Source organism: Schistocerca americana, chromosome 1, assembly GCF_021461395.2.
Source record: "Schistocerca americana isolate TAMUIC-IGC-003095 chromosome 1, iqSchAmer2.1, whole genome shotgun sequence".
NCBI classification, from domain to species: Eukaryota; Metazoa; Arthropoda; class Insecta; order Orthoptera; family Acrididae; genus Schistocerca; species Schistocerca americana.
The window spans coordinates 559997260-560069348 of NC_060119.1; the positions used below are offsets into that span (position 1 = coordinate 559997260).

At 41.7% G+C, this 72089-nt stretch overlaps 1 protein-coding gene across 1 annotated transcript; it reads right to left on the reverse strand.

Moving 5' to 3' along the window:
* Positions 1-24569: 24569 nt before the first annotated feature.
* Positions 24570-31387, reverse strand: LOC124624882 (27 kDa hemolymph protein-like). The gene is made up of 6 exons (XM_047149136.1): positions 31194-31387; positions 30291-30505; positions 27108-27229; positions 25803-25957; positions 25566-25716; positions 24570-25368 (listed from the first exon to the last, which is right to left on the reverse strand). The coding sequence occupies exons 1-6, from the start codon at positions 31228-31230 to the stop codon at positions 25146-25148; spliced, it is 903 nt and encodes a 300-aa protein (XP_047005092.1). The 5' UTR covers positions 31231-31387; the 3' UTR covers positions 24570-25145.
* Between the last annotated feature and the right edge of the window lie 40702 nt (positions 31388-72089).

The following is a 72089-nucleotide window of genomic DNA, read 5'->3' on the forward strand; positions in this document are numbered from 1 at the left end:
TAGTCTGCTTCTGACTGAATACACCGACTCCAACAGTGTTTCCACTTTTGGAAACATTCCTGGAAATTTTTTTCCTGAAGTGTGTTAAGGATGCTCTCTGTATTTGCCTGGATGTCTTCAATCGAGTCAAGTCACTTCCCTTTCAGTGAAAATTTCAGTTTAGGAAACAGGTGGAAGTCCGCAGGGCCCAAATCAGAGGAATATGGCGGTTGTGGAAGTGCAGGAATTTTGAATTTTGTCAAATGAGCCAGAGCTTTGTCATGGTGTAGCACCCAACTCCTGTCTTTTCACAATGCAGGCCTTTTCTTCCACACCTTTTCACGCAAACGCTGAAGGACATATTTGTAGTATTCTTGGTTTATTTTCTGTCCTCCAGGTGTAAATTCATGATGCACAATACTGGCAGAATCGAAAAAAATCACCAACATTGTCTTCACCTTCGGCCAACTTCGCCGTGCTTTTTCCGGTCGTGGTGAACCTGGAGTCTTCCACTATGAAGACTGCACTTCGGTTTCAGGATCATATCCATTTAACAAATCTGGGTCATTTTTAGTCCAATTAATCAGTTCTTGGCACACTTCCAATTCGGCATTGTCTCTGGTCACTTGACAAAACATTTATGGAATGCATTTTGCGGACACTCGACGCATGTTCAGATCTTCAGTTAAAATTTCCTGAACTGCATAGAAACTTAAATTAAGTTCATCAGCCATATCCCTAATTGTAAGTCTACAATCAGAGCGCACTAAGTAGCACACTTTCTTAATATTTTAATTCTTTTTTGAGGTGGAAGGATGGCCGGATCATGTTTCATCTTCAAATAATTCCCGGCCATTTTTAAATCTGTTGAAGCAGATTTGATTGGCTCATACAGTTATCTCCAAAAGCTGTTTTTAATAGTTCATAAGTCTCAGAAGCTGATTTTCGGTTTTAAAACAAAATTTCACACAAACCCGTTGCTCCTTTTCACACAAATTTTCAAACAGATAGAATCCGGCAACATACCCTAACAGACCTGCACTCAACCAGCTGCCACAACGAACTTAATAAAGGAAGCGCTATTTCCTGTCAGAGGGCGTTCAAGTACAAGGCAATGACTTACTCTTCACCCTCTGCCAAACCAGTAAGCAGTAGCGGATCCATTCTTTAGACTTTCCAATCACACCCTGTATTTTACTGTGTTTGGCAGGGCTGATCTTGGATAAGTCTGAAGAAGGGGGATGGCAGATGTGGCTGGATGGGGTGGAATTAGTGGGTGCGACCTGGGATAGAACAGAGAAAGAGTAGAGGGTGGGGAGGGGTTGGTATGACGAGATACAAGATTGTGTGGCATTGGAAAGGTGCAGGAAATAACACTCGAAAATACAGGAGAGTGACGCAGGGAGGGTGATCAATTAGAAGATATGGATTAATGATATTGCTGGAGTGATGCTGCACCAATAATCAGCACGGTCACGTAGGTGTCTGTTGTGCACGGCCGAGATGGTTGATATAGTGTGGCTCGTAAGTAAAGTGTGCAGTGAGGTTTGTAAGGTGACAAGAGAATCACAGGAAAGAAGAGAAAGCAGGACGGATGTTGAGTATAGTGATGTATTAGAAAATAGTAACAAAGTAAAACAGCACTGGGTTAGGATCGAAGAAAAGCTGTCAGGCAAAAATCAGACAATGGAAAATCCAGGATGGAATGTAGCAAAATTGTGAAAAAAGGAAAGCTGCCATCCACCATGCAGCGGAGATGCTGAGTCGCATACAGGCACAACCGAAAGACTGACACAAATTTAGCTTTCAGCCAGTAAGGCCTTCATCAAAATTAGATGACAAACACACATACACACACTCAGCAAATACAACTCGCACACACATAACTGCAGTCTCAGGCAACTGAGGCCATACTGCGAGCAGCTGCACCAGTGAATGTGGGAATGGCGACTGGGTCCGGTCAGAACTGCCATCCCCCTTCTTTATACCTATACACGCTCAGACCTGCTACCCACAATAAAATATACTTATGTATTATTTATATCTTTTCGTTGATCTCTTTGTTACTTCTCGCCAATTTTAGTGAGTTTTCACATTTCGCTATCGTCGACTCCCACAGATTTCATCTTGTTTCCCACTTTTGCCTCCATTTCATCCTTCTTGGGATTTTTATCCTTCTTTGGATTTTTCTCACGTATTTGCATGTTTTTGCGAGTTTTTTCGGACGTAATTCTACCTTATTTACGTTATTTTTCGCATTTTTTTCCACCACCATGGATCCTTGCTCCTTCCATCGGCGTCAAGACAGAAAAGCTTCCTTGTCCCTAGCCAGAACCCAGTCCCACATGCTGTTCCTGCGTTGTTGCTTGGCTCATGGAATCCTCTCAAGTGGCCTTATCATTAAATTACCTATAGCTGGCTACCATCCCTCCTTCCACAATGACCTTCATTTGGTCAGATTCTGCCAATCCTTACCCCTCATCAACAAATTTCTGCAAAACCACATCAACCAAGCCCAAACCTTCTGCTTTGCAGTATCTTCTCTCCATCCGCAAAATTCTCATGCTATGCAATCCAAAATTCCTGGAACCCATAACACACATTGAAACACTTGCCCTCCAGGAACTAAAGTAACGTGCACAATGGCACCTCAAAAAGTTCTCCATCCTGCTCACTTCCTTCTCCTGCCTTGGAGTACCACTGTCCACTACTTCTACAGCAACCTCCAAACCTCCTCCATGTTGCCTCATAGCTGACTAACCATGTCTCCCAGATCTACCACGTTTACCCCACCTTCCATAACTCCCGCCCACCACCACACAGAATCCTTCTCCAGGTCCCTACAGCAGAAACACTTTTGTGCCATCATCCCTACCAATCAGACTCAACCAAAGACCAACATTGAACCCCGCCTAACTCAGTTCACTCTTCCATACAACTGTGATCCACCCCCATTGCCCCCAAATCACCTCCTGTTAATTTTCCAGAGTTTCTTAACCTTGAAACTTCCCTCACCATCATTCCCCAAATCCCTCAACATGCAAACTAACCTTACATCCACAGAAAGAACCGCAGTACACCATCCAAAAACTGATCTCGACCTTATAATCCCACATGTGGATAAAGGCTCCACCACTGTTATTTTGGACTGCAAGAATAATCTGGCCGAAGGACTCCACCAGCTGTCAGATATGTCCATCCACAAACCTTGCCACAGTGACATCATTCCAGAAATCCAGCAGAATCTCCAGTCACTCCTCAAATCTGTAGGCCAATCCCAGAACTTCTCGCCGGAGTAGATCTCTCTGCTCACCCCTACCACTTACTGCTCTCCCACCTTCTACATATGCAGAACGCCCATTGTGGCAGGTTACTGTGCCCCCACAGAGAGAATCTCTGCTCTCATAGCCAAACACCTTCAACCTTTTACCCGGAACATAACCTCCGATATAAAAGATACCAAGCATTTTCTCCACCGACTATCGATAGTCCTTGTCCCTTTACCTCACAGTGCCCTGCCCATCACTATTGATGCCACCTCCCTTTACACTAACATCCCTAATGCCCATGGCCTTACTGCTATTGAACACTACCTTCCCCAACACCCAACAGATTCCAGACCAACAACCTCCTTCCTAGTCGCCACAACTTACTGTATCCTCACCCACAATTACTTCTCCTTTGAAGGCATTACCTACAAACAAATCCAGTGTATGGCTATGTGCACCAACATGGTACCATCCTACGCCAACCTATTCATGGGCCATCTAGAAGAATCCTTCCTGAACACCCAGAATCCTAAACCTCTCACCTGGCTCATATTCATTGATGACATCTTTGCGATTTGAATGGGGGGTGAGGACACCCTATCCACATTCCTCCAAAGCCTCAACAACTTCTGCCCCATTTGCTTCACCTGGTCCTACTCAACCCAACAAGCCTCCTACCTAGATGTTGATCTCCATCCCAAAGATGGCAACATCAGTACTGTTGACCATATAAAGCCTACTAACAACCAGCAATACCTCCGATTTGACAACTGCCACCCGTTCCATACTGAGAAGTCCCTTCCATACTGTCTATCCCCCAAGGTCGTCGCATCTGCAGTGACGAACGGTCCCTCTTGAAATATACCGAGGGTCTCACTTAAGCCTTCACGAACTGTAATTATCCTCCCAACCTTACACGAATATCCTGTGCCTTATTTTTCCAGTCTCCCACCACCTCACGAAGTCCCACTGCGTAGCCAGAGAGTAGCATTCCCCTCGTAACTCAGTACCACCCACGACTGGAGCAACTGAATTACATTGTCCGCCAGGGTTCTGACTACCTCTCATTGTGTCCTGAAATGAGAAATGTCCTGCCTACTATCCTTCCCACCCCTCTCACTGTGGTATTCCGCCATACACTGAACCTACACAATATTCTCTTCCTTCCCTACATAGCCTCTGCTCCCAACCCTTACCTCATGGTTCTTACCCCTGTAATAGACCTAGATGCAAGGCTTGCCCTATACATCCTCTCACCACTGTCTGCTCCAGTCAGGTAACAAACATCACCTATCCCGTCAATGGCAGGGCTACCTGTGAAACCAGCTAAGCTGGTCCACTGTGTTGCATTCTATGTGGGCATGACAAGAAACAAGCTGTTTATCCACATGAATGGCCACCGGCAAACTGTGGCCAAGAAACAAGTGGACCACCCTGCTGCTGAGCATGCTGCCAAACATGTCACCCTTCATTTCAATGACTGCTTCACAGCCTGTGCCATATGTATCCTTCCCACTAACATCACCTTTTCTGAATTGTGCAGGTGGGAATATTCCGTGCAATATATCCAACATTCCCATAACCCTCGTGACTTCAGCCTACATTAGTCATTGTCCTCTCCCATCCAGCTCCTTCTCTGTTCCCAGTCCAGCACTACACACCCCTCATTCCTCCATCCCACCTGGTCTTTTAACTTCTCTCCTTGTCCGCTATGATGCCCCCCTCCCCATCTCCCTGCTGCCCTCCTTCTAACCTCCCAACTACACATAGCTGCCCTACCCTCTTTCCACCTCATCCCTGCACGCTCCTCAACAGCACATCACTGCCCACCACCCCTACCCTACTACGCCTCCCCCTCCCAGCTCCAGCCTCCTCCATACCTCCACCGCCACCACTCCCAACATGCACTGGTGCTGCGGCTCTTAGAGTGGCCTCAATTACCTGAGACTGCAGCCATGTGTGTGTGAGTTGCATTTGCATGAGCTTGTATGTGTGTGTTTGTCTTCTAATTTTGATGTAGGCCTTACTGGCCAAAAGCTGTATTTGTGACAGTCTTTTTATTGTGCCTATCTGTGATTCACCATCTCCACTGCATGGTGAGTGACAACTCTCCTTTTCACAATATTGTTAATTTTATGTAAGCTATTATTCTTGAAGCAAATACAAAAATTACTGAAAAGTAATTATTTTTGCCAGAAATACATAGAAATCAGTGATTCTGCAACTGCATCCATAAACTATGTTACTTTATTTTTAAACTGACTTATTATTCAGAACTGTGTTGCAGTTATGTAATAAGTTATGAACTGTCAAAGTTTATGAATTTTTATCTGTCTCTAATGCTCTGTAACTCATGAACAAGTAAAGCTGTCCCTCAGTAATTAGTCTTAATTCTTTTATGTCTTCAAGACTTTTCTGTCAGTATACCATAACATGACTAGCTATTAGGTGGTTACACAGGGAGAAGAGAAAATGCCACACTTGGAGGTTGAAATGCGATTCCTCATCCAGATTACTGACAAAAGTTTTTTTAGCAAAATCTGATTGGGTCCATTTTGAAAATACATATAGAAAACAGAGAGGTGGCAAGACTGTCACATTGTGCAGAGTATCAGAACGTGCAGAGGAATGTGTATTGCTCTGCACTAGTGTACCAGCTATCATAGCTCAGTGAGTAGACTGCTGGGACATCAAACCCATATCCACCATGGAGCCATCATTTAAAACCTCATCAGGTTCTTTTTTCATTTTTTAGAAGTCCATTGCCTAGTTCTTGTCATTTATAAGCAGGAAATTGTTTTGTCACATGACAGTGACTTGTCAAATGACAGTGGGATCCATTAAACTGCATATATGAGTCTACTAATAATGCAGTGCACAGCTGTATCTAGTCCTGTCAAGTTCAGGTATGCTTTTGGTGCTGGGTGCATCCAATAACCAAGCTGCTGCTGCTGCTGCATCTCATGCATACAGTATTGTCAGGAGCACCAACCCGATAAGAATGTTTTTTGTCACCTGGAGCAACACCTTCAGGAAACTGATATTCTTCATCCACAAGTAATGGATGGGTGCTTTTGGGCCCTTACCTATTGCCACACAAGTTGAATTTGCCCTGTATTGTACATTTATTTGTGATACTTTGCCTGACACATTAGACAACATTCCACATGCATTTGACGACAGATATGATTTCAGCATGATGGTGCACTGCTACATCTTTGAATGATCGTGTGTAACTATTCAAATGAAGTATATCCAGAGAAATGTATTGGCCATGGAAGTACAAAGTTGTGCCCTCCATGTTCCCTGGACCTTAATGCACTAGACTTTTATTTGTCGGGGCACTTAAAGGAACACATTTATAGTAATCCACCCATGGGTGTACACTACCTAATGGCTCATGTGCATGCCACTTCGACAATGGTGGATGTAGGTGTATTGCATAAGATCCAGCAAAATATGATCCATGGAATGGCAAAGTGTTTGCAAAAGTAAAGTGATCATTTTGAACATCTTCTCTAAAGTGAACATTGCTCTTATGTGTACCGTGATGACCTCACCTCATAGGAAAAATAAGTACCAGAATCTGAACTGTGAAGTCACCCAAAATTCGAGTTGGAAAACCAAACTATTTGTTATACTTCTCAGTTTTTCACAATCCCACTTTATTTATGAACTAAAAACCTGAATGTTTATGAGAAACTGCTCTGAAAATAACCAGAGTCAACAAAATTGTGTATATACCCTTTGTAACTTCAAAAACATCAAAGACAATATCTGACAGAATTTAGAAAATGTGACAAAATTATGTGAACCACATCCAACACTGTTAATAATTACATGAACGCTGGGGGGATTCACCATACATAAACCCACTTTTGAGTATAACTAGCATCTCTCAATACTACAACTCGTAGCAACAATATCAAAGCTTTTAATACTGTGTAAACATTCCCCATGTGTTTTGACAACTGACATATGATCCGCACTCATGGCAGGAAATGTACCAATGGTGAAACAGCAGCTTTTATGTCACTGGTCAGATCTCGGGCAATAATGGTGGTCATCATAATTTATGCATGCAGCCGTTCATAGAATTATTCTTTTATCTGATTCATACCGTAAACAATGTCCACTCTTGTTTTGCAGTTCAAACCTGTAATGTCATTGAAAGTCAGATATACTGTGCAATTCATTAAAGGCTCCACTTTCACCGCTTGATACAAAGTGAAAGACAACAGTTCCACCTCCTGAATATCAATCCCAGCAAAGTTCATTTGTACAAAAGCACTGTTTGTGTTGGTCACAACAAAGTCTTATTAGCGGCACTTTCACAGTCCAGTTTATTTGCTCCTAAAGATTGATGGATTTATGTTGTGCAGTGGTAAAGCAAATTGACATTCTCATAGTTTGGTATCACTGACCATACATTTTGGGGTGCTTTTCATAAAACATAGTATCATTTTCCATGCACACTTCACAGATGCACCGCCCTCCATTCCTTCTACCACACATCCTCTGTTTGACTATCAATATTGCTATCACTGTCCCCTGTCTACAGATGTTATATCATTATCATAAAGTATGTAAATCTTTATAAATGTTCTTGACTGCATTTTTCCCAATTAATAATATACCAAAAAAGAAATTTACAAACTTTTCCACCATTACAAAGCAAGAAACATATTTATCCATTGGGAAACAAAATAATCACAATTACATCTTCAGATTTAAAACTCACAGTAGCATGTTACATCATGATAGTGACATATGCTGGTAGGAACAAAAGAAAAAATATAAAACATAAGAAAATCATGGTAAAATAATTTTATTTGCATATTTGCCCTTCCTCATTTTATCATGAGATGTTCCCAGGAACCTCTCAAGATAAAATGTCATTGACTTATGTGAGACAACAAAAATCATAAAGCTAGGTAATGTCTTTGGTATATACATTGACCTAAAGTATTCAAACTTCTGTTCACAGTATTTGACATGAATAATTACATACATCACAGAACATTACAAATCCACTTCACAATAATGAAAAAGTATTTTACACAATTCTTACAGAGTACTGACATCAATCAAGCAAATCAATTTAACAAATGAATATTTCATATAATAAAGACTAACACCAAAGCATGTGTGAATTACAGCACAAAAACAAAATAAAATTCTAAGATAAACAAATAATTACAATAAACTTATACAATACTGCTGCAGACTAATCTTGCCAAATCCTTAACTATTGTATACATTACTTATCATCACACACCCTGCAGTGTCTTAGGAATAATTTCTGGCTCTACATCACTGAGCTCCAGTTCTAACAGCCTCATGTACTTATATGTACCCAATTAATAAATTTCTTTATTATTTGTCACTATATTAAGTTTTTGCCTTTTTGTTTTATATCTTTAAGAAGTTAAGCCACAGTCTACTATAACAACTCAGATCTGATTGCTTAAAGCTGATAACTACTTTACTCATACATCATCAAACACACAAAATTTCAAGCTTTTGCAATCCACGTTTGCTTCATCAGGAAAGAGGGAAGGAGAGGGAAAGACGAAAGGATGTGGGTTTTAAGGGAGAGGGTAAGGAGTCATTCCAATCCCGGGAGCGGAAAGACCCACCTTAGGGGGAAAAAAGGACAGGTATACACTCGCACACACAGACACACCCATCGGCACACACACACAGACACAAGCACACACACAAAATTCAACATATGCTTGCTTGTGTCCATATATGCGCGGATGGATGCGTGTGCGTGCGCGCGCGAGTTCACACCTGTCCCTCCCTCCCCCAAGGCAAGTCTTCCCGCTCCCAGGACTGGAACGACTCCCCACCCTCTCCCCCCAAAAAAAACCGCCCCCCCCCCCCCCCGTCTCCCGGCGAAGCAACCGTGGGCCGCGAAAGCTCGAACCTTGTGTGTGTGTTTGTGTTTGTTAGCGTCTCCATCAACATACCAAAGCTTTTGTTTGGCAAGTTACATCATCCTTGTTTATATATATATAAAATAGAGGGAAACATTCCATGCGGGGAAAAATATATTTAAAAACAAAGATGATGTGACTTACCATACGAAAGCGCTGGCAGGTCGATAGAAACACAAACAGACACATACATACACACAAAATTCAAGCTTTCGCAACAAACTGTTGCCTCATCAGGATAGAGGGAAGGAGAGGGAAAGACGAAAGGAAGTGTGTTTTAAGGGAGAGGGTAAGGAGTCATTCCAATCCCGGGAGCGGAAAGACTTACCTTAGGGGGAAAAAAGGACGGGTATACACTCGCACACACACACATATCCATCCACACATATACAGACACAAGCAGACATATTTAAAGACAAAGAGTTTGGGCAGAGATGTCAGTCGAGGCGGAAGTGCAGAGGCAAAGATGATGTTGAATGACAGGTGAGGTATGAGTGGCGGCAACTTGAAATTAGTGGAGATTGAGGCCTGGTGGGTAACGGGAAGAGAGGATATATTGAAGAGCAAGTTCCCATCTCCGGAGTTTGGATAGGTTGGTGTTGGTGGGAAGTATCCAGATAACCCGGACTGTGTAACACTGTGCCAAGATGTGCTGGTCGTGCACCAAGGCATGTTTAGCCACAGGGTGATCCTCATTACCAACAAACACTGTCTGCCTGTGTCCATTCATGCGAATGGACAGTTTGTTGCTGGTCATTCCCACATAGAATGCTTCACAGTGTAGGCAGGTCAGTTGGTAAATCACGTGGGTGCTTTCACATGTGGCTCTGCCTTTGATCGTGTACACCTTCTGGGTTACAGGACTGGAGTAGGTGGTGGTGGGAGGGTGCATGGGACAGGTTTTACACCGGGGGCGGTTACAAGGATAGGAGCCAGAGGGTAGGGAAGGTGGTTTGGGGATTTCATAGGGATGAACTAACAGGTTACGGAGGTTAGGTGGACGGCGGAAAGACACTCTTGGTGGAGGGGGGAGGATTTCATGAAGGATGGATCTCATTTCAGGGCAGGATTTGAGGAAGTCGTATCCCTGCTGGAGAGCCACATTCATAGTCTGGTCCAGTCCCGGAAAGTATCCTGTCACAAGTGGGGCACTTTTGTGGTTCTTCTGTGGGGGATTCTGGGTTTGAGGGGATGAGGAAGTGGCTCTGGTTATTTGTTTCTGTACCAGGTCGGGAGTATGGGAAAGGGGTCCAGTCAACATCATAAAATCCAAGTACCTGTCTAATAAAATCAGAAGCGAAACTGGAACACAATCCGCCGAAGTGGCGTTCAGTCCAACGGTTGGCACCAAGCAGAGACCTGAAGACATTCATTGCTTTTGTCATTGAGGAGTGGAATACAGAAAGGATTCCAAACGAATGGATAGTGGGAAATACGATCAATAATAAAAAGAAATGATATAATAATATTACCGGTAACTGTAAGGCAATGTCACTCATGTACCCCGTCAATAAAATTTGCACAACAGTTACGTAAACCAGACTGTAGCCCTTAACACATACTTCTCAAGCCTCGATAAAGTTTTCAAAAAGTAAATAATGTATCCTTACAGTTAAGTACATATTACAAAAACCACATTATATGTCATTTTTGGATTGTGAAGGAGGATACAACAGGATCATACGATCAAGACTATGGAACAAACCACAAAAATAAAAAATTAATATAATTAAATGTAGAGCGGTTCTAGGCGCCACAGTCAGGAACCGCGCGACCGCTACGGTCGCAGGTTCGAATCCTGCCTCGGGCATGGATGTGTGCGATGTCCTAAGGTTAGTTAGGTTTAAGTAGTTCTAAGTTCTAGGGGACTGATGACCTTATAAGTTAAGTCCCATAGTGCTCCCATAGTGAACCATTTTTGAATTAAATGTATCAGAAGCCTGAACGTTTAGAAAAATATTTACAGGTAAGGATTTCACAGTAATAACACAAAGTCAAAGACAGTGTTGTGAACAGGGTTGTGATATGTACGAGAATTCTCGTACGCATACGAGAATTTCATCGTTTGTGCGAGGTACGAGGTAAAGAAAACATCGAACGCAAACATACGAGAATTTTGTCTAAGCCCTAAATGTTTATCAAATATACATTATACACATTAACGAATGACTTTTATTTTACATTCAGTTCGGATTACTAAGTTTCAGAAGTAGAACGAACCAACTGAATCTCAAAGCGCTAAAATGTCGTTGCAAACAATATTCTCTTGTATGGAAAACAATTAACAGTAATTTACCCTACAGTACTCTGGAATCCCTAGTGGGATTGTTAAATACAAACAACCGTCGTAGTAATGTTAAATTTCAGGTAAACCTCATGAAAACCAAAATCAAAAACAGACTGACACCAGTACATTGAATGGAGCACTTCTTGCCTCAGAATGTATTAAAGAGGATCCAGAAAATAACGAGTATTCAGTATTAAACCAGAAAGAGAGAAGTATATTTCCAATTTGAATCGTAGCTAAAAAAAAAAAAAAAAAAAAAAAATGGATCTGAGCACTATGGGACTTAACTTCTGGGGTCATCAGTCCCCTAGAACTTAGAACTACTTAAACCTAACTAACCTAAGGACACCACACACATCCATGCCCGAGGTATATACTTAGTCTTTCTCTGGATAGTTCAATAGCTGAAGGATTGTTTTAACCCATATAAAGGATAGTAGAAGGGTAGGAAGCAGTACAGAAAACTAAAGAATGAAAGCAGCTTGGGGCCCTATGCATGCCACTTCACATGTTCACTAAAGAGTAGTGAATCCCCTCAGGTTCACTCTTCACACCCAATCATCTCTCTGTTGTTCCTCCTGCATCCCAAATCTCACAAACAAAATTCTTTCCTTTCATTACATCCACAGCTTTTATCAATGTTGTTCGTGCCTTATACAGTTTTAAATTGACCACATCCTTAAGAGCAAATTTCTGCCTTGACTTGGGATAAAACAGATAGAATGCATTCAGATGTGGAATACTAGCCAGTTTGAAATGTTCTTTGTACACATTGAAAAATTTTGATATCTCGCTATTTATCTCCTTGGATTTCTGATAGGTCTTAACCAACACCATGTCTCCTACTTTACTATCTATCCTCTTTATCCTCTCATTGTGTCTTTTCTTCCTCTCCTCTAACTTCTTTGCCACTAATCCCCTCATTACTTTCTTTTTCTCATACCAACTTAATTCTTTCCTATGAGGAAAAGACAGTCTCTCCTCTACGAAACTTAAACACCTTTCTCATAAGGAGTAAACCCTGATGACTCACACTTCTGTATTCATCACATCCTTGATATTTTCTATGTTGCTACAATATGTGTGACACAATCTTCTAATTTCCCTCATATAATGTTCTGCAGGATTTCCTGCTGGATGATAAGTTTATGCCTGTATTGTAGTTATTCCATGACTAGCAAGCCCCACCTTCCCCTTCTTATCGGTAAACTGTGACCTGTTATCAGAAATTATAGCTTTGGGTTTACCAAATTTCACAAAATAGTTCTTTTCCAACTTAGCAAAAATTGCATTGCCAGTTGCTTTGCACAAAGGATAGAGCTTTACAGATTTAGAAAACACTTCGAATACTATAAAAATATAAGCAAAACTTCTGTTTTCTTTGGCAAAGTGTCATAAAAATCCACTGCTAATAAATCCGTTAAGTCTTTCAGTTTAACATTTTGCTTTGGAAGCCTACACATTTGATTTGTAACTTTTGGTTTCTAACATTTGTCACAAATTTTAAAACAGTTATTCATCCTCTTTACTATATCATCAAAAATTACACATGCTCTCTATTTCTGTACACACTTATTTGCACCTACATGTCTGAAACTCAAGTGCATGTAATCAATTACATCATCTATGTATTCACTGGGCAACACACCTTCCAATCCTCTGAATTTTCATTGGTTTGTCTAAATAAAACTCTCCCATGTACTTTGTAGTACTTCTGCAACTTATTGTTAGCATTTAGCATATCCAAGTCTCTCTTTACCATTTTCTATACCTCATCATGATTCTGATATCTCTTCATGTATTTACAAATATTTTCTATTTTCTTTTCTGCAGTAACTCTTTTAATATAAAATAATTTTACATGCTATTCATCTAAATCTTGACCTACTTCACCTTTTTCTCCTAGTGGCAACCTGGATAATGCATTCGCCACCCAGTTCTACGTACCTTTGACATATTTGATCTCATACTCATAACTGCCACATAAATACTGTCCATCTTGTCAACTGTGAATCCATCAGCCTAAATTTCTTGAAAAATATGAGAGCTCTGTGATCAGTGTAAATGATAGTTTTGTTTCCCCATGGATAATCTCTGAATTTTTTGAATCCTAAAACTGTTGCTAAAGCTTCACATTCAGTTACAGTATAATTTCTCTCATATTTAGTCAACAGTTTGCTTGCAAAGGTCCGCTGCTCGTGGTAGCATTCTCGCTTCCCGAGCACGGGGTCCTGGGTTCAGTTCCCGGCGGGGTCAGGGATTTTTCCTGCCTCGAAATGACTGGGTGTTGTTGTGTTGTCTTCATCATCATCATTCATCCCCATCACGATCGGAGGAAGGCAATGGCAAACCACCTCCAGTAGGACCTCACCTAGTAAAGCGGTGTGGGTTTCCCGCATCGTTCCCCTACGGTCTGTAAATAAGCATGGGACTTCATTTCATTTTTTTCATTTGCTTGCAAAGACAGTTGTTCTATGATCTTCTTTCTCATCATTCTGAAATAATTCCACTCCAATACCATATACACTGGAGTCAGCCCCTAAACAAAAAGGTCATTTTCTTTCAAAGCCTCCTTAAGATGATTAAAAATTTTCTCACATTCATCTGTCCAAACAGAGGGTACCTTAGGACTCAACAACTTATTCAGACATGGGTTATTGAACACCTGACCAGACACAAAATTTCTGTAGAAATTACACAAACCTAGAAAAGACTTCAACTCTTACGATTCTTGGGAGATGGACATTCCTTAATTGCTCTCATCTTTTCAGGATCGACTTTGATACTAGTGGTGAATAGGATTCTATCCAAGAATTTCATCTCTTTTCTTATGAACTCACATTTCTTATATCTCAGGATCATGCCCCGTTTTCTCAAAGCTTGAAGTTCCTCATTCAATATGTTACAATACTCTTCCCAAGTTTTTGTGGCATCTAATAGGTCATCCAAATACACTGTTATTTTGGAACTCAACTCCTGTTCTAAGACTTGGTCAAGAGCTCATATAAACACTGACACACTCATGTTCAAACCAAAGGAACCACAGTATACTGGTAACACTTTCCATTCACCAAGAATGCAATAAACTTCCTACCCTCCTTTGCATTTGTAATTTGCTGGTAGCCAACTGTCAGATCCAGACTGGACATATAATTCATATTAAAATGGTTTTGCAATATTCCATTCATATTCTTTGGATGATCAGTTTCTCTACTCACTATAGTATTCAACATCTTAGCATCTATGACCACCCTCACACTGCTATCCTTTTCACCCACTACTATCAATGGCCTATTGTATTCAATATTACTCCCCTCCATGACACCACACTCTACCATTCCCTCAATTTCCTTATACATTGCTTCCATAAAGCAAACAGTATACAAAAAGGTTTTCTTGCAAAAGACTCCTGCTGTTTCACATACAATTTACACTCAAAATTCTTAACTTTAGCTGGATTATCTGAAAATACTTCTCTTCCTCAATATTCCTACGTTCCCAGTCTCCACAATCTAATTCTGGATTTTCCACCTTTCCCAACTCTTTCCAAATCACACAGAAACCTCTTTCTTCCATACTAGAAGTTGTCACCACTTGAGCCTTACCAATCACGAACAGACTAACTTCTTCCCATGTATTTTCATCAACATTGTGGTTCAAAGATTGTGTATAAGTCTCTCCCCCAAAAACATCAGAAATTTGCCCACCTTCATTGCCATTTTCCTGCAAACTGCCGTGTAAAAGAAATGTATCCCTTTGTACTTCCTCTCCTTCTTCAACACTGCAATTATTCTCACTATCTCCTTCTTCTTCACTCCCAACATTTGCAATTGTATTATATTATCTTCTCTTTTACCTCCACACATCTCATCATATTCTCTTACATCATCATACATATGGGAAAACATCTCCACACAAGAACCTGCTGACTCCTCATTACCCCTATAACAAACTTCAGGCAGCATCTCCTCAATCACCAAGTTCTGATTTCTGCACCTTGTATCACCTCCACTAGCATTACTAGTAACATTACAAACTACTGAACCCCTTGACTCATTGTGGCAATTGCCATATTAGTGGGCCCCGGTATGTGACTCGCCCCAGCATGGGCCCTCACTGTTGCAGGATACCATTTCCCGGATGAAATTCGTCCCTTGTTTCCTGACCTATACTGTTACCCCTAAAACTTCCTCTTCCTTCTTTACCTCGCACATTTATTTGATTCACTCTGTTAGCATGTTCTCTTTTTTCCTGATACCACTCGTAATCTCTGTTTTCATAAAATGAACAATTTGTCTGCCATCTACCTACATCCCTCACTCTATTCAGAAAATCTTTCACGTTATTATTATGCCCTATCAATCCACACCTTTTGTCAGGGGGGAACTTCTCCATTAAAATCTCTATTGTATTCCTATCACTCCAAGTACCATCCAAATGTTTCAATTTATTGATCCATCTCTCACAGTACTCTTGCATACTTTCTCTATTTCTCCTATCATACCATGGGGCCTTCTTAAAGGCTTCAATAACATCACTTTGTTTCTCTTTGGACTAGTACTCTCCCAGAAGAGCTGACTCATATTCCTCAAAAGTTTCATATTTATCAGGTGCATCAGCTCCCCAATCCAAACTTTCACCTTTTAGACAAGCACTAGCCCTCAATTTATCTTGATCCATCCACTGTACTGACTTTTTCAACTGTGTGTAAAAGACACAGGATGCACATTACCCCTAGGGTCAAACATTATATAATTAAAACTACTACCATTCTCACATGCGCTACTACAGATGAAGCTGCATAATTCATATCCTGTATTGCCCTTCATAGAGTCCCCACTCATTTTTCAATCATAGTAGTAGTCTCTTTAAATTGTTCCACTTCTGCCCCAGTATTTTGGCTATATTCTTTGAAAATATTGTCACAATACCCTTTCACTTCAGTTCTCCCTTGGTTACACTCATTAGCTTGGGCTTCAACTTTTTTATCCAAGCATTTTATCTTTCCCTTTACCTCCTACTCATTTTTTTGTTTTTGTTTCTCCTGTAACTCAAATTCTGTCTATTTAAATGTCTCTTTAACATCATCTTTGAACTTTGCGAAATCTTTACCCAAATCTAACTTGATCTCAGACACATCACTTTCTAACCCCACTTCCAATTCCTTCTTGAAGTCTTTCAATCTTTGACTGAATTTTTCATCTAACTCGTTTCAGCCCCTCTTTCATTTCCTTCTGCCCTTTTTTATTTTCTTTATTTCTTTCTACCCTTTTTTAATTTCTTTCTGAAAACCTCCTTTCATTTCTTTCATCTCTTGTTGCCGCTTCTCTATCCCTTCCCTGATTTCTATCACCTCGTATCTCATATCTTTCTGCCCTTTATCTACAATTTCTTTCTCTCCTTTCACCTCTGCTAGCAGCAATGACAAGATACTTTCTACTCCTCCCTTCTCCTCTACTTTTCTTTTGACACCTGTTCCATTTTAATGTCTAATCCTATACTTACTTTTTCCATAAAAAACTCTTCTTCTTCATTTTCTCCTTGCTCACTTTCTCACAACTTGAAACTAACTACATGCTCATCTTCTTTGATTGTTATTTTGTCTACAATAGGAAACCCACACAAAACAAAACAATACAATGTTCACCCCTCCAGATTTCAAACTCCAATCCTAAGATTGACAGGTTCAAAAAGACAGTATTACTAAAACACTGTCCTGTCACAACATGGTGCCATATGTGATGATCTCACCCCATAGGAAAAATAATTATAAAAACCTGTACTGTGAAGTCACCCAAAATTCAAGATGGAAAACTAAACTGTATGTTATACTTCTCAATTGGTCACAATCCCACTTTATTTATGAAATGAAAAACCAAATGTGTATGAGAAACTGCTCTGAAAATAACCAGAGTCAACAAAATTGTGTATATACCCTCTGAAACGTCAAAAAGATGAAAGACAATATCTGGCAGAATTTAGAAAAGGTGACAAAATTATGTGAATCACATACAACACTGTTAATAATTACATGAACACTGGGGGGATTCACCATACATATACCCACTTTTGAGTATAACCAGCATCCCTCAATACTGTGACTTCTAGCAATACAGTATCAAAGCTTTTAATACTGTGTAAACATTCCACATGTGTTTTGACAGCTGACATACACTATGTGATCAAAAATGTCTGGACACCCCCAAAAACACACATTTTTCATACTAGGTGCATTGTGCTGCCACCTACTGCCAGGTACTCCATATCAGTGACCTCAGTAGACATTAGTCATTGTGAGAGAGCAGAATGGGATGCTCCGCAGAACTCATGGACTTCAAACCTGGTCAGGTGTTGGGTGTCACTTGTGTCATATGTCTGCATGCGAGGTTTCCACACTCCTAAATATCCCTAGGTCCACTGTTTCTGATATGATAGTGAAGTTGAAATGTGAAGGGACACATACAGCACAAAAGCATACAGGCCGACATCAACTGTTGAGTGACGGAGACAGCCGACAGTTGAAGAGGGTCGTAATGTGTAATAAGCAGACATCTATTCATACCATCACACAGGAATTCCAGGCTGCATCAGGATCCACTGCTATTACTATGACAGTTAGGTGGGAGGTGAGAATACTTAGATTTCATGGTTGAGCAGCTGTTCATAAGTCACACATCACGCTGGTAATACCAAACAACGCCTCACTTGGTGTAAAGAACGTAAACATTGGATGACTGAACAGTGGAAAAATGTTGTGTGGAGTGATGAATCATGGTACACAACATGGCAATCCGATGGCAGGGTATGGGTATGGCGAACGCCCAGTGAACGTCATCTGCCAGCATTTGTAGTGCCAACAGTAAAATTCAGAGGTGGTGGTGTTATGGTGTGGTCATGTTTTTCATGGAGTGAGCTTGCACCCCTTATTGTTTTGCATGACACTATCACAGCGCAGGTCTACATTAATGTTTTAAGCACCTTCTTACTTCCAAATGTTGAAGAGCAATTCAGGCATGGTGATTGCATCTTTCAACATGATTGAGCACCTGTTCATAATGCACGGCCAGTGGCAGAGTGGTTACATGAGAATAACATCCCCGTAATGAATTGGCCTGCCCAGTGTCCTGACCTGAATCGTATAGAACACCTTTGGGATGTTTTGAAAGGACAACTTCATGCCAGGCCTCACCGACTGACATCGGTACCTCTCCTCGGTGCAGCACTCCATGAAGAATGGGCTACCATTCCCCAAGAAACCTACTGAGTTTCATGAATGAATTTCGAGTGACAGAATGCACTTGATCACATGTATGGCAAACTCTATTGGGGATCTTTCATCTAAATTGCAAAAACTTGTTCCACATTTTTACACTGGCTAGTCTCAGAATATTATAAGATACTTACAGGATCAAGTGATGTAAACATTACCACAGTATTAATGGATGTTAATGAAAATTCTTCTTTTACTGTCCTGTAAGTCTTGTTATAATTAATCTAAAAAATACCGGAGATAAAAAATTAGTCAAGTGTGTTTGTGTAATATCTGACTACATAATACATGTCTGTTGTGACTGGTTTCATCAAAGGAACACATTTATATGAAAAAAATAGTGATGCTTGTGTGGGCCAATTCTTCAAAAATATTTTAATATCAGTGCTAAGTGGTCATTCTTTGCAACCAGCCACGGCCAGGAAAAAACTCAGTGTATGGCACAGCAAGTAATTTAAAAGATTAAGATGAAAGGAAAGTTTACAAAGACCCCTACAAAATCAAATATTAACTCATTAGAGTTGCCTCTCTTGTAATGTTAACATACCAAAAGTTAAGTGTTATTTTACTTTTGAAGAGTCATAAATCGGACACACCCTTGATTTTGTAGAACTCCAAACATTCCCTGGAACCAGAAGTTTCCTTAACTTTGAACTATTAGATAGTTTCGGGAAGTTGAAAGCAAGGGAGATCAGCAGTGATGTGGAGCCCATCTTAAAAGATAACTTGTTGAACGAATTGGTATCCTTTATGAGAGAGGAAAAATTGATCCCATGAAGATATGTATAGCTTGTAAATATCTTAATCTGTAGGACTCTGGGATAATTGTTGAACTAAATACAACAAAACATGATGTTACTGTACAATTTACGCATCCTCCAAGTCCTTTGCTGTTATTCCGTTGGCCAAATGAGAGGATACTATCCTGGTTCCACTTCCTCGAGTGCTTATTGTTGTTGAACCTCCTAAAATATCAACTGCAAGAACTTACCAAATTTGCAAAGGAGTTTATGTACTCTATTCACAAAAAATATTTACACATCATAACCATAATCAAACCCAAATCCAAAAGCAGGATTGTCAATGAAGTAGAACACTTAGCACTGAGAAAAGTATATTACAGATACCAAAGTAGAGACAGAACTGAACTATCACCTGGATGGAGAGTGCTACTATTTACAAAAACATTAAATATTTCAGAATAACCAAACAAGAAATTTTGAGAATATCCCAGAAATGAGAAACAGTAAAAAAAAGCTTGCTGGTGGTCAGATTTCATCTGATGACCTACAGGATTCCTTGGAAAGCACTCACGGTCCATATGTTGACATCTGCTTTTGTATACCACTGTCCAATTGTACTCCTAAAGCCACAGTGCCTGTCTTGCCAGTCAACATGATGGATCCTTCAGGATAGTCAGTCAGCATAAGAGAATGGTGGTCCTTCACAACAATGATAGTTTGCCAAACAAATTTGGCCAGAAATTGCTGATGGCCCAAACAACTGAAAGACACTTTCTCAGTTTTATATAAGTTCATTTGAGTCATGGAAGGTAACCTGGAAGCATAAGCTAACAGCTTTTCAGCAGCTTCCTGAAGTTCTGTCTCTGCATTCTCAGCATATAATGCTAGGACTGGAGATGATGTTCGAATCTCCTTAAGGACAAGGAGGGATATTTCTTTCACCTCATTTCAGGAAAATTTGCTGTTTCCCTGTAGTACTTCTTGAAAGGGACCTGTATCAATGCAGAAGTACTTTATGGGTTACCAGTGACAAGAACATTTTCTGAGAAAACTTCTCACGTCATGCATGAGCTGAGGACTCTACGAATCTGTCTCTACTCTTATTTCTCTGGATCAAGATTGACTTGTTTGCCATTAACTATGTGCCCCTAGACTTATTTCTTGAGTGATGAAGAAGCAGTTTTTTGGATTCAGGCCCAGGCCTCTTGAGCCACCACCTCTTTTTCATTCCTGATAGGGAAACATCCAAAAACTGGCACAGAACAACCAACACTCAGCAACATTGTTCCTTGGTCAGGAGTGGTATGGAATTGTTTTTCTTGTTGATGTAAGGTTTTATGTAGCTGCAAGCTTGCTCCTTTTAGTAGAAACTGAGTCAGAACACTTCATGAGATAGGTCACCCAAAATTCAAATTGTTGTAATTGATTCTCTCGAAGTAGAGGTCCTGCTAATCAGTGCCTCTGAAATCCCATGTGCCGAGGAAAGGCTTGACTACTTCACATTCTGCAGCTGTTACTGGAGCAAAAGATAACTTCTACTGGCTCTGAGCACTATGCGACTTAACTTCTGAGGTCATCAGTCATAACTTCTACTCATATCAAGAGAAAGCATGTTCACCATTTTCCTTTTATAAACATATTTCCTTAACAGGTTTGTAGGACAGTGTGACTTGTGAATCTGAGTAGAACATAAGTTTCCTATACAACATATGCCTCAAAGACTCAACATGGCAATACATATTAATATATATTTCATTTGCCAAAACCATCCTGTCTTGTTTTCATTCTTGGATAGAGGTGTTGCTCTCTGAAGGTCAAGCCACCACCTAGCCACAATGCCAAATGTATAAGCACTGCCCACAGCAGGTGAAGCCATTTATTTGTTACCACCTTCTCATATTCCACACCTGCCATTTAATGTCTGCATATATGAAAACAAACACCCACACACAGTATGTCCACAAGTTACTCTCTACTTAACATTATTCTGTCATGGTTGTCTTTCCTTGTACTGCACAAAGAGAGTGAAATAATGTTTGCCTAAACACATTTAACACTTCATATCTCCCCCCCCCCCCCCCCACCACCACTTAAAAAAAAAAAAAAAAAAAAAAAAAAAAAAAAAAAAAAAAAAAAAAAAAAAGGGGATTTCACTTTAACATACAACTATAAACAACTAATTACTTCAAAGAACTCTGGAGAAACTTTCGTATTGTGACCACCAGTCATACAGCTTCATACTTCTGTATTCACTGCACTTACACTCTTCCTAAGAGCAGTCACTGTATCAAACCTCTATATCACTATCAATGCGAGTGTACCCTTGTAAAGATAGTGCGAGTAATTTTTGCAATGGATTCCCCTAACCAAAGTATAGACCATCCCTTCTAACCTTACCTCTCCCCTACCTACATTAAATGGTGCAGCCCATCTCTCAGATTCACCTGACCAAAGTATAGGTCAGTTGTCCTAAGGATCCGCCTATCGTTTTCCTCTCCTACACCTCTTCTACTACTTGGGTATGCACTGTCTCAACTATCAGTAAACACACTAGACTCTCTTCTCACTGTAAATGATAAGTTTCTTCCATAATTGTTTTGTTGGCGTTACCTGATTGCTCTATCCAAATATTTTAACTCCTCTCTTCTAACTTTTTCTTACTCTTATTTATAACACACACATCACAATATACACATACCTCTTCTGCTTATTTATCTTGCTTCTACTTACTGATACATATAGCTTATCCTTTACTTTATTGTAATTACTACATTTATATACTACAAAATATTACTTATCAAAAACCTCATTCTCTGTTAACTTGTACAATCTTGCTTCTTATTTGGCTACACCTGTTAGCACGGTCAGCAGTTTATCTTACCTTCCATCTCCTACCTGGACTCTTCTCCACTGACTGTGAAACAAAGAGACCCTGCAATAGAAACTTTGCATATGGACAAAGGGAAGATAAGATTTGGTACTCCTACCCACTGCATAGCCAGCCTGCCAAGACACTCTCCAATAGGCCTTTGTAAGGTCCTCCATACAGCTGTGGTTCCCATAATTGGTCGTAATTTGTTGGACAGTGCCATTCTTTCCCACACTTTTAGACTTAGTTGTCATAGCTGGGATTACATCAGTAGCATGGTGTTCCGAGGTCTAGCAGTTACTTTATCATAGCTTGATTGACGTAATGAAAACAATTTCCTAAAATGACCGTATCACTTGACATCGTATGTGATGTGGAAGCCAATCTCCTGAGAAGGATAAGTACTACATGTCTTAAAAACCATGTTTATTTTTACCTTTTTGACCTAGAGAGAGTAAATAACTTACCACTCACATAGTTGACAGCTTCTCTAGAATACTGTTACGAAACATTTAAAATTTTGGTTATCACACTTATGTGGGATGAAACTGAAGGGGAAAGTTACGTGCAAGATTTTTCTACTTGCAAATTCTACAGATCAAGTTATTTTGTATTTAATTGTTGGGGACAAAACAAATTTTGAAATTCCTCTCTTTGGAAGCAATGTAAGAAGTCCAACATTAAGAACAAAAATTAATGATCACAAAATTCTAGATTTGTGACATTCCTATCTTCCTAATGGTTTGGATTATTTGAAAATGCACACCAAAAAAGAGAAACATTCTTGTTTTAATAATCTGGTGGATGTACTAAAGTGCTGAAAGGAAACTTTCATATGACTGATGTAACATGGTTTAACTACTCAATCACTTGAAACATATAACAAGATGAAAAAACTTAACAGGATATAAAATGACTGAAAAAGGCCATTTGTGAGGAGGGGGATTACCCTTTATCGCCAGATTTAAAGAAGTGACATTTCCATTTGATAATTCTTAATGAGGCAACAGTCAATACTTTTAAATGAACACGCTGCCATTTGACTATTGTTTAATTACTACCCAGGTTTCGGCCTTTTATGTCACTTTCCAGTGATTGAGGTAACATATGTTGCGGCCAGTTTTGATCTTGCTGTCCTGCAATATATGTTAATGACAACCTGAACCAATCGTCTACAGTATTCTCTAGCAGTTGATTAGCAAGAGAAAATGTATGCAATGAGAAGACTTAACAGAATAGAATTGACATGCTTTCCTTCAAAGACTTGACTAATGAAGGAAAAATGGTAATCTGGTAACAGTTAACATAATGAATCACTTTAATTTGTTTAGCAATGCTTTCTCATTTCTGGTTCCAGCAGGCCCTGGAATGTCAAACTGTCACAGATTGTTATTTTGGAACCATGGTTACAGTCAACTCAGTTTTAAAGTGTTGTAATAAACAATATAGTTTAGAATGCAATATTTCCCTTAAAATAAATGTCTGTTACTTTTGTAAGCAACTATCTCACAAACCATTTATGAAATAGTCTTATTTTTCAGTTTATCAAATTCCTGTTTTCCTTTTAGGTTTTTGTGTGCTTTTGGCTTCTGCATCACATTTTTTCCCCCTATGCCTGTTCCTGCAAATGCAGATGCTTATGACTGCACTGTCCATCTCTTAAAGGCAAAGTAGCTGTCAAACATTATGTAAGTACTTTGCTAACTAGAAATTTAAATAAAATTATGCATCACCTGACCCCAAAACACAGCAACTACAATACATCTTAAAGTATGAAACCAAGCAAAATTATTCTTCAAAGTCATAGCAGTGAGCATCATTCTACAACAAAGAGAATCAGTGTGAGACTACACACTGCATTATTTGATCAACTGAACGAAGTTTTGGAAACCTGTATTGAGTACTGAGATGATGACATGTAGGTAGATTGCAATATTGAACTATGAAGGTTTTAAACAACATGTACCCCAAAGCCAGTAAATAGTGTGAGTGTAAATAGTGTGAGTGTAAATAGTGTGAGTGTAAATAGTGTGAGTGTAAATAGTGTGAGTGTAAATAGTGTGAGTGTAAATAGTGTGAGTGTAAATAGTGTGAGAATTTCTTGTATTTCAACACAAAGCTATTGCCTGGAACATTTTTTGTTTTCTAATATCCCTCCAACAATACTTTACCATTTTTTATAAATAAAACAAGAAATACAAAAGTAAAAGTACAACAAAAGAAATAAACTTTTATTTTATACAAGTTTAACTTCATAATCTCATAGGCAATTTCTCTTATGAAATAATAACAAGTCACCTTCTGCCCCATCCACTGAAGAATATAAATAAATACAAAATACGATCGAACAGTCCTTTCGATTAACAAGAGAAATTTACACATAAAAAAGAGAACCATATGTATGTAATATCACAGGTCTTTATCATATCAATAAGTTGATGCTTGTTAAATAAAATGTTTGCAAACCTTCTGGAATGTTGAGCCCTAGATAAGACCTTTACAAAGTCAATGAATTTGTTTCAGTTCCTGTGGACATCTCATTGCTGAGATGCATGGTCATAGTGCAGTCACTAAAATACTGTCCATATTTGTAACTTTCAGAACACAACACTGTGCAAATGCAAGTCAATAAATATGTTGCCAGCACACCTTATCACTGTCACATTCACATGCATCACAGATCACCAGTAGCTGCAGGTTGCTTGTAGTAAATGTCTTTGAAATTGTCCACTCCACTACATTCAGATGTAAGTGATCACTGATTTTTATCTCACCAGAATTTGTCATTATAAAGCGAGGAACACAGCTGGAATAACTGATGCCACTATTAATCTCCATACTGAGGTGATAGCAGTTGCTGCTCCCCCTGTCTTTTCATTCACCCACTTTGCACAGGGAGTCATCTTTATAATGAATCTGAACATGCTTTCAATTATATTGGCAGGTGTCGGCTCTGCACATTTTTCTTCCATTACATTCACAGTACATGTCTGCATATTTTGCATTGCCCTGCGAGTAAAATATAAAAATTAATTTACCACAGAACAAACTGGGGACATCCACTTAGTTGATTAACATTTTACTACTAAACACTGATGAAATCTTGTTAGTGTGAAGCCTGTACCTTTGAGACAAACCGTAAAAGAGGAATGCTAACAAGCCACAACAAATTAAATTCAATTAATATTCATTCACAGAGTACTCACACACACTCCTTTTCACCCAGGACCAACTGAGGAAGAGATTCAATGTTAGACTTTTCCTGAGGAACCAATTTCCCAAGAGTTGAATTCATACATTCCCGTATTTCAGTTGAAGTTTTATTCAGGCAATCTTGACCACCTTCTGCAATGAATACTGCAAGAAATATAAAATAAGCATCAACATTTACCGACAAATGAGGCATACCTAAGAAAATCGGGCTGTGCATAATTCATTCTTACATGCAATACGATCACCCTGCTTGTGGCAAATAAAATCCAGAATTGCATTTGTTATGTTTAATGTAGTTCGAACACTTTCTTTCTCTGCCTCTTCCAAACAACCTTCAGCAGCGTCTGTAAAGTTTTGAATGCAGTTTTTCAAGACGGGAGATTTGCTGCAACAAAAAAATTATACTGTAAATGTTTCCAACAGATGTTTCTTGAATACAAAGAGACAAGTTTCTCATTTCAGCAAGTACAAGTACACATGGTTGTCAAACTCCAAACTACTGTTCTCCCTCACAATGCTATATTACCAATAACAATGTGTCAGCAATTACTACCTCAAGAAAATGTCTAATCAATGGCTACAACTGTGTAATCTTGGTTAGAGAATTTGCCTTCACAACCTTCACAGCTAAAAAAATTTCTGTGCATGGAGTTCCCCATTCTGAATCTGTCAGACTGGTGGCTTTGAGCCAGTAGTATTTTATGTATAAGTTTCTCCATGTTCAGAGGGTGCCAGTTCCAAACTTTATGTTCAATTAATGAAATGCTGTTCCAGTTGCTGATACGAACTTTATTCAGGCCATGGCCAGTTTGACATTGCTCTCTACAGCATAGTTTTGGGTCCACTTGAAAATGGCCTACTGTAAAGGCCAAAAAAGATTGTGGACTTTAAAAGTTCTTATTAACAATGGGAGAGGCATTTGATTAACTGTTGTATCTGCCCACAGCCAACATTAGTGATCTGTCAGTACTGTGTACTGTAGCACTGAAGTAGCTACTGCCAATTCCTTCGTTTCACAGCAGTTAAGTTATTTGTGCTAGAATGAGTAAGAGTGTAGCCTGGTTCAGTACTGCACTACCTACAGAAAGCCTAGTCCATATTACTATTCACAGCAGCAATTCGTGCTAAGAGCTTGCCTGATTCTCCTTCGCCTTCCAACTTTAACCCTCTCCCAAACAATGTTCAAGAAAGTTTGCAGACTACAAGTGTTCTATAGCAACTGCTGATGGGTGCTGTTACACTGAGGATTAGGAAATCTGGCCACTATATGCAAATTTCTAGTTTAGTGTCTCAATCCAGTCCATAGCTGTAATCTGTCACTGAAGTTCACTTTCACAATTTGTTTGTGACAAAATTTAATACCTTTAACATAATTATTGAATACAGAAATGCAAAACATGGATAAAAATTAGTGCTTGTGTCCCTGCTATCAGTTTCTAGACACCTTTCAAGTTTATGTACAGGTTTCAGGTATGCTGATCAAATATGCTGCAACAATAAATGTTTCATATGTAACCACTGTATTAGTGACTTACTGGCAGTATTCTCTAGACACTTCATCCAGCTTTCCAACAGGCTTAGCATCTTCTACCTTCTGCTGAAGTTCTGTTATGTTGATTAGATTCTGAATACAGTCCATCAATTCATTCTTCGCATTCTGAAATGGAAAGAGTAATTTACAAATTGAGTAGGTTATTTTTATTTCATATTCCAGAGATTCACGTTTTGATATCACAAGATAAGGAACATGTCAGTTTTACAAATCATTATGTTAACAGCACTAACCAGTTTAATAGAAAAGCATCATTCAGCTTAGGTCCTATTACAGAAAAATTCTGCAGTTTGATAAATATTACAGAAGATATGGCATAGAATAAACACATTTACAATACTAGACAGCATCACATAGATTGGACATGCATCTGAAAGTTACAGCACATGGTATTAATCATTGTTGTTCAGGAACTTTTTCACAGTATAAAATGACTGTTGTAATAGGAACTGCCTTAATGCTTGCTTTTTTTAAATCATGTGCTAAACAATCTCTGATGTGAGGGCATTAAAAATCTTACAATCTCTGAAGTTTACACACTTTTGTATCATACTCAGGTTTGTATCTTCAGTGGATATCATCTTTTCTTCTGGTATCATGTGAATGATACACACAATTAGGTTTGAAAAGGTGGTTTCTTTCCTTTTAAAACACATCAGGGATACGGTATGTTGTGCAGTGGATGCTAAAATCTCTAGTTCCTTTAAAAGATTTCTGCATGTGGCTCCAGGGTGGACTCCATTTTTGATTTTTATAGCTCTTTTCTTTTGTGCTGGTGTCAGGAAGTCATTTCTGAAAGTATTTGTATGGAGTGTAGCCATGTATGGAAGTGAAACATGGACAATAAATAGTTTAGACAAGAAGAGAATAGAAGCTTTCGAATGTGGTGCTACAGAAGAATGCTGAAGATTAGATGGGTAGATCACATAACTAATGAGGAGGTATTGAATAGATTTGGGGAGAAGAGGAGTTTGTGGCACAACTTGACTAGAAGAAGGATCAGTTGGTAGGACACATTCTGAGGCACCAGGGATCACCAATTTAGTACTGGAGGGCAGCGTGGATGGTAAAAATAGAGGGAGACCAATATATGAATACACTAAGCAGATTCAGAAGGATATAGGATGCAGTAGGTACTGGGAGATGATGAAGATTGCACAGGATAGAGTAGTATGGAGAGCTGCATCAAACCAGTCTCAGGACTGAAGACAACAGCTCTTTTCTGTATACTTTGCATCTTTTTTCTAAGAAGTGCCCGATTTCCCCAAAATGCAAAGCCATATGCCATGAAAATAACCACAATAAGCTGATTAATGGCTTCCATGTTTCTATAAGTGCAAATGAAGTGTAAAGCGCAAGTTTCAGAATTCAGCCTTTCGCACAGATCCAGGACCAGTCTAGTTTGGTATTGGTATGTATGTACAGGTACTTTGTATTATGCACCCTAGCTATGAACTGATCACCTAGTTTTTCCTCATTTCTTCACCTCTAGAGACAGTATGAAACAATACAGTTTGTTTTAATGTAATTAACAGAAAGAGAATGAATGTTATACAAATTCATAGCATTCCTAGAAACCTTACTAACTGAAATGTCAAGTCAGTCCACCAAATCAATAAGTAGTGTAGAGTCATCAGCAAAAATGAATTTAGAATCCGTATAAAGAGGTAGATTATTATTAAAATTAGGTAGCCCAGAACAGATCTGAGGCACTCCACACATGGGAGTATTCTCATTCTGATGATGCTGAGACCACCTTGACTAGCCTATCTAGTACTATTTCCTGTTTTGAAAGATATTAATCATGCCATTTCCCTGCTGCACCACTTATGCCTAGGGCATGTAGGTCTGCGTAAAAGCATTTGGAGACACTCAAATGCCTGATAGGTCACCAAATATTCCAAGCACCATCTATTTGTTGGACTCCAAAACATTGGCACAAAATCTGAATACTACATCTTCTATTCGTAGCTCCTCCTGGAATGCAAACTGACTGTTGCTGAACATGATATGGTCACAGAGGTGACCAACAATCATGGCAATCATTAGTTTCTCCAAAAACTTTCGAAAAATTTGTCATTAGTGAAACTAGCTGATAGTTTGCAGTATTTGTCATATCTCCCTTCTTATACAGTGGTTTCACAGCCGCATACTTAAGCTTTTCAGGAACTGTTCCTTGCGTAAGTGATGCATCAGGTGTCAGTCTTGTATGGCTGCAGCACTTTTTCAATAATTTGCTAGATTTAGTGTCAACTCCAGCAGTTTTTACTTTTCAGAGATTTAATGACTCAATTCCTCAAAAAGTGACTTGTTACTTGATCTGTTGTGTTGTACTGGGTACAATGACTTGCAGAAAATTCATGACTTTATTTATGGTGCTTTGCAATCCTGTTTGTTCTGTTTTTAAAAATGTTTGCTGAATATCAATAACTGGTTTTAGATCACTTACAAGATGACCCTCATTTTAGATATTTTCACTGCAGTTTTCCTTGTTTCCCTAACTACAAAATTCTAGATAGGCTAATTTCTATTTTATTGTCAGTCATGAATTTTTGCCCTGAAGAATGCATTTCTTTGACAACTGTATGATTGTTAATATTATATTAAAGTTGTATTGCCTCATCTTATTCGGCTCATTTGCTCTCTTTACTACTGCATGAAGGCTCCTTTTTCATTCTACAAGAAATTTTGATGCCCTCTGTAATCCGTGGCTTGATTGATATTTTCCATCACAAACTTTTTACAAAATGTTTTTCTGGAACAGAATTATAGCCTCATCAATAATTATATTGAATGTGAAGTTTATATCAACAGTACAATATACATGAAACTAGTCCACACACTTTAGTAGATGTTTAAAGTTTTCCACAGTGTGTTTATAATCCTAATGCTTTTCCCAACAAAAGTTATTTTTCTTTGTACACATTTGGAATATGGAGAGGAACTGCCCATTATCAGAATAGATGCCATCCATAATATTTTTTATTGTAATTTGCTGTATTCAAGCTATTTGATATTACAAGGGGGTTAAAGATTTACCACAGAATTAATACAGTGACAACTTATTTTGAAAACACCAAGGCAATGAGAAATTAACTCTTTCTGGTGACACACACACACACACACACACACACACACACACACACACACACACACACACAATTACCTGAGCACGTAAGAATGCTGCTTCACCTCCAACTTTTCTACATTTTTCTTCTACTTTCATCTGAGTATCCTGCACAAGTTCTTCTACCGTTTCTTGGGGTATGTCATCCACGCTAGTTGGTATTTTTGTCACTCCTGATAAACGCTCTTGCACATTTTTTGCCAGCTCTTTAGTGTCAATGGTATCAGAGCTGCTAATTTCGGCACAAACCAGACCTTCAAGAGAAACAATGTTAATCGTACGAAAAACATGAAATCAGAACACAAAAAATTCAATTGTAAGATTACTTGGAATGAACGAAGTTTAATATTGATATTGGATAGACTTTGAACGCTAATGTTCTCCGTGCTCTAGAAATCGTATGCATCAATTGAACGTGCCGCCTGTACGTACAGAGTTTGCCTATAAATATGACTGAAGCCTATGGTTTATATAGCTCTGCGCAAAACACATAGGCAGACGTTAAGAGCCCAACTGGGTCTATTGTCATGCCTTCATGCTGTCTTGTGCACTAGCACGTAGAAGATACATCAGTCTAATCCAGCAATACAGTAAGCCTAGGGGATCTACTGTTCACGTTCATTCGGAAGTACATAGTCACCCGTCCCCGTTAATTGTTTATAGATGAGTGCGCCAATCGTATGAATCAATATACTGTTTGAATTTTTTTCTTTTTTTTTTTACTTATTAACTCATTCTAACTACTTAATGTGACAAACAGCTGCGGGGATCTTCAATCCTTTTCTTTTGTATATCCGTGCCGTGCTTGTTAAAATGTAACATTTAAAAAAAAAATGTGAGAAACATTCTCTTCAGCAGAGCCGAGCGATATGATTACACCGACCTATGCCCTCTGTCCTGTCAAATCAAGCTAACAACACAATCACGAACGCAGGCACTTACCTCCAATAATAAATACTAAACCAGCGAGGAACTTCATTCTTCACACAAACTTAAGACTTGCGCGCCTAAATCAGTACTGGTAGTCGAAGAGTCCGACTAGCATACAACACAGAAGTCACGGTGTTTGACTTTATTCCAAGCACCTCCGACCCCCACGACAACGACACTCCGACTGACTCGACTGCTCGCGTCTCACGTGTAGCACAGCTACTGTTACAGCGCTTCCTCGCGGCAAGTCGCACGAACTAACTTATCCCCACTCCCGCGGATTTCCCCTGATGCGATTGCCACATGATTTGTTCTGTCTTAATAGGTGTGTTGACAAACTTTGTGCAATTCGCTTCTCGGCTAGTGGGACTGGAAGGTGAAAAAGGTCTCAAACAACACTATTTTAAATGCATATGCCACACACAGCAGATCAGTACGGACCGCATGGTGGAGGGTAGGGCCTATCTATTGTAGCGTTTCTCTTGGGCTAATTTTCGACAAAATGTGCGCTAGATCCGAATTGCAGGAAGTGGTTCTCATCTCAAATGGTAGAGAAAAGAAAGGACAACTTATGAATAAATAACTGTTAAAGATGTCCGGCAACAAAACGTAGTTCACGAGTTCCTGTGCAATGGAAGAGCCAGCACGTTGCCCTGAGCAAAAGTTCGGCGTGTTCGAGTGGTATTACAAGGACAGAACTGAAAGCCGTTTACACTGGACGACCGAGCGAATGATCCCACCGATAAGGTGTTAGTTGGTTTGGAAAAGAAGTTCAGTACACCCTGAAACACAAGACAAAGAGAGCCTCAAAAGAATTAGTTAAGTACAGAGTTTACAGAGTACAGCGAGTGGTAGTGAACGCATTTGGAATAATGTAACAGTTTTTAGACATTAACGGAAACGATTTCTTTTGAAGCCAAAAACCGCTACTTCTGTTAACCTTAGCATGTGTATACCTACATAATATCTCACGCTGATAAAGAATTAAGCGATGAAGGCGAGTCAAATTCAAGCATACAAATTCAGGGACACGTTCCAAAGTTTCCCTTGCTTAATTTTTCTTGCGTTCAAAAGCTAGTCACAGAGAAACATCACGCGTTACAGAAAATTGAAGGCAAATTTTCGGACCACGGAAGTCCCTCAATCTGGATTAATGTAACTGTATAATAGTTCATAAATATGTTGTTTAAACAGAGTAACGTGAATGGAATTTTGGAAATGCAAATAAACATTAACACGCTGAGCGGCATGTGCCCGCCGGCGGCCACAACACAACCGAACGTGTGGGGTCGGGTAAACCCTACATTCACCTCGATTAACGCTTCTTCGTGCCACCACTCTGACGTGTACACGCCTAGTTTCGACAATCGCTGACGGCTATCGATGTTCATGGTCGTATCGGGTTCTGAGAAGTGGGAGAAATATCACTTGCTAGGTTTCAAACTATTACGTATGTCCCATGAATATAGGTTGCTTCAAATGTTAAGGATCTCTCGGAAACTCTTCGCTGGTACAGTTTGTTATAATTAAATATAAGGTAAAAACACAACAGCAGTCTTTAAGTCTTCAAGAAGTTTAAATGTATAACGGAGCAGCACTTCGGAAACATAAGTAATGGTGTAGTGTTTAGAGGGTCATTACTCGACCCTGTGAAAGTCCAGTATGTGCCTCAGTTCGCATCACGCTACATAATAATTTTTTTTCTTTCTTATTAGTTTGAGGAAAGTATGTTCCGTGATATTTGCTGTCACGTACATACAAGAGTGCTATCTGCGTGCAGTGAGTTGTCATTGTCGATAATTTACAAATTAAGCATAAAACACACAGATATGCCATTAAAGGCGCGAAATACACTGATCATCTGGTAAAAAAGCGTACAAAGACTGATACTTTTGAAAAAGAATTAAGACTTAATTTACAAAGGGAGGCCGCCAATTGTGAAATTCAGATTCGATTCATACTGCGCATAATGAAAGCCCATGGCCAGAGGTGTAATGTGGCAAAGCACCAAGATGCACTTCTCAGCCGTTACCGAGAAAATCGAGTTACAAGAAACCGTTGCGATGAAATACTCTCTACGATTAATAATTTTCTACAGCGTCGTGGCTCAGCGGATGCCGGCACGGTAGCTCAGCGTGTTCGGTCAGAGGGTTAGCTGCCCTCTGTAATAAAAAAACTGAGTTAATGGATCAACAACAATGGATCCGCGCCGAGCAGATACAACGAACTAAAATGAACAAAATGAGATTAAAAAAAAGTGATGAAAAAAAATATAAAAAAAGCGGTAAGCGCTCGGGTTCGTAATCCGAAGGTCGCCGGATCGAATCTCGCGCCATGCAATTTTTTTATTGGTTTTTTGTAACATAAACTATTAATGAATTGCTTATGCATGTTGGTGAAGGCGGATCGCTCTCCAATTGTACCGCCTCCATTTTTCCGTTTGTTTAACAGGGTGTACGAAAGCTCTCCCGTCCGCACTGATTTTCGACGATGTTATAAGTTGCGCTAGGGACCGCATCTACCTTCTTTCGAAGTTAGCAGGCAACTACGCTGTTATGCGGCTGCTCGTCTCGGCCCATTCAACATCTGTCCTTCAAGTGTAACGAGCGAGTAACGGAGTTTATATTTCATACCTGCCACAGCAAATTTGTGTTCGTGGGGTCTCTGTTCTAATTCGAACGTTTGACTTACGCTACACGTATTCGTTTCGGAATATCGTTTCTACGTCTTCCGTTAACTATACGTGGTTAACATTATGAAGACAATTAATAACATTTGTGAAATACAACTTTGTTTGCGGAAAACATAATGATGTTCGAAGTCGCCAGTTTTTCCACGAGAAACGACTTTCAACAACTTAGTATATGCATAATTGTTGCAACTGATTGCCGGGAATTGTTGTGTGTATATACACATTAAAATTACAAAAAAACAAATACTAAAAAAAAAAAAGGTTGCATGGCGCGAGATTCGATCCGGCGACATTAAAATTACAAAAAACAAATACTAAAAAAAAAAAAAGGGTTGCATGGCGTGAGATTCGAACCGGCGACCTTCGGATTATGAACCCGAGCGCTTACCGCTGCGCCACGACGCTGTAGAAAATTATTAATCGTAGAGAGCATTTCACGGCAACGGTTTCTTTTAAGTGTCGATTTTCTCGACAACGGCTGAGAAGTGCATCTTGGTGCTTTGCCACATTACACCTCTGGCCGTGAGCTTTTATTATGCGCAGTATGAATCGAATCTGAATTTCACAATTGACGGCCTCCCCTTGTTAGTCTCAGCCGTCTATAAAGTACAAAATAATATTTACAAGCTCGTTATTTTGAGCGTCTCCCGTGTGTCCGCCGGCGGCAACAGCAGTCCCTCACGCTCGACGCCATGTGCCCAGCTGGGCAAGGAGGTGAAACGTCAGCACGCGTGCGGCGGTCGGCGTTTCAACAGGCAAAGCGGACCGTAGACCTGGCCTTAGCGCGAAGAACTTGGTCGCGTCACTTTGTGGTGCGACGTTCTAGTTCAAATGCGCTGCTGTGCAAAACTTACGGACGAAAGAAACGGTCACGTGATGTGTGACTGCCATACGTAGATAGAACTGCTACAGTATAGTACACAAGGTAGCCGCAAGAAATACGCTGTGACACGAACAGAAATGACACTTTTATTCAAAGGAAATGATTGCACTGAAGTCACAGCGATTTATGATGGACCTCTGGACATAACAAGAGGCGAGACATGCTTCTTAATATAAGGGACAATCAAACTAAAACGAGACAGATGACAAACAGAGTAAACTGTTCACTATTTCAAAAGTAATTTCCATAACTGTTAATACAGTACATTTATCCCACTGTGAGACAAGATGGTCAATGCCTCCGTAGAAAAATGTTCGCGGTTGCCTACCGAGTCATAGTCGTACCCAGGCGTGCACCTCGTCGTCTGAAGCAAATTGACGGCCACGAATGTCTTTCTTCAGCATTCCAAAAATATGGAAATAGCATGGGGAGAGATAGGCAGTGTGTGGTGGATGAGTAATAGCAAGAGAAACTTCTGTGGCGTAGTCGAAACAACCTTGGCAACATGCGGACTAAAAACCCCTGCAGCTTCGCTGGGAAGCCCTTACACGTCCTCCATACAGTCCCGATCTCCTCTCATGCGATTTCCAAATTTTTGGAACGCTGGAGCAACATATTCGCCGTCGTCGATTTGCTTCGGACGAAGAGGCGCACGCCTGGGTAGAATCATGGTTCCGTTGGCAAACACTAACACCTTTATATATTATGACGTTTACTTTTGAACTAATAAGCAGTTAAAGTACTTTTTTTTCCAAGTGTCTCGTTTTCAATTGACAGGCCTTTATAGTGTGTGTGATGGCCACGGGCGGCTATGCATGCCCTGCAACGTGCTTTAATGCTGGCCACAAGGTCGGTAAGGCGCTCCATTCCTCCGCCATCGCAGTTGACGGCTGCTGGACGGGCGCTGACGCATGTTGACGTGCTGTGATATGTCTCCTCAGGGCATCCCACATGCACTCGATGGGATTTAAATCGGAGAGAAGGGCAGGCAAGTTCATTCGCTAAATATCCTCTCGTTCCAAGAGCCCCTTCACTTGCACGGTTCAACGTGGTCGCGCACGGTTGACCATAAAAATGAAGTAAGGGCCGAATGCATACACTCATGTCTCACAAACAGATGTTTTAACAACGACGTCCAGGGCAAACAATCGACACAACACGGTATCCAAGCTGGAGTACCTCAGGGAAGCATCCTGGGGCCCATCTTGTTCAAAAAAATGGCTCTGAGCACTATGGGACTTAACATCTGTGGTCATCAGTCCCCTAGAACTTAGAACTACTTAAACCTAACTAACCTAAGGACATCACACACATCCATGCCCGAGGCAGGATTCGAACCTGCGACCGTAGCAGTCGCGCGGTTCCGGACTGAGCGCCGTAACCGCGAGACCACCGCGGCCGGGCATCTTGTTCAACCTGTACGTTAATGGCTGGCTCTGAGCACTATGCGACTTAAATTCTGAGGTCATCAGTTGCCTAGAACTTAAAACTACTTAAACATTACTAACCTAAGGACATCACACGCATCCATGCCCGAGGCAGGATTCGAACCTGCGACCGTAGCGGTCGCTCGGTTCCAGACTGTAGCCCCTAGAACCGCACGGCCACTCCGGCCGGCTGTACGTTAATGACTTCCTACCAACACAAAATACGACGTTAGCCATCTACGCCATGACACAGCCATCCTTGCGCAAGATTGGAAACCGTCGAACATAAATTCACGAATACAGACGGCACTCAGAACTACCGAGCCTTGGTTGGAACAAATGTTCAAATGTGTGTGAAATGTTATGGGACTTAACTGCTAAGGTCATCAGTCCCTAAGCTTACACACTATTTAACCCAAATTATTCTAAGGACAAACACACACACCCATGCCCGAGGGAGGACTCGAGCCTCCGCCGGGACCAGCCGCACGGTCCATGACTGCAGCGCCTGAGACCGCTCGGCTAATCTCGCGCGGCCTTGGTTGGAACGATGGCGTATTAAAGTAAACGTTGACAAGTGCGAAGTAGTTCTGTTCACACGCAGACCGATACTACTTCGCAAACATCAACACTGTAAACAGGTAACACTACACGCAAGCCCCATACGTTTCCGAGAGAAAGTCAGATATCTCGGTGTCTGGCTGGATCGGAAACTTAATGGGGGGGGGGGGGGGGGGAGAGCATAGAGCATATTGATTACGTTGCCAACAGAGCGCACGCGAGGCTCAAACAAATCTACCCAATGCTCAACAGGGAAAGTACACCGAATAGGAGAGTGTCGAGGTCCGTATACATGACACTGATTACACCTCTGATGTACACAGCTCCCGTCTGGGGATAAGTAGCTTCTACACGCCAGCGCCGCTTACAGATCATACAGAACGAAGTGCTACGCATCATTAGCAACACTCCACGCTACATACGCCCCGTAGATCTTCACAATGGATACCGCCTTGAAGCCCTCAAGGAAGTATTTAAAAAAATACGCTATACGAATATACAAGAACTCGAGACACTCGAACAATCCTTTAATCCTTACTCTGGGAAACTATCGTCACAACCGTAGGTGGAAGCGTAAGCGGCCAAAGACTCTACAAGCTAGGGCATAACCACCTATGGCAAGCTAACATAACATCCACAAACGGCAACATCGGCAAGCCCCTGCACATGAACAACATTGACTGGATATGCCAGCTGCTGCTAAAGCCGACCAACAGGCTACAGCAAGGAAACCGACAAGCTCGCAGACTGACGCACAAACAAACCGCCAACATTAGCCTACACTGTGAATCTGATATATGGCCTAGAGGACACAAAACGATGAGAAACCTAACTGCTACAGGTATGCTGACGCTGCCTAGAAATCAACACCGGCACTCAGCGGCAACCGCCGAGTAACATCACCGCACGACAAAGGTATCGATCTGCATGATACCCACTAATAACAAAGCCTACTCTTACATGACCGTCGCAGGCAGCAAGAAAATCACTACTGCTCTTAACAACCCGACCCAACTATCGCAGAGGTTTTTTTTTCCCTTGGCTCTTGCCTTGGCACTTTTTTTCCTCTGCCCTTCAAACCGCTACCCTTCGTTCAACTCTCGACCCAATCTGTCTCCAGATGAGTGCGTATTAATGGTTAACCTTAAACAGGCGCACGCAAACATCGCAGTACCCACATCCTGCGAGACCTCACTATACAGGAAACTAACCATTATGCAAAGAATACGAAGTAAATACTCCTGAATTCCAATCAAGAACAACTGCCAAGATGAGAAACATAGAAGTAGATATCCTCGGTGTAAAAAAGCAGCTTAAATCACTTAATAAAGGCAAAGCCTCCGGTCCAGATTGTATACCAGTCAGGTTTTCTCTCAGAGTATGCTGATAAAATAGCTCCATATTTAGCAGTTATATACAACCACTTGCTTACAGAAAGATCCGTACCTAAAGACTGGAAAATTGCTCAAGTCACACCAGTACCCAAAAAGGAAAGTAGGAGTAATTCGCTGAATTACAAAATGGTTCAAATGGCTCTGAGCACTATGGGACTCAACTGCTGTGGTCATAAGTCCCCTAGAACTTAGAACTACTTAAACCTAACTAACCTAAGGACATCACACACGTCCATGCCCGAGGCAGGATTCGAACCTGCGACCGTAGCGGTCGTGCGGTTCCAGACTGGAGCGCCTTTAACCGCTCGGCCACTCCGGCCGGCGCGCTGCATTACAGGCCTATATCACTAACGTCGATTTGCAGTAGGGTTTTTGAACATATACTCTATTCGAACATTATGAAGTACCTCGAAGAAAACGATTTACTGACATATAGTCAGCTCTGATTCAGAAAATATCGTCCTTGTGAAACACAACTAGCTCTTTATACTCATGAAGTAATAAGTGCTATAGATAGGGGATTGGATTGGACTGTTTGGGGAAGGAGACCAGACAGCGAGGTCATCACTCTCATCGGATTAGGGAAGGACGGGGAAGGGACTCGGCCGTGTCCTTTCAAAGGAACCATCCCGGCATTTGCTTGGAGAGATTTAGAGAAATCACGAAAACCTAAATCAGGATGGTCGGACGCGGGATTCGACAGGGGATGTCAAATTGATTCCATATTTTTAGATTTCCAGAAGGCTTTCGACACCGTTCCTCACAAGCGTCTTCTAACCAAACTGCGTGCCTACGGAGTATCGCCTCAGTTGTGCGACTGGATTCGTGATTTCCTGACGGAAAAGTCACAGTTCGTAGTAATATAAGGAAAGTCATCGAGTAAAACAGAAGTAATATTCGGCGTTCCCGAAGGAAGTGTTATGGCCCCTCTATTGTTCCTGATCTATATTAACGACATAGGAGACAATCTGAGTAGCCGTCTTAGATTGTTTGCAGATGATGCTGTCATTTACCGTCTTGTAAAGTCATCAGATGATCAAAACGACTTACAAAATGATTTAGATAAGATATCTGTATGGTGCGAAACCCGGCAGTTGACCCTGAATAAATTATATTAACATGAGTACTAAAAGAAATCAGCTAAATTTCGATTACGCGATAAGTTACACAAATCTGAGGGCTGTAAATTCAACTAAATACTTAGGGATTACAATTACAAATAACCTAAATTGGAACGATCACATACATAATATTGTGGGTAGAGCACACCACAGACGGAGATTCATTGGCAGAACACTTAGAAGGTGCAACAGGTCTACTAAAGAGACTGCTTACACCACACTTGTGCACCCCATTCTGGAGTATTGCTGTGCGATGTGGGATCCGCATTAGGTGGGACTGACGGATGACATCGAAAAAATACAAAGAAGGGCAGCTCGTTTTGTACTATCGCGAAATAGGGGAGACAGTGTCACAGACATGATACGTGAATTGGAGTGGCATTCATTAAAACAAAGGCGGTTTTCGTTACGACGGGATCTTCTCATGAAATTTCAATCACCAGTTTTCTCCTCCGATTGCGAAAACATTCTGTTGGCACCCACCTACATAGGGAGAAATGATCATCACGATAAAATATGAAAAATCAGGGCTCGCACCGAAAAATTTAGGTACTCGTTTTTTCCGCGTGCCGTTCGAGAGCGGAACGGTAGAGAGACAGCATGAAGATGGTTCACTGAGCCCTCTGCCAGGCACTTTATTGTGAATAGCAGAGTAATTACGTAGATGTAGATGTAGACCTTTTGTGTTGGCCATCATGGCAGCGTGGGCGTGGAGGGACTCCACCTCTTATTTTAAAAAAAAAAGTGCATTCGTGAAAAGACGCATATGGCGAAGGACTACAGTATCACAACAAAATGGTTCAAATTGCTCTGAGCACTATGGGACTTAACTCCTGAGGTCATCAGTCCCTTACAACGTAGAACTACTTAAACCTAACTAACCTAAGGACATCACACACATCCATGCCCCAGGCACGATTCGAACCTGCGACCGTAGCGGTCACGCGGTTCCAGACTGAAGCGCCTAGAACCGCACGGCCACACCTGCCGGCTGTATCACAACAACGTTGACCGGTGTTTGTCCCGTGTTCAGAGATTTGGAGGTTACTGTGTTCACGCAACATTATGCCTCCCCACACCGTAATGCCTGGAGCATCAGGATGGTTATGTTCGATAATGTTTCTGGGTTCAATACGTACTCCCATATGGCGTGAGATGGGATCACGCGATGCACCCAGGAACGGAGGAGCTCTTGGAACTAGAGGATATTCCGCAAATGGACAGGACTGCGTGTTCATCCGACTTAAAACTCGTCGACAACGTGTAGGGCACTCTGGTGAATGAATGGAATGCCATGTCATAAGAACCCCTCCAAAACACTGTGTTTAGCGTGGGAACACGGGGGAGCGTGTGGTCAGTACACTGCTCTCCCGGCCGTTGTCAGTTTGCGTGACCGGAGCCACTACTTCTCAGTCAAGTAGCTCCTCCATTACCTCACAACCGCTGAGTGCAGCCCGCTTGCCGACAGCGCTCGGCGGACCCAGATGGTCACCCATCCAAATGCTAGCAAAGCGCAACACCACTTCGGTGATCTGACGGGAACTGGATGGAGCTAACACTGCGGCAATGCCGGTGGCTGATGGAACATTAAAGGTGAGTTAATCAGTAGTGGTATTCAGATTATGCTAGGAGGCACACAATGTCGAGCGAAGTTAGATTAAAGTGCATTATCTGATCAAAAGCGACTGCATACCAGTCAGCAGATGTTAATATGGGGTATTTCCACCTTTCACGTTTATGACTGCTTGAATTCGACCGGAGACACTTTGTAGTGAATCATATAATTTTTCTTTCTTTTCGTATATATAAGCTATACAGGGTGAAAAGTATTTAAACCGACAAACTCTGGGAGGCTGTAGGGGACATCAAAACAAACATTTTTCCCTAATGTCATTTTTTCTCATGAGGATTATTTAAACCGGTGGAGCCCACATTACGCTCTTCAGTTGTCAGAGGCCGTATTACGGTCTTCAGTTGTTAGAGGGCGTATTACGCTCTTCAGTTGTAGGCAAGTGCTGTCCACCAGTGTAGTAGTGCATTGTCTCTGTTTACTAATGGAGCGAAACACCTGGAGTGAGTACACGATATGGTTGTTGCGTGCTACGTAGCGCACCACAACGGACGAGCTGCACAGCGAGTTTATCGACAACAATATCCTAATCGCCGTATCGCGCATCATACGACCTTTGCTGCTGTGTAGCAATGTCTGCGTGAGACCGGGTCATTTAGCAGATTGCCTGGACAGGGACGCCGTCGCACGGTAAGAACGCTGCAATTTGAGGAAGCTGTCTTGCAGCGTGTGGAGCGGGATCCTTCAATCAGCACTCGTGAAATTGCACGTAACATGGGGACGAATCAGACGAATGTAAGAACAGTCCTTCGGAAGCAATTGTTACGTCCATTTCACTTACAGCGTATCCACAACCTGGAAGCAGTTGATATTCCACCCAGAGCATTGCCAGAATTGCTGGAAGACGTCCCGCTCCCTACAAGACAACGCATGTGCTTTCAACATGACGGGGCGCCGGCACATTTCAGTCGTCATGTGCGTCGATTCCTGGACCGACGGTTCCCAGAAACGTGGATTGGCAGAGGTGGTCCTGTACCATGGCCTGCTCGATCCCCAGATATGTCACCTCTGGACTTTTTTGTGTAGAGAGAGACGCGCAACCTTGTTTACGCAACTCCTGTTGAATCAGAAGAGGATCTGGTTGCCCGGATAGTAGCAGCAGCAGCAGGAACAATTCAGGATACTCCTGGGGTTTTTCCCCGTGTCAGACAGAACATGATCCGACGGTGTAACCTTTGTTTACGTGTCAATGGAGGCATTTTTTAAAAATCTGCTGTAATTGAAATTGGGTTATGTTAATGTGTTGCTTCTTTGTCATAAAAAAATGGAAAAACGTTTGTTGGTTTAATTAATTTGCCGCCAGGGAAATCTTCCTCTACCGGTTTAAATACTCCTCATAGGAAAAAATGACATTAGGGAAAAATATTTGTTTTGATGTCCCCTACAACCTCACAGAGTTTGTCGGTTTAAATACTTTTCACCCTGTATGTAAACTGTATGAGCTACAAACCAAACACAACGCCAAAAGTAAATTAACGAGTTGTTTTGTGGCAAGGATAAAGTTTTGATACATCATTAACTATCTGTATGAAACAAAGTAAAACATACGCTCTTCAATTTATTAACTCATGTATCTTCACCTTTTTGTTTCGGGAAGTGGTAGCGTACGGACGTATGCTTGGATCCGTCGTACCAACATTGTTAAAAAATGTGTATTTTAACCGTTGCCCGCATCTCGTGGTCGTGCGGTAGCGTTTTCGCTTCCCACGCCCGGATTCCCGGGTTCGATTCCCGGCGGGGTCAGGGATTTTCTCTGCCTCGTGATGGCTGGGTGTTGTGTGCTGTCCTTAGGTTAGTTAGGTTTAAGTAGTTCTAAGTTCTAGGGGACTGATGACCATCGATGTTAAGTCTCATAGTGCTCAGAGCCATTTGAACCATTTTTTCAGCCGTTCATTAAAAGTATTATAAAAATTTATTAGAGAAGGAATATTTATTCGCACGGTTCTAAGTTCAGATCCTATCTGTACATTATTTCACTCGCCGCCGAGATCCTGCATCAAGAGATTCAGTGCAGACAAGAATAATTCACGCGGTATCTGGACGAGCGTTCCTGCATCGACATTGTCACACTCAAGACTAAACACATGCAAGTAATGTGAGGGTAATGTCTCAGACTTGATAGGCAACTATTGAACTTGGTTTAGTTATACTAAAAATATTGTGCTTCGTGTGACAGATCGACAATTTCGATGATTGCAGTGATTATTTGGTACCGCACACTACTGGAAGCAACAGTACGTAACGCAAATTATGTTTATTGACCTTGAATGTAATGATATTAGAGGTCTGTTGATATTGGTATCAGTTAAAGTTCACCCAAGATTGTGCACAGATTATAAATTACCTTCAAACTTTTTTTCAACTGTTCTTTCCGATCAATTTTCCAGTTATTCAAGCACTTATTGATCCATTTACACATCCCTATTCATCTTTCAACTAGGTCTCTCAATGTCTGTGGATGAATGACAGCCCATTCTGCCTCATGATCTCAAACTAGAGGAAGTAGTGATGTTGTGTTTCGGGCTCTGGAGCGCAGTTGACGTCCTGACCTATTCCAAAAATGTTCCATTGAGCTCAGGTCGGGACTCTGGCGAGGCCAGTTCACTTCTGGATTATTTATGTCCACAAAGCATCGCCTTGCATTACAACAGCGTGCAGTGTCATGCTCATACTCACAGTCATCGTATTGCTGCGCTACACGTCTTATACAATGCTGTAAAATCTGTTTGCATCCTTCTGCATTTTGTGTTTTGTTACGAGCAATAAGAGGGCCACGCCCTAATCACGAGAAACTCCTCTGTACTTCACTGTTGGCGCTACACGTGATGACATTCACTTGACCCAAACCCTTCCATCGGATAGTATGATTCATCAACCCAAATCACTCGTTTCCAGTCATCCACCGTCTAATGATGCCGTTCTTTACACCAGCTTGAGCGTCGTCTAGCACTGACTACAGACTTGTGTAGGTTACAAGGAACTCATTCAACAAAACACCATCGATACGGGATTTCGGATTCGGAGAACCACTCGTGTACCCTTGATGACTGCACGACACAAAACTTCACGCCTCGTTTGGGCCCATCAACACCGACATTGGACTGTTGATGACTGATGTTGCCTGGTCGGACGAGTCTCGTTTTAAATTGTCTCGAGCTGATGGACGTATACAGAAATGGAGAAAACCTCTTGAATCCATGGACCCTGCATGTCAGCAGGAGGCTGTTCAAGCTGGTGGAGGTTCTGTAATAGTGTGGCGTGTGTGCAGTTGGAGTGATATGGGACCCCTGATACGTCTAGATACGGCTCTGACAGGTGACACGTGCGTAAGCACCCTGTCTGATCACCTGCATCCATTCATGTCCATTGTGCATTCCGACGGACTTGGCAATTCCAGCAGGACAATGCGATACCCCACACGTTCAGAATTGCTACAGAGTGGCTCCAGGAATACTCTTCTGAGTTTAAGCACTTCCGCTGACCACCAAACTCCACAGACATGATCATTGTTGAGCACATTTGGGATGCCTTACAACGTGCTTTTCACTAGAAATCTCCGCCTCCTCGTAATCGTACGGATTTATGGACAGCCCTTCAGGATTCATGGTGTAAATTCACTCCAGCACTACTTCAGACATTAGTCGAGCCCACGACACGTCGTGTTGCGGCACTTCTGCGTGCGCGCGCTGCCCCTACACGATATTAGGCAGGTGTACCAGTTTCTTTGGCTCTTCAGTTACGTTTGTTATTTTTACCATGGTTGTCAAACACACAAATCTACTCAGTGGTTTGAGTTAGTGTGCTGAAAAAATGGAAAAAATTGGTGACAGTAATTCTGATGTTGGAAAAGTGAATTCTGCCTGTCTTGCTGGTAACAATATAGAACAAATTATACCTTCCTGATGTGTAAAGAAGACATTGTTGAGCAGACCTTTTAAAATAGTTCTTTATGTAGTCCTAATGTTATTCTGCAATTTATCTACGGGAAAGTAATACGAGCTAAAAATGTTAATCACATGATCATGATGCGACTTGTGTTAGTAAGGGGGGTGTTACAGCATATTTGCAAGCAACGAAAGATCCTCTGTTACAAAATGTGGCCAGCAGCCTTATAGAACATGTGGGTGCTCATTTTTTCTTCGTCGTAACTGTGTGTGACTGTTTATCACTGCATACATAGCCAAAGCACATATTAATGGTAAACATGACACAAGTTGCTTCAGATTTGTCTCCGAACGTTTATTCTTTGTATAATCGACTTAATAAATTGTCATTTTGCACGTAAACACCTTTATGGTCTGTAGTATCTCATTACTGGTATTTAGAGAGATGTACAACAACCACATTTTTAGAGAGCTATTTTATTCACACATTGTCCTCTGGCTGCAGAGAATTTTCGAGAGGTGACACTATACTAACCTTATCAAGCACCGGCTTGTGGCAATTAGAGACATCATTCTCAGTGTGTGGGCTCTCCTCCGGTCCTGTTTCTTTAATGGGTGCAGAGAAGCCTATGGGCAGTGCGTTGGAGACTCGTGTGCAGTGGTGGGCAGGAACTTCTTGACCGTTAACGCTAGTGACAAGGAAAGGTCAGTGATTGCTGCCCATACGTCATTTGGTGTAAGTCGCTTGTCGGCATTTGTCATCAACAAATACCCGCACTTTGAGGCTGTGAGCTGCGGGACTAGAATTTTCATTTATGTGGCGAGCGCTGTTCCAGCTACACCTCTGAGCGACTTGAAGCCATGCGGTGGTCGCTGGATTCGAGAAAAAATGGTATGGATTCCATTGTTATTAGGTACTGCAGTCCGTTTTCTTCCACCGGTCACTACGTGTGTATTGTTCGCAAATTGAATCATTGTAGTAGTATGTTAATTGTAATAACTGGTCTTTTTTGAAAATATGCTTATCGACAGACGGCGCTCGATCCCTGCAGCTCTCTAAGATCGCACTTTATCACATAGTGAGAGAGGTGCTGTGACATATGTGAGTCTATGACTCTTTATGTAGAAATAGTTTATTTTTACTGTAATGTGGCTTTTGCTCAGTCTCATTTGTGTGTGGCGAGGACATACATACTTCAGATTATTTCTGCATGTCTACGACTCTTATAGTGGCATCAAACACTAATACTGTGAGAGTTAGACATCTTTTTATTCTGCCTTTGAGCCCTGTCAGATCCTGTCCACAGTCATTGCTGCAAGAATGTATTTATGAGTCGTATAGCATCACCACAAACTAATAATATTGCGGGGTTTATTTTTATAAATGTCGTGTTGTGATAGGTTAGTATTTAGGCACTGGCTCTCCACTATTAAAACGTGTGTGTGTGTGTGTGTGTGTGTGTGCGTGTGTGTGTGTGTGATTTTAATAGTGGAAAGGCAGTACATGATTACTAAACTATTACAACACGAGATTTATACAAATAAACCCTGCAATATTATTATTTTGTGGCGACAATATTATTATTTTGTGGCGATGCTATATGACTCATAAATATAATCCTACAAGCACACTGACTGCGGACAGGATGCACCAGGGCTCCAAGGAAAAATAAAAAGACGTGTAACTCTCACGCTATTAGTGTCTGATGTCACTATAAGACTCATAAATGCATGCAGAAATAATCTGAAGTATATATGTCCTCGCTACACACAAAAGAGGCTGAACAATAGCCATGTTACAGAAAAATGTGTGTGTTTGTGTATGTCTGTGATGTCACACATCATTAATGCGTAGATAATGCATAGAGAAGATACCCTTGTTCCTTATTGGTCGAGAGAGAAAGGGGAAGGGAAGGAGTGTGATTGGCACTTAAACTATTACCAATGTTTAGCTGCAAGTGTGTCACTGAGTTATGACTGGTTTGCTGTGGCGGAATGCCGCCAGGTCAGTCATGTCAGAGACGATTGCATGTGCATACTGTCTAAATAATCCCAATTTCTCTGCCATGCCAGGGGAGACGGTCTGGTGTAGTGTTGGGCAGACATGCGGAGCTCTATCGCTCACAGACGGGGAATCAGTGGCGGTTGAGGCGAGGTGTTCCATCCCCTACAAGCATCCCATTTGGATCGCTCGATCTGCATTACCTGGTGAATCCTTGAGGGTGGGGGCGTAGGGGGGGGGGGGAGAGTTGTTCATAATATAGGTGCGTGTTTGTAGCACTCTTTCATATATCCACTGATCTGTTTGGAGCTGTTTATCGTTATTACTACGGGAGGGAGATAACTTGGTTAGAATTGATACAGCAGATGTGTCTTTTGTGCTAGCAATCAGGTCAGAGATAATTATACTTAAAGTAATACAACTTTCTCGGCCATTGCTAGCATAGTGTTTGCAGTCATGCTCCACATGTCAGACTAAGACTGATGAGCTACACTACAGGCGACATACTTTTAGCTGGGGTAGTTGTAGTTAATGGTCGCATCTCTAGCTGCGTATTTTTCAGTGCTGTGTCACACACACACAGACACACACACACACACACACACACACACACACAGTGTCTTTGGTTAGAAGCATCAGAATTTTGCTATGGTGTCACATAATCTAGTAATGCGGGCTTAGCAGGGGGGGTTTATCTATCGCTGTGTGGCATTTCTTATACATACCTCTCTGGTTGGAGAGGGGTAGCTTATACAGTTTGCTATGCCACCATTAATATGACGTGGCATCATCATTTCTACCAATGTGTTCGTTTCTAACATATGCGCTATGACATCACAAACACACTAGTATTGAAATGCTGGCTAATTAAAAATAATTCGGACCTGTAGTGAAATACTGGCTAATGAAAAATGATTCGGACCCATGCCGCATTGTGTATGGCTGAGAACACCATGACGTCGTCACAATGCGTCGTGACGTGATGTGACATGACATCGAGACAGAACTCATGTAATTCGAAAAAATACATAAAACTGTGGAATTAGGCGAGTATTTACATATCTGCCTGGGAGTGCCCTCTGCTGGTGCCTGGAATGACGTAATATTAAAACGTTATTAACAAACAGACCTCAAGTGACATGACTTAATGTCTTTTGTTATTAACAAATGGACTCAGCTTACACCCTCTTCCCATGGTTCCCACTTAAGTGTTCAATTAGGAAAGAGAAAAATTGTGGAAAACCCGGAAAAAGAAGAAAATGAGTAAAAATACGTAAATTTTGGAAAAATACGAAAAAAGGTGGAAAATATGGAAACAAACTTAAAACTGAGGAAGAATGAGAGAATTTACATATCTGCCTGGATGTGGCAACTGTTGGTGGGTCGTGTGAAGTAATAGTAATTTGGTATGAACAAACAGAACCCGAGTGATGTGATGTGATGTAATTTGTTATTAACAAATAGACACAGCCTGATCCTCTTCCTCTGCTGCCCAGCTCCAGAATGAAAGTGTCCCACTCAGGTGCCTTAGTTATATAGGATGATGATGATGATGAGGAGGAGGAGGCGAAGCTCAAATCTTATTGATCCATTGGGTTTCCCGCCATTTTCTTGTACTCCCATTGTTGAAGAGAGCTAGGGAGGGGTTTCCCGCCAGTTTCATATCATATGACCACTATCGATAATTTGTATAATTGTCTAAGGTTCGTGAGGGATTCCCCTGGGTGATAGTGATCAATTCCCAGTGGTTCCGCATTGTGAGGGGAATGGGAGTGACCTCGAATATAAGGAGCCCAATTGGGTAACTTAATACTGGAAGTCCTTTTCTTACAACTCCCACTATACCTGAAAGTCTCACTGCATACATTTTCCCATGAAGTCACTGGTTGTCTTGTCTCACAGTGGGATAAATGAACTAACAGTAATGGCGAGTACTTTTGAAATAGTGAACAGTTTACTTATTGTTTTTTCCCCATCTGTCTCGTTTTGATTTGACTGCCCCTTGTAACAACAACAATCCCCAATTTATTTATGCGATTACACAAATACAGAATGTGGTATTTAGAACAGGGAATTCCTGAATGTGAAATAACCACAGTTGTTAACAAAAACTGCCACATGGCATGTCTGTTTTAATTTTAAACGTTGCTATTGTCGGGACAGTTTCCTAAATCATCCTCTCTTTAACGTCATCATCATCATCATAAGTCGTTGTGCTCACTGCTGAGCGTCGTGACCCCATGAACCAAACGTTTCCATCCCGGACACTTGCCAGATTCTCTTAGTGCCTGCTGAAGAGGTAGACCGGTGATCTTGATTTGATCTATCCATCTGCTCGTTCTTCTTCTTCTTGGTCTCGTGCCCTCAGTCTTTCCTTGCAAAATTATTTTCTCAGGAATTTCTCCATCTCTTCTCACAATATGGCCAAAGAACTGGAGAATTTTTTCGGTGACTCGAAAAGAAAGGCGTCTGGAGATATCGAGTTGTTCAATAATGGACCCATTTGTTCTTCTTTCGGTCCCTTTTATGCGTAGCATCCTACGCCATCAGCAAAGCTCAAACGCATCAATGCGCTTTTTGTCTCTGGCCTTAGTGTCCATGTTTCGCACCATAAAAGAAGACAGAATACACGAGTGTTTCAATTAGCCGGGTTTGTGTGCTATTTGTTATTGTTCTTTTCTGTCAGATCTAGGTGAGCTTCTTCATAGCCACTCGCCTTAGCGTGATCCGTCTTGTTATCTCATCTTCACAACTTCCCGTGCTGGAGAGACCCGAGATAGGTGAAGGGATGCACGACTTCCAGTTCCTCTAATCGACCTGTGAGCTGGATCTGTTCTTCTCGATCAATTATCATGAGATTGGACTTGCTGAGGTTGATGTCTAATCCATATGCTAGACTAATGTCCCTTATTCTTGTTAGTATCTCAGCAGGTTCATCTTCGCTGTTGGCTAAAAGCACAGTGTCATCAGCAAAACTAAGATGCCTTTGGTCCAACCATCGAGATCTTTCCTGATGACATATTCTGCATAGATGTTGTACAGTTGTGGGGATAGGACCCAACACTGTCTCACACTTTTTGATACCCTGAAGGAATCGGACGTGCCAGCACTTGTCTTCACAACTAGATGATTATTTTATAGACTTTTGATCAATGCTATCAAGTGGTGTGGGACACCGAACTCTGCAAGCACCTGAAACAGCTTCTTCCAGACAACACAGTCAAAGGCTTACCTATAGTCAAGGAAGTAGATGAAAACTGGAACACAGAACTCTCGCGTTTTTTCTGTTATTTGTCTTATGTTGAGGATCTGTTCACGAGTACCTTTCCCTTCAACAAAACCTGCTTGTTCTGTGGATATGTGAGACTTTAACATACCTGAAGGTTATTTTTCCTAAGAACTTTTTTTTCTTAACAAAAATATAATTAATAATGATCGCATAAAATAAGTAATTTTTATGCAGAGAATTGTCTGGGTAGGTACAATATTTTCTTAACTTCTTCTGTCATCCCGTTGTGCAATTATTTCTGTGTTAAGGAAGCGCACTCTGACATAAGCCTTAGCAGAAAAAAATCTGCCAATATCTCCCTCTGAAACTAATAAGTCGTTTATTTTGCCACCTACAATTCTTTATGCTTTTAACACCTGGTTTTCATTGTGTTATTTGTATGGCATATAGCAGTTTACAAAACACCTCTGTATTACGAATCTGAGCACCATATTACTATAATTCTTAGGTGTTTTTAGTCGATACTGTCATCCATTTCTTACACAAGTGTCTGTCTTACGGAAATAGTCCTTCAGTGATGTACAGTTTGCATTTTTATTCATGTTTGTGTGCCCATAAATAGCACAATATAGCTTATTAACAAAGACTAAAAGGATAGAAACCGAAGCAATGAATTAAAATTTGTACCACAGCCAGGATTTGAACACACGTCTCCTGCTTACTAGGCAGATGCGCTAACCACTACACCCACACTTAAGCTACAGCCAGAAATTCCTCATTACATACAAATCTGGGGCGCTATTCCAATGTCAGAGATCTCGGCAACACTGACGATTTAAGAAGGGGAAAATGGGCTGAATGTGCGAACTGAAGGTTGTGTTAGGGAGAGCGTTGTGTTAGGGTAGTCCATACAGCTGAGGTAATCACAATGCTGCTGTGATGTAGTGGTTAGCACTTCTGCCTAGTAAGTAGGAGACCTGCATTCGAGTCCTCACTATGGCACAAATTTTAATTCATTGATGCAGCTTCTATCCTTATCGAAGATAAAGTTAAGATTCATGTGTCTCCATGAAAATGTAACTCCATCACATCAAAAGACTTAACAACTTTACGTGATTGACTCTAACACGTGCGGGTGTCTGAGGTACCACTGTAGCTCGTTTGTGACTTCACGGCATTCGTAATGGAAGGGGAAGTTTGCATACTAAAGAGCAAGCGGGCGAGTCCCCACTCTCTGAATCCAGGTGGGTTGGACGGGCCGTGGAGCTCCTTCAGCACGGGGGTCAAACCCGTATAGCGATTTTTGGTAACACAACCTTGGTTCACTGCCAGGACACTTGGAGCGCCGCAAGTTTATCAGTCCATCATCTCAATTCCTTATTGGGTGATGTAAAGCCTTGCATATTTGCTTTGGTTACTTCAGAACAAATGCTGGTTTCATATGTAGTGTTCCTGATTATGACTTCGTGTGTGTCTTGTACTCTTTGAATTACGGTGTAAATATGTAAGTATGCTGCCAGATTTTTGCATCCATCTGTAAATAATATTGGGTGGAGTAAATAATTCCATATTTGCTTTGCTTCATACAAAACAGAAGCTAGTTTTGTAGTACAGTGTTTTGTGGCTCACATATATTTGTTACTGCTTACGAATCAGTGTGCACTACTCGATTTAACTGCATTGCAAGTGTATTGTTTGTATTCTACTTTATTTTTATTTGCATCCGTTTTTAGTATTTTTCTGCATGTAATGGAGAATTCCATGTTAGCGGTTTTTGGCAGAGTTGGTATTCAAGTTTATTACATCTTTGCTGATCCATTGTGGACTGTGGGACAACGGCTGACATGTATTTCTTGATACAATAATTTACCAACAGCCGTATGTATTGTAGACATTTATTTTATGAGCTTCTTATATGCAACCAGTTTCGGCATTACATTGATGCCATCTTCAGGCCTGATCAAAAAATGGTTCAAATGGCTCTGAGCACTATACGACTTAACTTCTGAGGTCATCAGTCGCCTAGAACTTAGAACTAATTAAACCTAACTAACCTAAGGACCTCACACACATCCATGCCCGAGGCAGGATTCGAACCTGCGACCGTAGCGGTAGCTCGGTTCCAGACTGTAGCGCCTAGAACCGCACGGCCACTCCGGCCGGCAGGCCTGATCACCAAGAGCTGTTGCATAGCGATTTGATTCACGGATCCAGTTATATGGCTCTTTTCGTGTATAGTGATTTTACGACTATGACGTGTGGGGCCTGAAGATGGCATCAATGTAATGCCGAAACTGGTTGCATATAAGAAGTTCATAAAATAAATGTCTACAATACATACAGCTGTTGGTAAAATATTGTATCAAGCAATTTATTACATCTTGTAGCAGATGCTACATACTTCTGTTTCGAATGGTGTCAGTTCTTACCACTGAGAATGCTTTATAGTCTGAGTGTCCGAACACACAGTTATTGTACCAGATAGGCTACTATTATGCAGCAAAAGTATTCTACAGTACACCTAAGTGCATAACTATATACGGGATTGTATGATACTGTATAGTGTGAACGTGTTTCCTTTGGACTAGTCCGCCGCCGTAACTAAGTGATGCAGGCACAGTAGCTCAGCGTGTTCGGTCAGGGCGTTAGCTGCCCTCTGCAATAAATAAATTAAAAAAAAACTAAGTGAACGGATGAACTTGAACAAGCGTGATGGGACGTCCGCGCCGAACAAACTCAACGACCAATAACGAACAAAATGAGATTAAAAAGAAGTGTAGCGTGTCTGACTGCCATGCAAGGGGCACAGGTTCAATTCCCGGCTAGGTCAGAAATTTTTCTCCGTTCAGGGACTTGTTGTTATCATGTCCTCGTCATCGTTCCATCGTCATTGACACGCAAGTCGCCAAGTGAGGCGTCAGCTGAAAAGAATCGCAACTCAGTGGCCGAACTTCCCCAGGTGGGTATCCCGGCCATCAATGCCATACGATCAATTCATTTTTTTCCCACTGTACTGAATGCTGCTGCATTTAGTAAACATTAGTTATACAGAATACATTTAATGATGACATCATGAGAGACTGTATTATTTGCTTTGAAATTTTCATTGGAGTGGGATGACAATTCTATTACATTTATTTCTACTAATATGTATTGTTTGTAGTACAAGTTAATAACATGTGAATACATCTGCATAACTATTGTAGTTATAGCGCCCCCTGGTGCAGAGGGAGGGGGGGGAGGGGCTATGAGCCACCAGGATGGTGCGAACGGCTCTTAGAGGCGAAGTAGGAGCACAGGAGGCTCCAGAGAAAGGCTGCTGCAAATGCAACAAGTTCTTTTGTTGCCGCACCTTTGCTGCTTGATACACCGGGTCAGTGGCTGGCTAGCCGCTGAACTCTGCTGGGCTGGCTGCCTGCAAGCCTCACAAATGCGGAACTCCACCGCACCGGCGGCCTCATTACGTAAGCCAGCCAATTTCTGACAGCGCCAGCCATGTGTTCTTGACGACGGCACGTCTGCTACAGTGCCAGGCACCACTTCGCTGTGTCACAGCAGCAGACAACCAGGGCCCGAACACAATCCCCGCGATGGTGGATGAAGGATATTGTGCACGGGGTGCGACCCACTGGCTCCTGGGCAGGAGTAGGTCATGCTGCTGGCGGTGATCATGGCGTGACCCGCTGTACCGTTGCGCTAAGTGCAGAACGGACTTAGCACGTTGAGCTGTTGCCCTGCTGTGGACTCAGACCAGTGACTTCTACTGGCAGGTCTATGTAGTTTCCTCATTTGGCACAGCCCCGTCGTCCTGGTTGGGCTGCGAGACTCAGAATAATTTTATTACAAAAATTACCAGTACTTATAGTCTGTAGTGGCACAATTGTTGTGCATATGAGCCACGCACCTTAAAACACGATTACACATCGAACGAGGTAGCGCTGTGGTTAACACACTACACTCACGATCAGGAGGACGATGGTTCAACACCGCATCCAGTCATCCTGGGTTAGGTTTTCCGTGATTTCTCTAAATCGCTTAAGGCAAATGCCAGAATGGTTGAAAGGGTATGACCCATTTGTTCCCTCATCCTTACTTAATCCGAGCTTGTGCTCTGTCTCTAATGAATTCCCTGTCGACAAGATGTTAAAGCTAACGCGTGCCCCCTAAAACGCTACTGCCACTAACTTTGATTCCACAAGGAACCGTTATGCACAGCAATTGTATATTATTATAAGGAAGGATAGAAGCACAGCAATCAGTCGCAATCCCACTGGTTTCTTTTATTATTCTTGAATACTCAGATTTCAGCTACAAATATCCATCTTAAGTGAATTTGAATGAGTTATAATCTACATGTCACCATATGAATTTACTGGTGTACAGGCGAAGGTTATATGGTGGCATGTACTGCCGGAGTTTGTTGGATTATAATTCACTCAAACGCACTGTCATCTGGGTATGAAAGAGTAATAAAAACCAATGAGATCGCAACTAATTGCTGTGTTTCTATCCTTCCTAATACACTGCCAATGTCAGTGCGGGTACCTGCGTTGCTCTTGCTGTACCGTTTGTGCACCACAACCGAGTTCGGTGTTTCAGCAAACTGCCTCGCAACACTCAATTGAGCAAGTTGAGCTTTTGCAATGACAATATCCTGCACTCGCCTGCTGTCAGTGCTGCTACAATACACTGCTCAGGCTCACGCTAGTGTGCTCTTACACTATGTGATCAAAAGTATCCGGACACCTGGCTGAAAATGACTTAAAACTTCGTGGAGCCCTCCATCGGAAATGCTGGAATTCAAAACGGTACTGGCCCACCCTTAGCCTTGATGACAGCTTCCACTCTCGCGGGCATACGTTCAATCACGTGCTGGAAGGTTTCTGGGGGAATGGCAGCCCATTCTTCACGGAGTGCTGCACTGAGAAGAGGTTTCGATGTCGGTCGGTGATGCCTACCACGAAGTCGGCGTCCCAAACCATCCCAAAGGTATTTTATAAGATTTAGGTCACGACTCTGTGCAGGCCAATCCATTACAGGGATGTTATTGTCGTGTAACCACTCCGCCACAGGACGTGCATTATGAACAGGTTCTCGAACGTGTTGAAAGACGCAATCGCCATCCCCGAATTGCTCTTCAACAGTGGGAAGCAAGAAGGTGCTTAAAACATCAATGTAGGCCTGCGCTGTGATAGTGTCGCGCAAAACAACAAGGGGTGCAAGCCCCCTTCATGAAAAACACGACCACACCATAACACCACAGCCTCCGAATTTTACTGTTGGCACTTCACACGCTGGCAGATGACGTTTACCGGGCATTCGCCATACCCAGACCCTGCCATCGGATCGCCACGTTGTGTACCGTGATTCGTCACTCGGCATAGCGTTTTTCTACTGTTCAGTCGTCCAATGTTTATGCTCCTTACACCAAGCGAGGCGTCGTTTGGCATTTACCGGCGTGACTTGTGACTTATGAGGTGCCGCTCGACCATGAAATCCAAGTATTCTCACCTCCCATCTAACTGTCATAGTACTTGTAGTGGATCCTGATGCAGTTTGGAAAAACCTGTGTGATGGTCTAGATAGATATCTGCGTATTACACATACGACCCTCTTCAACTGTCGGCTGTCTCTGTCAGTCAACTGTAGAGGTCGGCCTGTTCGCTTTTGTGCAGTACGTGTCCCTTCACGTTTCCACCTCACTATCACATCGGAAACAGTGGACCTAGGGATGTTTAGGTGTGTGGAAATTACTTGTACAGACGTATCACACAAGTGACTCTCAATCACCTGACCACGTTCGAAATCCGTGAGTTCCGCGGAGTGCCCCATTGTGCTCTCTCACGTTGTCTAATGACTACTGAGTTCGCTGATATGGATTACCTGGCAGTAGATAGCAGCACAATGCACCTAATACGAAAAACGTATGTTTTTGGGGGTGTCCGGATACATCTGATGACATAGTGTATGTATATGGTCGTTACGCTACGCTGTGAACGAGATCTTCTCCCTTGTGGCGGTCTTAAAACCAGTTTCATGTTATACTACACGTTCATACAAAATACAGAGATATTGCTAATCTAAACAACTGACGACTTGCTCACATGGGTTAGATGTTGCATCCAGTCTTACTGAGTATGCTGTTTGTGCTGTTTGCTTACAATTCTGCTTGTCACTTTTGTTTTCGCTGTTGGCAGTTTGACAATTTGAATCTTCACAGCTTGTCCTGTTGATCGCTTGAACAATAAATTTACATCTATTCTGCATTCACACGATTCCCGTAACTGTGCTGGTAGCTGGGAGGTTGGTCCCGATATGTCTCCTTATTCGTAACCTACTTCCATTAAGTCCAATCGTCTGGCCTCCATCAGCTTCCCCTTCTTGTAACAAATTGCCACTACTACCATGTCGTCATAAGTGGAGTAAATAAAAGAAAACTTGCTAGCTGGAATGTAGTCTATGATTCCCAATATCCCTCGGGGAACCTAGTCCCTTCTCTCTAGCTAAGAGCAAATTAACTGTGCGTGTGGTCTGGCTGGCTTGTATTACCATGGTCGGGCACACCGTGATCTCCCCTTTGACAATGTTAAAGCTCCCCCTCCATCATTACTGCATGCCTACTACCATATTCCTAAATTAATAATACCCCATGAGTGCTCATCTGCATGAATTTCTGAAGATCTCCCCATTTCATTCAGTACGTGTGAATGGCATAACACTTAAACTGTGCATCTTTTCCTGTTACCGAGAATCGAATTAAAATATACAATTGCGCTCGGTCGGTTTTCGTTTCCACTAATGCTATGCGGTAGAAGAGGATACGTTTTGTCTGCTGGGTTCCGTGATTATGCTCAATTCAGATGGTAGCTTTTGTTCCATACTTTCTGTAGCCCCAATAAGTACTGTACAGGCGACAAAAGATTAGATCTCAGTTGGCCGTGCAACATGTAACTTATGGCTTCTTGGAAGTTTGACACTACCCCTCACGTGTTCCATACACTATCCGCTAATGCATGTAACTGCCTTGTTATTACAATTCCGTTGACCAATACTTCTACCCGTGCTCCCAAAGTCCGATTCATCACGTCCTTTGATACCCCTGAGTAATCCATTACTCTACCCGTTAATTTATGAAACAATCTTATGTTTTTAGGTACTCCACTCTCCAAATTCGGTATTTGTGTAGTATGTCACTCTTCTGCTAATTTACTTCCCTTTACCAATTGTTTTACTGCTTCCACAGTTTCATTTAATTCTCTTATATCACCCTCCACTGTTGTTCCAAACACCATTTTCAAAATGTTACCCCCAGCATCCAACTATTCTCTCTTTCACTGTGTATACGGCATAACATTCATTCACTAATTGTCTCAAGGTATCAAATCCTGAGCACAGGGACAAATATACCTCCTTATAAGGCTGATGCCACTAGCAAGACCATTCAGAAGCAACAAAATAACAAAAAAATCCCTACATTAACATAACTTACTCATTACAATCCTATACAACGGAAACATACAAATAGAAAGAACCCCTTACAAAAACCCCTTATCTTAAGTTAATCAGGACAGCCACAAGCCACTGCGGCTGACCTAAAAAACTTAAATTTCAGCAGTCGGTTTTTCCCCTGCAGGCAATCCCTGCTCTTGATCTCAACGAATACGGTACTTCATGTACAGGCTGAACCTCATCTTCTTGTCTCTTCCTTTGATTTATTTTCGTATTCTTCTCCGGTTCCATCCTTGAAACTCCTGGAATTGACTCTGGTCTTCCTCAAAAAGGTCGTAGACGGCCAACACGTACTATTGTCGTTCTCGTTGGTAATTGGGGCTTCGAGTTGACTGAGAAAGTCGTCTCCAGTACCTGATAGGGTCCTTGACATCTTGTGATGAACTTCTTCATCTTCCCTTTTAGCATATATACACTCCTGGAAATGGAAAAAAGAACACATTGACACCGGTGTGTCAGACCCACCATACTTGCTCCAGACACTGCGAGAGGGCTGTACAAGCAATGATCACACGCACGGCACAGCGGACACACCAGGAACCGCGGTGTTGGCCGTCGAATGGCGCTAGCTGCGCAGCATTTGTGCACCGCCACCGTCAGTGTCAGCCAGTTTGCCGTGGCATACGGAGCTCCATCGCAGTCTTTAACACTGGTAGCATGCCGCGACAGCGTGGACGTGAACCGTATGTGCAGTTGACGGACTTTGAGCGGGGGCGTATAGTGGGCATGCGGGAGGCCGGGTGGACGTACCGCCGAATTGCTCAACACGTGGGGCGTGAGGTCTCCACAGTACATCGATGTTGTCGCCAGTGGTCGGCGGAAGGTGCACGTGCCCGTCGACCTGGGAGCGGACCGCAGCGACGCACGGATGCACGCCAAGACCGTAGGATCCTACGCAGTGCCGTAGGGGACCGCACCGCCACTTCCCAGCAAATTAGGGACACTGTTGCTCCTGGGGTATCGGCGAGGACCATTCGCAACCGTCTCCATGAAGCTGGGCTACGGTCCCGCACACCGTTAGGCCGTCTTCCGCTCACGCCCCAACATCGTGCAGCCTGCCTCCAGTGGTGTCGCGACAGGCGTGAATGGAGGGACGAATGGAGACGTGTCGTCTTCAGCGATGAGAGTCGCTTCTGCCTTGGTGCCAATGATGGTCGTATGCGTGTTTGGCGCCGTGCAGGTGAGCGCCACAATCAGGACTGCATACGACCGAGGCACGCAGGGCCAACACCCGGCATCATGGTGTGGGGAGCGATCTCCTACACTGGCCGTACACCACTGGTGATCGTCGAGGGGACACTGAATAGTGCACGGTACATCCAAACCGTCATCGAACCCATCGTTCTACCATTCCTAGACCGCCAAGGGAACTTGCTGTTCCAACAGGACAATGCACGTCCGCATGTATCCCGTGCCACCCAACGTGCTCTAGAAGGTGTAAGTCAACTACCCTGGCCAGCAAGATCTCCGGATCTGTCCCCCATTGAGTATGTTTGGGACTGGATGAAGCGTCGTCTCACGCGGTCTGCACGTCCAGCACGAACGTTGGTCCAACTGAGGCGCCAGGTGGAAATGGCATGGCAAGCCGTTCCACAGGACTACATCCAGCATCTCTACGATCGTCTCCATGGGAGAATAGCAGCCTGCATTGCTGCGAAAGGTGGATATACATTGTACTAGTGCCGACATTGTGCATGCTCTGTTGCCTGTGTCTATGTGCCTGTGGTTCTGTCAGTGTGATCATGTGATGTATCTGACCCCAGGAATGTGTCAATAAATTTTCCCCTTCCTGGGACAATGAATTCACGGTGTTCTTATTTCAATTTCCAGGAGTGTAGTTTGGATAAAACTACCTATTGTCCTACTTTATACTGAGGTAAACTTGCTGTGCATCTCACTGATTCCTCTTGCTTCTCTAATGCCCTCATATTCATCTTCATCTTCTGTACTTGTTTCCGTACTTTTTGAGCTGTTTTTGCAAACTGAAGTACTTACTTACTTACTTTCCAGCTTTACTTTTCTTTGCCTTTGTCAGATCGAATGATAATGACAGTTTCCAACCATACACCGCCTCATTTGGGAACAACACAGTTTCATGTGTACTTTTGAATTATACACTGACATGACATACCTTAGATATATCACGTTCTACATGATGAGTGTTCATGTAATTTTTCCCCAATTGTTCTACGTACCCATTCCATTTTACTATTGGCCTATGTGTGGAGAGGACCAGTTTTTAACTTCTTTACATACAATAACCAGCACAGCTCCTTCAACAAGCCCAACATGAGATTTGTACCATGGACTGTAAGTATCGTATTTGGTACTTCAAAACTGAATATCCAATTGTTAACCATGCTTGTGCGATTGTTACTGCCTGCTGGTTTGGCATAGTAACCATCTCCGTGTATTGAGAAAAGTGATTCATTATTGTTCATACTAATCAGTTCCCTGCTGGCGTATGACTGAAAGGCCCTAATATGTCAATCCTAAGCATTTGAAACGGTTTTGTATTCGTTTACGATTCAAGTCAGCTCGCTATGTACACTGCATGCAATTTTTCACGTCTTGATTACTACCATGGCCCTAGCCTTGTTTCCAGCATTACAATCCATCACACGTGATTGCGTCCTGTACTATTTATAGTCACAGTCAGCACCTTGCACTGCCTTCCACTCCGTAAGACCATGACCCAGAACCTTCAACACTGCTACCTTCCTGCTTAACGTATCTGCGTTCCCATGCGTCTTCCCTGGCTTGTGTATAACTTTGTAGTCGAACTCGCTAAATCTCAGGGCGCATCCTTTCAGTCTGCTAGACAGGTCCTTCAGTCCAGATAACTACTTCAAAGCATCGTGGTCGGTTACTAACCAAAATTTTTTTTCCTGTAAAGATAACGGCTAAAATGTGTGATGCCATAAAAGAGGCTTAATAGCCTGAATAGTTCTTCTCTCGTGCATTCAGCTACTGTGACATGTATGCTACAGGATGATCTTCACCGTTAATCTCCTTGCGTAAAACACACCCTAGATGTCACATACAAAAGGATAAACTCCTTCTGAAAGTCTGGAAATACTAGAACTTGGCTGGATGTCAAAATTCCTTTATTCTTCAAGCACACCATGACACTCTTCGTCCACATAAATTTCACATCCTTTCTTAGCAACTGCCTGAGTCGTCGTGCTGCCAGCAAACTGTTTCATAATTTTTCTATAAGAGTTTGAGAATTTCAGAAAAGACGGTAGTTCTTTAATCCACTCAGACACTGGGAACTCTTGGGTAGCTTGTACTAGCCTCAGGGTCTGTCCTCACTCCGTCTTTGCTAATTATGTGATGTAAATGCTGTACCTCTTCTAACGCAAAATGGCACTCCTCTCTGCTCAACATCAGATGCACAGCCCTCAATTTCTTAAACATCAAACAGACCTTCTTAATGCTGATTCATGTTTCTTGAAAATACAGTGATGATATCTAGACACTAACAACTAGACACTAACATGATTTCAAACCTCTCAAAACACGGTCCAATAACCTCTGAGCAAACTAGACACTAAAATGATTTCAAAAATCTCAACACACCATCCAAGAACCTCTGAAACAGTGCATGTTAATTTTTAAGTCCAAAAGGCATTCTCTTGAAGTTATTGTGCCTCCAGTGGTACCAAAAATGCTGTCTTTGGCTGGTCCTCTGGAGCAACCTCCAACTGATGATAACCACTCCCGAAATTCGCGATGGAAAAGTATCGACATTCTTCCAAGTTACTCATGGTCTCAGTAATGTCGAGGATGGGATATGCACCTGTTACGGTCTTGCTGTTCAGGTGACAGTAACCATAGCCGAACCTGTATTGTCTAGAACTATCTGTAGACTTTTTTGGTACGACCACGATTGCTGCTCCCTATCGACTCTCTTCTACAGGGTAACACACAGTGGACAGACGGTTTTGAACTGCGTAGTACCGAGGGCGCGGTGGTGGGAGGTGGTCGTGGTGGGGATAGTTCTCATCCACACAAGATGCCATTTCATTTACTCAGTCACTATGGAGCAGTGGGACTTGCAACGTCGAGTGTTTGTCTATGACAGTTTCGTGAAAAATGTTGAGTCTATTATTGCTACACAGCGATTGTTTCGTGCGCGGTTTTATGTCGGTCGACATGGAGCTGTTCCGAGCCGTAACACAATCCTCAGATGGGTGGAAAACTTCAGATCAACTGGAAATATACAGGATAAGAAGCATCCTGGCCAGAGACGCAGAGTAACGAGACCAGAAAACGTTGAAAGGGTAATGAAAGCGGCAGTCAGAAGCCCAGGACGGTCAACTAGACGTCATGCTAGTGAGTTACGAATCAATCGTGAATCGGTTAGACGAATTATGCATAAAGAATTAAAATTCCATCCCTACAAAATGCTCATTGTCCAACAACTTAAGGAAACTGATTTTGCTGTACGAGAAGACTTTGCTTACAGAATGCAAGTGATTTTGGGATCGAATGAAAATGAAATTTTATTGATGAGCGATGAAGCTCATTTTCATTTAAACGGGACCGTGGGTAAGCAAAACCTACGTTACTGGGCGTCAGAGCATCCACACCTTATCCACCAGCGTCCTCTACACTCAGAAAAAGTAACAGTCTGGTGTGCTCTTGGGTCTGTTGGCATTATTGGACCTTTTTTTTTTTTTTTAAGAGAACGAGGCCACAGTTACTGTTAATTCGGTTCGTTACATTCGTATGCTTTAAACATTCTTGAACCAGAACTAAGAATACGACGAATCCCTCTAAAACGCGTTTGGTTCCAGCAGGATGGGGCAAAATCGCACACTGCAAACACTTCAATGACAGTTCTTAGACGCATGTTTCCTGGCCGGATTATCTCACGTTTTGGCAATGTTCCTTGGCCTCCCAGGTCTCCCAACTTGTCAGTATGTGACTTTTTTCTGTGGGGGTACCTTAAGAACTGTGTCTATAACCACAAACCACGAAATTTGGACGAGTTGAAGAATGCAATCAATCAAGAAATTGCTGCCATCCCTGCAGAGATTTTAGTCCGTGTGATGGAGGGTTTTGAGAAGAGACTTGAGTCCTGCATTCGAAATGATGGACATCATCTTGACGACATTATTTTTTACAGATAACTTTGTTAAGTAAACAGCAAATAATGAACTTTGATTCTGCGTAAATAAACATGCATTAATTTTAAAGTTGGCTGAGTATTATTTCATTAAAAAGCGTCCTTCTCCCGTGTATCACCCTGTATTATCCCGTCAGCTAACTGCTACTTAATGAGATCTTCCGTAACTGGCTGCAAATAACTAGGAACGCAATATGGTTTCCGAAACACTGGTGCTTCATTCCCTGTTGGAATTTAGTGTTCTGCCAAGGAAGTAATTGAAAAAATAAATCCTCAGATTTGAACATCCACTCCCTCTCTACTCCCTTTAGATGCTCCACTTTCCTCATAATGCAGTCTTAACAGCAGCTTGTGGTCCACGCTTCTTGTACACCAATCATCCTCGTCCAGTTCTACTGTATGTTGCCAAAGGTGAATTTTAGCACAATGCAGATACAACAAGTCTAACTCCAATATTGTGCTATAGACTCACTTGCATGCTGTACTATCTCTACACCTTGCTTAAATCGAACAGCTCTTATACGAAAATCTATGTCTGTATCTCATCAGTCTCACAACATTATCACTGACCCCACATAACCTGTAGCACAATGGCTTTCATTACCGTTGATCTACGAAGTGTCGACCGACAACTGACACATGCAGCCCTGTGACCAACAAAAACCTTCTCTCTTCACCTCTTACAACGTATATTACTGCACACTCAGTTTCTGCATATGTATTCGTTACATCTAATTTTAATGCGAATGCCTTTAGGTGGACTTTAGGTTCCCTCTTTCATGTAACAGCTGCTTAACACTGTCTCATCCACCCCTACATTCATTACCAAAATTCTGCTGCTGATACCTTCCATTTCCTCTAATTCACTGTGGCTGGCGACATTGCCCCTGTAAATGCACCTTCTGTCCATGTTTGTTAGACTTAATGCCTGAAGAAAATATGCTACGTCTATCTTGTACTCGTGTTGATATATCAGTCTCTTTGCATCCCATCGCTAATCTAATAGCAGAATACATGTCCTCTGGCACATCTGTAGGTACCTTTCTTGACATCTCCGATTGCAGTCGCCTCAGAAAAGCATTCTGTACCCTCTGTTTAGCTTCTTGGCACAAAACTACATTTGCTGCGTCACTCTTCCCCCGGTCGTATGTGTGTTCATTACATTTTCTTATCTTGTCTGTGAAATCTTCCATAGTTTCCCTTTGCCTCTTCAACTGCTCCCAAAAGTACGTCACACTATTCTGTTTATTGTTTCTTTACAGAAGCCCCGTCTCCAATTGTTAAATGCATGCTGCATTCTTTAAGCTACCCACTAGAATTAACTACCAGTCCAATCACCTACCTCTGCCAATGTTCAAAGGTCCTCTACACTCTCAGTGGTATTCCAGAAAAGGGAACAATCATTCCTTTCTGGAACAATCAATCCTGTGGCAGCTGGATTCACTGAATGCTGCGGTACCTGAAGCGATGCTGACTGTCACTAGCTGTCAACTGCCCATGTAGCTGTGTATTATCCACTTTTAGCAGCCCTAATTTTCCAACTATACCCATACTGCTTGCCGTTCTGGCACACCTTGCATCTCTTTGCCATTGTATCACTTTTACTCTACATTACACACAATAATACCAAAATAAATTAAAACGTCAAAAGATCATCATAAACGTAGTCTGTACACCATATCGTCAGTCACCTAGACTCTCTACAATGCCTTGCAATACGACTATATCGACGAAATGTACGACAGGTTAGAGTCACTGACTCCATGCATGGTGCAGTATGCCCAAGTAAGTTAAATCGTGTACACCTTACAGGCAGCAACTACTGCTCTCTACAGTTACCCTTAAATTCAGGTAAGTCCGTCGGCATGACTAGCCTAAACACGGTCATCTCCAATTTATGATGACAATCACTCCTCGCTTCCATGTCTGTTACACCCTCCAAAACATAACCAAACGTTTCTTCGCTCACTGCACCATGTTGAAACTGTAGGCTTTAATCCAACGCTGCGCCGTGTGAGGATGACGCCACAAATTCTAACATCAGACTACAGTGGCCCCTATTGCATGGTGGAACGGCTATGCGCAAGGTTGCTCTGACTGGCTGGTGAATGTGAGGTGGTAGCCCACGACCCTGCTGTAGGTGTAACGAGTTCTTTTATTGACACATCTTTGCTGCTTGATACAACAGGTTAATGGATAGCTGTACGCTGAATTGAGGGGTTTGGCGCAAGAAGCAGGCAGCTCCACGTTTTGGCTCTATTGAGTTGAACATTCTATCATATACAAAAAAAAAAAAGCCGTTTCGTTTGGTGCAAGAAAGAGGCAGCTCCACCCAATAGTTTCAGAGAAATCCAACATTTCGATTGTTATTGATTTTGTTATTTGTATAGTAGCTGATTCTGATATCTGTTCCTCAGAACAGGTTTGCTATTTTATATGATAGTTTTCCTACTAATGGCAAGCTTACATATTTTTCTTTTGACTGTGTTGTGGTATTCTTTAATGCTGTTTTGTTATTGTATTTGGTTATGTGGGGATTTATCTTAGAGTTTGGTTCATCTACTCATTTTGGATTGTAACCATTATTGTAAGCAATTGCTTTGATGGTGTTTAGTTCTTATATTTGGTCAGCTGGTTCTAGTGGTATTTTGTGCATTCTGTTTAGCATTGCTCTGTATGAAGCCATCTTATGTTTATCCGGATGGCAGGATGATTTATTAATTGTGTTATCTGTGTATGTTGGTTTCCTGTATACTTGAAATTTGTGTTTGTTGTTGGACCTACTTATGCAGAGATCCAGAAAATTTAAACCTACTTCTGTTTGGTGTTCTACAGTGAAGACGATATTCTGATGCATATTATTCATTTCATTTGCAAGGTTATCAATTTCTTCTGCTGTGCCATCAAATAAGATTATTATATCAACAACATACCTTTTGTAATAAATTATCTTGTTTACTATCTGGGGGGCCTGGCTATGGGTAGCTGCCTTGCCAGTTTGCTTGCAGATATTTTCATCAATAACTTACAATGTAATTTTTTTAAAGAAAACCCCCAGATAGTAAACAAGATAATTTATTACAAAAGGTATGTTGATGATATAATAATCTTATTTGATGGCACAGCAGAAGAAATTGATAACCTTGCAAATGAAATGAATAATATGCATCAGAATATCGTCTTCACTGTAGAACACCAAACAGAAGTAGGTTTAAATTTTCTGGATCTCTGCATAAGTAGGTCCAACAACAAACACAAATTTCAAGTATACAGGAAACCAACATACACAGATAACACAATTAATAAATCATCCTGCCACCCGGATAAACATAAGATGGCTTCATACAGAGCAATGCTAAACAGAATGCACAAAATACCACTAGAACCAGCTGACCAAATAGAAGAACTAAACACCATCAAAGCAATTGCTTACAATAATGGTTACAATCCAAAATGAATAGATGAACTAAGCTCTAAGATAAATCCCCACATAACCAAATACAATAACAAAACAACATTAAAGAATACCACAACACAGCCAAAAGAAAAATATGTAAGCTTGCCATTAGTAGGAAAACTATCATATAAAATAGCAAACCTGTTCCAAGGAACAGATATCAGAATCAGCTACTATACAAATAACAAAATAAAGGACAAAGCTATCCATAACATTAAAAATAATACCAAGCTGTACAATCAATCAGGAATATACAAACTTAACTGCAACTCAAGTCCAAAAACATACATAGGCCAAACAGGGAGAAACTTCAACATATGGTTTCGAGAACACATGGATGCTCTTCGTTTAAAAAACTTAAATAAATCCACACTCGCCCAACATGTAGCAGAAGAAGAACATCAAGTAACAGACATATCCCATAACCTACAAGTTCTCCACCTAGCCGACAAAGGAAAAAGAATGAACCTCCTAGAAGAAATCGAAATTTATTCACATAAACATGCATCCCCTTCTGACATACTTAACGACCATACAGAGCTACTAAACCGAATATTTCTGAAAAACTTCCACACTCTACTTATCAAACCACTTACTAAGCACAATCAAGAAATAACATAATCTAATATAAACCCAACAAATGCATGTAATAATATACAACATCAAAATCTTAATTCTATCTTAGTTATATTGTAAATGTATGAATTACTGCTTTGTATAAATGTGTTATGTTAATTTATTATCTTCAATACTGCCTAAGTAACGAAAAAAATGTATACATCGTACTTAGAATACTTCTATCACACAAAATAGTAGCTTATGTAGAACCTCAAAACTTACGTAAAATATAACTCTGTCCATAGATAAACCGCTTGTATGTGAACAAAAACTGTCAGTCGACAACATGGCGGATAACGCAGAGCGCCTGTGTAAAATACATGACAAAAAGTGTTTGTGTTGTTGCAAAAAAGAAGAAAAAACAAGGAGAGGAGAATGTAAGTAAAATGAACAACTGATAGTGCGTAACTTTAAACTCGCGAAATTGAAGTAAATGATTGGAATCGTTGCTTTTACACAGGCCAGCTGCAGCATCCAAACTGGTGTCGAGATTGTACCACTGTAGAAACTGAAGATACATGTAATTTGCCAGCTGAAGATGGGTGCAAATCCGAAATGCATATTGGCATAAATAAAACGCATTAAAAAGTGGCTGGTTGCAGTATTTTTATAGTGAAATATCATAAATGGCAATGGCATGCACTCTGTGCCCTCTTTGGTAACTACGCTTGTTCCATTTACTCAGCGAACTTCCTTTTGACAACAATAATAACCTCTCTAATGTCGTCCTGAAGCTCGTATGCAGCACTGCCCAGCTCTGCCTGGGTTTACAGAGCAGAGTTTACGAGGCAGGGGTCGATACTTACATGGACCATGTTGGTAGAATTGTCGCAGCCGCGAATGTCATCCCCGATTCCTGGCATTTTTGAAAAAGTGAAACAGGTATTAGTGCGTCGCTATACACTCTACAGTCATTACAATGATTGCCATTTGGAACAATCCTGTAAGGAAGCAGCTCTACATTTGTACTCTACGCTACCTGAACGGATTGAATAGAATGTGTTTCGTATGAGGGCTGATGCATTGCTCTGTGTTTTGCGATGGAAAAAAATGGTTCAAATGGCTCTGAGCACTATGGGACTTAACAGCTGTGGTCATCAGTTCCCTAGAACTTAGAACTGCTTAAACCTAACTAACCTAAGGACATCACACACATCCATGCCCGAGGCAGGATTCGAACCTGCGACCGCAGCAGTCGCGCGTTTCCGGACTGCGCGCCTAGAACCGCGAGACCACCGCGGCCGGCTTGCGATGGAAGTTTTGATGAGTGCGTATTACAGACATTTGCACTGTTGTGAAGGTATTTTCACAGAAACAAAGGGAATTGGGGTAACAAAGCGCATAAATCGTGATTACATTACTTTTCTGTAACGATCCATTGAATACCATGGATCCCATATACCAAAACACTCAGAAAATATCCCTGAACAACCTCTGAAATTTAGTGGATGGAGTTCGAATTCACCCTGCATACACAGGTTATCTCATTTAGCTTTATCACCCCGAATAACTTTTTGCCCGAAAGAAAATCAAAAAATCTATCAAGAAAATGTTATTTAGCTTCCAAGGGGACATTAACTTTGTTCGTTACGAAGATACAAGGAGCAGTCAAATCAAAACTGAACACCCTCCACAACAGGACCACAGAACGGTTCCATTCAAAAGTAATCACCACACGCATTAAGACATTTGTCGCACATGGAGAGGAGATGATCAATTCCTGTTTCGTAGAACGCAGTCGGCCGCTGAAGGATCCACAACCATAGTTACTCTCGCACATCCTCGTCCGACTGAAATCGACATCCACGCATGTGTTCCTTCAGGTCGCTAAAGATGTGAAAATCACGCAATGAAAGATCCGGGCTGTACAGATGTTGCAGTATTCCCAACCGTCCGCCTCCGTAGCATAGCGGTAGCGTTTCCGCCTACTACGCAGAGGGCTCGGGTTCGATTCCCGGCAGGGGACTGGGTGCTCTGTGTCCTCCATCATCATTTTCATCATCATTGACTCCCAAATCGCCGATGTAGCGTCACCTAAAAAGGACTCGCAATACGGCGGCCGAACTACCCCGAATGGGGCTTCCCAGCCAACAGTGCCATAAGATCATTTCCAAAAATGGTTCAAGTGGCCCTGAGCACTATGGCACTTAACATCTTAGGTCATCAGTCCCCTAGAACTTAGAACTACTTAAACCAAACTAACCTAAGGACATCACACACATCCATGCCCGAGGCAAGATTCGAACCTGCAACCGTAGCAGTCCCGCGGTTCCGGACTGAAGCGCCTAGAACCGCTCGGCCACCGCGGCTGGCTGATCATTTCCATTTTCCAACCAAATCGCCGAAGTGTAGCCGTCGTCCGACTGGCAGTGTGGGGCCGGGTGTTGTCGTACAACAGTATGATTCCGTCCGACAGCATCCCTGGGCGTTTTGACTTTATGGCGCGTCGCAGTTTCTGCGAAGTCTGTTCATAGCACTGAGCATTGGTTGTGGTTCTATGTGTAAGGAACTTGACGAGCAGAGAGCCCCTGCAGTCCAAGAAGAAGCTCATTTGACCTTACCAGAACTTGTGTGAACAGCTTTGAATTTCTTTGACGGGGGAGATGGGGGATGTTTCCTCTATTGGCTGTCGGACGCAATCATCCTGTTGCAAAATAACGCCCGCCCCCACGCTGCCAATCGGATGAAGGATACGCATCAGCGACTTAGTCGGGAAGCACTCACTGCAACTTCCTCCGTGCAGACCAGATTTTTCACCGTGTGCTTTTCACATCTTTCGCTACATGAAGAAAGACATGCGTCGACGTCAGTTTCAGTCGGACGAGGAAGTATGAGTGGCTGTGGTTGAAGATCCGTCAGCGACCGACCGTCTTCTGTGAGACAAGAATTGATCATCTCGTCTCCCAGTAGGATAAATGTCTTAACGTGAGTGGTGATCACTTTTGAATAGAACCATTCCATGGTCCCATGGTCCCAGCGTGATGGGTGTTTCATGTGACTACCACTCATGTGAACAGTAGCTCGTATAATTTTTATTCGGTAAACCACTTCCTCTCCTCAGAACCTGTTTAAAAATTTATCACACTGCACTTTTAAAATAAACATGACGTTATGGAGAATATAATACAAAATTAGCTTTGCCTATTTTGCAATAGCACACAGTGAAGGTACGCAGGATGACGTAACACGTCCACTTGCTGAAGTTGACAGTAAACAAATGGAAACATAAGGAGAATACTCAAATCATGCCTTCTTCCACTAACTTACTTTCTCCATAGATGAGTTGCATTTCTACCTTCTATTCACTGATGTACATTGTACACATACAAACCTTTGGGAACGGTTGGCTGAATGACCGGAGTGGATTTTTCTTACGTTTCTATTTTTTTCTGCAACCACTGGACGACTTAACTTTACAGAGAGTATCTACACAGCGTGTTACAATAGGAGTGTCAAAGTCTGTTCAGTGTTAAGTTTTAATAACGTCATGTTTACATGAACGCTACACTGTAATACGTAGTTAAACAGTTCTTCCGGAGAGGCGTGGAGTATCGAAGAAGGCGCTGTTTAAAAAAGGCGTATTGCTGTTCATATCTTCGTAGCGAACAAAGCTACAAGAAATACAATCACGCTGGATAAAGCACTCCTGATAGCTAAAGAACATTTAGTTCATACATATTTTATTTTGCTGCTGAACTAAAAGCTATCTGGCATGGTCTGGGTAATAAAACACCTTGCATAGTCGTAGAAATGTGCAAAAGACGTTCTACTCCCGACTGGAATTCCGTCGTACCCTCAGCGTATGCGGTGCCTGATCTGCTGGCCGGATGTCCAGATTACGGAGACAGGTACTCCTGACGTCTCTCCCTAATGACGGCTTGTTTTGCTGGCAAGGTCGACCGCCCAGTTCTTCACAGTTTTGTCGCATTGTGGCTTTATTTCTCCCAAATAAACAACTGGGTGTATTGTAGGGATCTGATTTATTATAATACTATTTTGTGATCATCCTTTTTTCCTTATTCGTAGAGATCGTCTACTATGAGCCGTGAAGAGCAATTAACTTGTTAGTTTGTTTCTTCTTCCCTTCTGAAAATTTGTCCATCCTCTTCCTGAGTGTCGTCTTCCTTTTTTCCAACCAGGTGTCTTTGGCCTTTGTGCTTTGTTGCTACTGCACCTCTTGCAGTCACTGATCCTTTAAACACCCCTTAAATCAAGGTGCCTTTTTCACCTATTCCAATTTGCAAAGGGAGGTCGCGACGCTTGGACCAAGGATCTACTTCCAACTTCGTACACTTTTAGTAGTTCATTAGGACAACATAATGATCAAATAGTAAAGCATACTACTTAGTCGATTTCGAGAAAATCGCAAGACGCATGAGTGATGTGTCAGTACGTTGTGACCCTGAGTACGAGATGGCACCGTCCGTGTGGCTGAAAAATGGTTCAAATGGCTCTGAGCACTGTGGGACTTAACATCTGAGGTCATCAGTCCCCTAGAATTTAGAACCACTTAAACCTAACTAACCTAAGGACATCACACAACACCCATGCCCGAGGCAGGATTCAAACCTGCGACCGTAGCAGCAGCGCGGTTCCAGATTGAAGCACCTAGAACCGGTCGGCCACATCGGCCGGCCCGTGTGACTAGCCTTCAAGCTCCGTAATCGGTGGACTGCTAAATCGAGTCCAGCTCATCTTTTTTTTAATTTATATTTTTTCAACACTAGTCATACTATTTCATACATATTACATTTGAAAGGTAATATGATGAAGAGACACGTGTATTTGCATGAACTATGAACTTTTATTCAGTTTTCAATGATAACTGGTTTTTTTGCTAAATTTTTACCATCTCTACAAATATTACATTTATTACTATCGACAAATAACCGACCAAGCACATACAGTTTTCCTGAAAAAGTACGCCTGTCGTGATTTCCGAAATCCCTTACATCTGCAGTTGGGTGCAGTACCGAGAACTGCTTTGCACCTGGTCACTTCAGTCTGTAGACACAGGTTTCAACGACGAGGGACAGGCTTGGCAAGCCCAAGTCAAACATCGATAGATAAAGATATAAACAACTTAATTCAAAAATACAATGAATTACAATATGACAGAATATGAGAGTAATGTAGATTAATCGCCAGATGTGCTTTCGTCGTTAGAAATTGCAGGATGATATTTTTCATACAGACACGGAAGAGATAAACTAAATCAGAATCTACTACATCAAATGCATACATTTCTTCCGTAAGCACAGGGAATCTCCAGAATTTCTAAGGAAAACCAAAAATTTTCAAAAAATTCTCTTTCTCCCGACAATTTGGATGCAAACCATGAGTAATGCAACATTTTCATAAATATTG

Bases quoted from the DNA above. Each gene is read 5' to 3' on its own strand.
- LOC124624882 (XM_047149136.1), bottom strand. From the start codon at position 31,230: ATGAAGTTCCTCGCTGGTTTAGTATTTATTATTGGAG. The intron at 25,958-27,107 runs GTAAGTCACTAA...TTTTTGTTGCAG, and splicing joins GTGTCTAGAGAATACTGCCA to CAAATCTCCCGTCTTGAAAA. The intron at 25,369-25,565 runs GTGAGTACTCTG...TTTTACTCGCAG, and splicing joins CTGGGTGAAAAGGAGTGTGT to GGCAATGCAAAATATGCAGA.